The 72,089-nt window shown below is 36.1% G+C and overlaps 3 protein-coding genes across 3 annotated transcripts in view; 2 read left to right on the plus strand and 1 right to left on the minus strand.

Annotated features, from left to right (window-relative positions):
- Nucleotides 1-967: 967 nt before the first annotated feature.
- On the minus strand, nucleotides 968-5,307 carry LOC136207153 (exosome complex component RRP41 homolog). The gene is made up of 11 exons (XM_065998438.1): nucleotides 5,011-5,307; nucleotides 4,749-4,795; nucleotides 4,615-4,675; nucleotides 4,483-4,521; nucleotides 4,314-4,381; nucleotides 2,682-2,760; nucleotides 2,552-2,588; nucleotides 2,125-2,241; nucleotides 1,935-2,020; nucleotides 1,290-1,379; nucleotides 968-1,196 (listed from the first exon to the last, which is right to left on the minus strand). The coding sequence occupies exons 1-11, from the start codon at nucleotides 5,062-5,064 to the stop codon at nucleotides 1,149-1,151; spliced, it is 726 nt and encodes a 241-aa protein (XP_065854510.1). The 5' UTR covers nucleotides 5,065-5,307; the 3' UTR covers nucleotides 968-1,148.
- A 34,813-nt stretch (nucleotides 5,308-40,120) lies between these two features.
- Nucleotides 40,121-47,232, plus strand: LOC136206408 (chlorophyll synthase, chloroplastic). Its single transcript, XM_065997441.1, has 15 exons — nucleotides 40,121-40,334; nucleotides 40,436-40,480; nucleotides 40,578-40,666; nucleotides 42,937-43,024; nucleotides 43,443-43,528; nucleotides 43,619-43,705; nucleotides 43,792-43,857; nucleotides 43,942-44,025; nucleotides 44,122-44,183; nucleotides 45,022-45,097; nucleotides 45,178-45,240; nucleotides 45,371-45,452; nucleotides 45,550-45,626; nucleotides 46,795-46,842; nucleotides 46,928-47,232. Exons 1-15 carry the CDS (start codon nucleotides 40,229-40,231, stop codon nucleotides 46,988-46,990), a joined length of 1,122 nt encoding a protein of 373 aa, XP_065853513.1. The 5' UTR covers nucleotides 40,121-40,228; the 3' UTR covers nucleotides 46,991-47,232.
- A 19,767-nt stretch (nucleotides 47,233-66,999) lies between these two features.
- LOC136206383 (mitochondrial succinate-fumarate transporter 1) overlaps nucleotides 67,000-72,089 on the plus strand; it is a 5,473-nt gene continuing 383 nt past the window's right edge. The window contains exons 1-2 of the mRNA XM_065997410.1: nucleotides 67,000-67,636; nucleotides 71,735-72,089. The exon at nucleotides 71,735-72,089 is cut by the window's right edge and continues 383 nt beyond it. Coding sequence (XP_065853482.1) covers nucleotides 67,223-67,636; nucleotides 71,735-72,089 — 769 coding nt within the window. The 5' untranslated portion in view covers nucleotides 67,000-67,222. The remainder of the gene's footprint in view (nucleotides 67,637-71,734) is intronic.

Consider the following 72,089-nt stretch of genomic DNA (forward strand, 5'->3'; position numbering starts at 1 on the left):
AAAAACTCACCAAATCATTTTTGTATAATACTAAATCAAATTGATACCTAATTTTCATAGCAGGAACCAAAACAATAGAAAAACTCACAATTGCATTTTTCACAAGTCTAGGCACCCACTAATGTAGATGTACTGAACCGAATGAGTATTTATCAAAAGTAAAATTTAAAAAGAGCAATCTACTTGCAGAGTAAGCAACGCAATTTTGCATAGAATAAGGGAAAAGTTGAAAAATATACATATAACATATTCCATGATTTTGCCTAGGAATGTTAGTAAAAAAATTAAAAGGATCAATGCTGAAAGAGTTTTTTTTTTTGCCCCCATCAATCTTCTTTTGATTTAGAGAAAATGTATGAAATGAGAAATTTCAAAATAATAGCCAAGATAAAATTCATTGTTTGCTTTTGAAAATTGAAGTGGTATGCATTCATTATATGTGAAATAATAGAATGGAACACCTAGGCAGATAAAAAGTGACTAGACCACTGTTGCTAAAAAAAACCTTTTTATGCAACATAAAAAAACCAATCACATTTACCATTTTATCACAAAAAAAATCCCAATATATTAAAAATGTTTAAAAAGCAAAATCAATTTTCCCAAATAAGAATGCAAACGGGTGGGCTGGGACCTTATGATAAGGAAACGTGGACCACCCTGCTTCAGCTTGATTGCTAATAAAATACTGTATTATTCCATACTAACCAACAACTGGATTCCCAATCTGTTTATCTCTAACATCAAGATAACCTAAATAAATAATAACGCATAATTGCATAGAAGGTTCAACCCAACATCACATTTCTCAAATTGGATTACTTTCAGAGAACAGTAACCTTTGTGTTCGCTCAAACCAACCCAAAAAATACCACTACTTGTGAAAACTAACAAAAACCATTGAGTTTAATCCACAGCAAAATGAGTACAACTAATCTTAGTTGAGGATGCAAGGCATGAGAGAAGGTGGTAACTAACTTGGCAATCCATTAATGATTTTTGTCTATGGAAATTCATGGTCAATGCCAACCTAAATTAAATTTTCTTTGTTTATGAGCACTACACTTCAAAATTGGAAATCTATAAACCAAACCTATTCTCATGTTAAGAGCATGTGATTTTTGAGTTCTCACTAGTTACAATACAAACTATAAGCCTCTTCTGTATTCCAGCTGTTTGGTATTCTCCAGCAACACCTGCCAAGAAAAACCAATTTAAAAAATTCACCATCCATGCTCTTCTTTTAAAAATAAATATACAAAGTAAAACACATGCAAAAGTATTCGTACTTCTCTGATGTAGTTTGCTATTGCTTTGCAGCCTTCAACAGCAAGTTGCATAACATTTTCAAAGATATCGATTGGTAACTTAGCATCCATCTGTATTGATAAAAAAAAATGTTTAAAGTTAAATCTTTGATCTTGGAGAGACTGCACAATCCAGCTTCAAACTGAATTTCCTGTAAGAGGGCTCAGAAAAATAAGAGATAATGATCAAGGACAATTAAGTATGACAAATTGTGTGAGAAACAAGACATTTCAAAATGTTGCAGAAATTGTAAGAAAAATTTGATAGCAGGAACGAATTCAGACTTTGTTAGCCAACCCTTGTCCCCAAAAAGCAAGATAAGCCATGCTAATATAACTACAACAATTTGGTATCTCTTTTTTCTTGTGTAGTAATTATTTTACTAGAAGAAGATTTAGCTCCTAAAGATGGCAACATGAGAACAGAACACTAAAGGTAGAAGGACAAGGAGGAGACACATAAGTTGTAGCTCAATCATATGAACGTAATTCAATTTACAATATAAAAATTTCACCAAAACAATGCAAGATTAGAAAACAATCGTGCAAACTTTAGCAGCAAGCAAAAAACAAAGTTCAACAGACTTGTAAAATGGAAAGGAAGTTCACTTCTTAAATGATAAAAACCTGAAGAAGAGTCACTTTGTCCAACTTAGGTAAAATGCCAACAGTAACATCTGGGCCTCCTGCACTGTCTTCAACATAGTTTAGATCTGCAGTCATCGGAGAGATCTCCATTTCAATATGATATCATTTTATTATTATCATTATTAGAAAGAAAAATTTTACACATCTAAATTACACAAATTAAAGGTACCAAGCAAAGGAGTGCTATTAAGGTATCCAGAACTACAGGAAGTAACAAGATCACGCATGGGTATTCCAGCATCTGCTAGAGCCAAAGTTGCAGCGTTGATACATGCAGATCTAGTTCCTGCAGACAAAAAAAAAAAATAGCAGGAGATCGAACCTCTTTCGTTTTTGAAGTGTATATTTTACCAATACATAGTTGAACATCTGATCTAAATAGCTTCCAGTGCTGCAGTAGGGTAATTGGATTTAGGGTGTGTCCAGCCTCTTCGCTTATTATTACAGAAAGCATCAAGTGAGAGAACATGAGTCTATACCTCCATGTACAACCACAAGATCAGTTGATTTTCATAGAATAGTTTTCATTCAAATTATGTAGCGATCACTATCATCAAGAAGTTAGCAAAAGAATTTGTATATGAATTGGATGTTACCTCCATCTGCTTGGAGAACTTGCACATAGATATCTATCTGCAAATACATTCAACAATGGTTTAGACATTTAAAAAAAAGGATAAGCTAAAAAAAATCTGGTAAGAAAGACCCAAAAGAGCTAGAATAAACCTGAGAACGAGGCATCAAGTTTGTCAATATGCAAGCTTCCATTGTCTGACGGATAACCAAAGATATTTCTGTTGATCGTCTGCATATGTTAAAGAACTAATGTAAAAGAAAACAAGCGTTTACACACTACCACAAAATAGAGAACTTAACAATTGGGATAACAATGCTACACAGCATGCAGAATGAGTTAGTATTTGGAATGCATGAGTTAGTATTTGGAAAACTAGCCAAAAAACTATGTTGAACGGAACTCTGCTTCGGTAGAGTTTCCGTTTCCTAGCTATATTTTTCTAGAAATAACGTTTCCCAATGTTCGTTTGAGTTTCTGTTTCCGTGCAACATAGACCAAAATTTATGATAGGAAACAAAAACAGACCAATTCAAGGGAAAATATCCCTTCTAGTCCCAGCTTCCCTTAATTTTGTGCTTTTACATTTTTAGCCCTCCGTTTTAGTGTTTTGCCTTTTACCTAATTTGGGGCTTTACGAAATTTTATTAGGGACTTGAAGAGGGTATAAAAACCCACTCTTCTTCTTCCTTCTTTAGAATTTTCATGCATTTTAACAAAAATTAAGGTTTATTACCTTTGAAAGTGGGGATTTTTTTCCATCGAAAGCTTGAGAGCTTTGTTTATCTTTCTTTGTTGATTTAGGGTTAAAATCAACACTTTCTGTCTCTCAGTCCAATCAGTATCACTAAGTTTCTAAAAACAGCATGAATGCTCTTTTATGTTCTAGATACTAGTGACTGATCAGGGAATGATCTTATTGAAATTAAACAATCAAATCTCCACCAATCAATTTGGTTTTTTACCATTATGATTGAGCATTCATATTTTGATTAATAAAAGGCACACAGATCAAGGAGGTGGATATTAACCACTCTTTGGAACACCTTTTGTCCTGATTAGAAACTCTATGATTGCATGTACGGGATCAGAAACCTTATATACAAGCTTCAGCTCATTTAAAAAGACCAATTATACCAGTCAATATGGCAGAGGTTAAGCCCTTAAGGGTCTTCTCAAACCCAGGCATATGCCATAAGACAACATTCTTTGAGCAACAACTAACTTTACATATGACACAAGGCAACATTCTTTGAGCAACAACTAACTTGACGTCAATGGACTTTGCCTTTGTTTCCCAGACTTGCTAAACGCCCAGCTTATCATTGTTGTTGACATCACTAGAAGTGGATGCATCTATTATCTAAGAATACATTTCAGTGTCATTTCATATTTTACCAAATTAGAATCACAAACAATTTTGCAATCCTGTTTCAATAGCATTAGGGATGTGATTAGCACTGGCTTAGTTATGATTAGCTTTTTGTCATTATCTTTGAGCTCATACAATCATAAATGAATTACTAAGATGTTCAACTAAATAAAAAACATTATAAATGTTGGAGCAAATAAGTGTTCAGAAAGTATATCACATTAGCCTAAATAGTTATCTCAAACTGATTTACTAATTCTATGCCAATTTTAACAGAACAAAGTCACCAAGCAAAAATAAATATTAACCGGGGAAAAACAATTCTTTAGCCAAAGCACTACAATTACAATAATAATATAATTTATAATGTTGAAAAGACATATTCATTTTAAAACACACGATGAAATATTACCTGTCACCCTTTGGTTTTCTCATGCGATCTCCAGTACTAAAATTAGCCATGCTGTACTCACAACGCACCTGAGATATGCATAGATAAAAACAGGTTGTTAAGAGAGCTACAGTTGAAATCAAAAGAGAAAAATTATAGGAAGTAGGTACATAATTAAATATAAATGTACCAATGCCTGGTCGTTGAGCTGTTGGCTCCTATTTTGGACCTGGACAATAACGGAGAAAACATATTCAACTCAAAGATAGCCTCAATAGAGGAATGTGAGAAAGAAACAAAAAAGATATATATGTATATATACCTCTCTTGGCCCATAGACTGCAGCAATTACTTTAGTGTTACCCATTTCAAAAGCTGCAGATCTGCAAACTCTAACTTTAATGAAAATGTTTAAAATCAAAGGAAATCGAATCAAACTATGGCTGACAAACGTACCCATCTGCTTTGCCAACAACACCAATCTGTGCTCGAAGTTGCCTCATCTGCAATTGGCAAGCTTACAAGTGAATTTACTATAGCTAAAATTGAAACCATTGGATAAGATTGTAAATAGCACCCAGAAGTTTATATATTTTGTATCATTAGGGCTTTGAAATGCAGGAGCACAGAATGAAAGTTTAATAAGACTATTTGAGAAGTAGGCAACAGGTATTAATGTAACGGACCAGGAAAAAGATAAGAAATCAGAGAGCCATACTTCCATTGGGCGTCGACCATCTAGACGGAGTCCTTCGGGGCTCACAAATTCCATATATGCGGATGATGAAGGGAGCGATGCAGAGAGAATCAAAGAGACAACAGCAACTGCTTTTGGAACGGAATAAGGTCGGTTAAATGCACTCCTCGTCAACTTGTAAGTCCAAAAAGCTAACAAACTACAGAATCTCTACAATCAAGCATGAAATGAGAACGAATTAAAAACCCTAAACCCCTGGTAGTTATCTCTAACAGCAGTTGCTGAAGTTGCGGTTGCTTTTTCCCTCCTGTAAGGTGGCAACCGGGTGGGGATTATCCGAAAACCGTGGGTAACCAAACCGATGGAGAACGGGTCTGAAATCTAAATGGAGATGAGAACGGGCATTGCTATATCCGTCCTGTAGGAATCCCTACCCCGTTATCGTGGAAATTCTAGAATAAAATTATTAATTTTAATTTCTAACTATTATTTATATACCAGTATATCAAAATAAATTTGTTATGGTCAAATTTTCTTCTAACTCATATCAGACACTTAACTAATGACAACTATCGGTAACTAAATGATGGATTTATGATTTGTGATTGTTTATGAGTGTTTGGATTACCCGTAATTCTAGTTTTGCTGTTCAAATGAATAATTGAGTTTTTTGAGTGATACTAAAAAAAAATATGAAATTTGTGAAATTTTTTAGTTTTTGAAATTTTTTAGTTTTACTGTTCAATGAGTTCTTTTGTGATAATAAGTCAATTAATATGAATAATTGAATAATTTTAATTTTGTTGTTTTATGAATAATTAAGTTGTTTAGTTTATTCACATTAGTTTTGTTGTTTGTTGAATAATTCTGGTTACAGAAATATAGTTATTTTTTTAAATGTTATAATTAATTTTTTTTATAATATAATTATTATTTTATTGGGTATGAGGAATCTCCTATGTGTGATAACAAGAGTGCAATTGATTTGTCCAAAAATTCTATCCAGCACGGCCGGATGAAGCATGTCAGCATACGACATCACTTCATCGGAGATCACGTTCTCAAAGAAGACATTAAGCTGATCTATGTATCCTCCGAAGAACAACTTGTTGATATCTTCACGAAGCCTCTGGCTCGCGAACAATTCTGCGCCTTGAGAGAGGCAATAGGTATGTTCAATCCTCTTCAATAAGCTCTGTATGAATTCTAAAATGAAATTTGTTTGATTCCGAATGATGAATGCATGTATACTATGTGTCACCTCCGAATTAATACTGCGTCCCTTATGTGTATAAATGCATTTGCCCTAAAAAAACTAGGATGACATCATCGTCATTATGAGTTAAAAGAACGCATGCGCCATCACTTTATTAAATGTCAGAATCTCTGCTCTGAATGGCCAGAATTCTGACCCCTTAAGTTATGACCCTTCACTTAACACGTCTTCATCTATAAAAAGAGAAAGAGATCACCATCTCCATTCTTACGCTTAAAAGCTTCTCTCTCTCTCTAAAACTCTGGTAAACCGCCAATTCTCTCTCTAAAAAACCCTCAAAGTTCCAAATTGACTTTCGATAGTGAAAGAACTGCCTCTAACTCCTCTGAAAGTGTGAGGCATTACTCATCAGAGTTCAATCCATCGTCACCTGAGTCGCAACACTTAGTTCATGATGAATCACCAACTCATGAAACCCAGAACATCGAAGAACAGCAACAATGCCAAAAAGAAAACCCTAAAGAAAAAGGAGGAAAACCTGTTAAGAAAGGAGTTCAGAGGACGAAAGGAAAGCAAAAGGAAAAAAAGAGCAAGGAACCTGCTAAATACACTTTCCATCCAGTTTACGACAATCTGTTGGCGATCGAAAGTCTAGTGGTAAATGAATCCCGACAATTTTCACAAGATCTCATAACCACCGTAGAACCCTTCTACACCTGGATCTCTCAATAACAACTGGGAAAGCTGTTTGCTCTTCCGGCCACTATCTATCCTACATTGGTGCAAGAATTTTACTACAACTTGCAGACTGCAGTAGAAGACCCTGATCATCTGATCAACACGGTTAGAAGGAAGGAGATAATTGTATCTCTAACATTTCTAGCAGAGCTGTTGAACCTGAAGAATGAAGGCACTGAGCTTCGGAAGCTTGGTGATGAAAAAGATGTACATCCGGAAGATTACTGCCGACCTAACGACTATGTTGGTGAGCTAATTGCCACATACATGACACAACCCCTCCGACAGGCTCACTACATCATTACCAAATTCATCTTCCCAAAGTCTAGATCTGTCAATTCTAGATCCAACTTTGAGCATGCATCATTTGGCATATGGTTGAAGGCAAGCCAATGAACATGTCGGTGTTTCTCATCGGAGCACTCAAGCGCTGCAGAGTTCAGCTCGGCCTTGGCCACTTGTCACTCAAATCCTCGAGCACTATGGCGTTGATTTTAAGGGAGAAGAAGCCCAAGAAGGCAATGACATCACTCTTGACACTCTGACTCAGCTGCAACACAGCAAGGTGCAAGACGATGAAACTAAGGTCAAAATCCTGGCCAAAATTGCTGCAAAGGCTGCCAAAAGTAAAAAATCTCGAGCAGGAGCATCCAAAGAAACTGTTATGAAGGACAACACAAGGTGAAAGAGGAAGTCCTCTGAACATATGGCAACTGTCAAGCCTCCAAGGGAAGTCACAAAAAAAGCCAGAATAAGTACTTCTAAAACTGATTCTGAGAAAAAAATGACTGCTGCTGGTCAGACCACCACTAAGAACCTGCCAAAGGCTCCAGAAACTAGCAAATCATCTAAGAGAGCTGGATCGGAGATTCCGAAAGAATTACAACCTCCATCTAAAAAGACTCTCAGAATCAATGGCCTTCCAATTCCACCACTGAAAGTTGCGATTCCGGCAGAATCTCACTTTGCCCAAATTCAAAAGCAAGTTGAATCTTCCAGCTAAGCAACTCCTCTTCCGGCCAATCCAGTAAGTACTCAATCTCTCTTATCTATTGCTAAAATTGTCATTGACACTCTGAGCAAGAATGCCGAAACCACCTCTGAACCAACCCATCTCTCCCTACCATCACCTACCATTCCTTCCACAAATCCACCTCATTCTCCTAAACCCAAATCACCATCTGCTGAGCCTAAAAAGAGATACAAGAAGAAAAGCAACAAACTTTAAATCAGCTTTGCTGACCCAAATACCTTTTCTTCTGACGCTGACTTTGATCTGAATGATCTAGATCTATCCTTTTCAGACTTCACTCATACGGACTTCTTGACTCCCGAGGCAACCAAAGAAAATCAACCCTCTGTTCCTAAGTCTGGGGAACAAGCCAATCCAAATGCCAATAAGGACCAAGCATCCGAACCAACAACCTCTGCTCCGAATTCCACTCTTCCTACTGAGCATGCTTCGGAACTTACCTCTGAGCAGCCTGAAGCTCAAGCTCCTAGTGTGGATCAATCATCACTTGCTCCTCCAACTTCCTCCATAAATTCACCAGAAAACACCTTGGAACCTGGCTCTGAACCTATCACTGCTCCTATCCAATCACATCCATTAACAGATGAGAGTCGGCAGCCTGCGTCAAACTCCGCGCTTTTAAATGCTTCTGCTGAAGGTCAAAAGATTCTCAAATCTGCTTTTGACTTGATCACTGATATGACTAAGTCTCAAGCCTCTACTTCACCTCAACTCCACCCTCTGAGGCCAACAATCTCACTGAGACCATTCAACTACTGAATGAGCTCTCTTCCATCAAATCCTTACTCAACAATGTTACAGCACTAGTCTCTCAGCAAGACAATCACGTCTTTACCAAACGAATGGCGGCACTTTAACTCACCATGATTCAGCATATGAATCTTCTTGAAGCCAAGATTCAAGCTATGCCTCAGAATGTGCCATCTACTGAACAACTATCTAACTGCCTTACCGTTGGATTTAGTCAGATGACCTCTGAGCTCAACAAAATCTAGCAGACCATAGAGTCTACCTCATCCCATACTGTTGATAAGCTTGCTGAATCCATCCGCCTTATGAACATTAATCGCGCGGTAATGGAAACTCTTGACTAGAAAGCCAGCTCTATCTTCCAATAGAATAATGACACTCTTCGTCAAGTTCATACTCTGGCTAGCCAGAATCATATAATGGATCAAGCACTCCTTAACATCCATCAGAAGTATACATCGGCACTTACTGATTGTGTGGTCTGGAACTCAAAAGCATTCTTTCTCCTCTTCACTTGTATGAATGAGATCGGACAAATTCCCGCCACACAATAAGACAATGCTTGTGCTCTATTTATTGTGATAAAAAGCTCAAACAAAAAGCTGACGGAGTATGTTGAAACACCTTTCCACATGATTTTGATCTGACAAAATTATTTAAGTTAATCCCATGATTAAAATATTCCAAAACAATTAAATTTAAGTGCTTTAATTTAATTGTACTAATGAGTTTGTTCAATGTTGAGTAAGTTAATTAATAAGAACAGGAATTAAAAATCCATAAGAGAAAGTCAAAGTCAGCAGATGTAGAAGAACACAGCCGGAGCTGAGTAGAATGCAACTCAGCTTGAATGTCTTCTTCAGAAAAACTTGAAGGCGAAGCAGCTACATCAAGCTGAGTGGTCGTCGGGTCAGCTTCAATATTAATCAGCGTTGAAAACAAAACCTGTCGTATTCTGAGTAAAATTCAGAAGACATAGAAATCTGTCGGAAGGACCTTTTCAAAAATCATGGACTTTCTGACGCACACAACAAGACAAACCTGGTGTCTGACAAAGACAAAAGATATGATTGGCCTGCTGCACTGAGTGCTGACCAAGTGGTGACGAAAGAAGAACGTTTCCCCACAACGGCTATGTCGGGATTCAAATCATTGGAGCTTCGGACATCAGTATAAAAAGGCCATTCCAACACTTCAATCTACACAGATCTTCATCAAGTCTATTCATTGATAAAGTACAAAATAGAAGCTCTGTCTTGAGAAGAAAAAGCAAGCACTTACACCAAACTCCTATCTTCGTGTAAAAGTCTAGAGTGATTTTATTCATCTAAAGTGTTCTTCACTCAGTGAGAACAAATTCTGTATCATTTGTAATAGGTTAGAAAAGAGAGGCTGAGTACTCCGTTATAGTACTTAGTGGTAGAGATAGGATTGAGTAGACGAATAGAGGATGGTACTCTTGCATACTCAGTTGCTATTGTAAACGATTTATGCTCTACCTTTAAAGAGCTCAGTAGAGGAATCAAAAAGCTTGGAAGGATTCCGGGGACTGGACGTAGGTAGAGAGGCCGAACCAGGATAAGTCTGTTGAGTAACTTCTAACCTTTTATCTTTTGATATATATATATATATTGCTTGCTAAATATTACTCAGTAAAACAACAACTTGTAGACTCTGAGCTGAGTAATCTGAGTGCTGAGTTGGAAACTGACTTAAGTGTTGCTTCCCAACTCACAATTGAAACAGCTCTGGTTAGTAATTGACTAAAGTTGTCTCAAAACCTACTCAGTGGTGCTGACTTAGAGACTGAGTAAAAATATTAAACTTAAAATAAGTCAGCCTTAATAGATTTTTTTTATAATAGTTCCTACCCCCCCCCCCCATTGGAACTAATACAGTCACGTTACATGAGACCAACAGAGTACACCCAGCAGCTCAACATCCGCCCCATTGGGACTCCTTTTGTTCCATCGGGCTCTGGACAACCTGCTGATGCTGGCAAAAGGGGGGAGAACAATAAGGACAAGGCAAAGTCCTCTAAAACTCAAATCTCTAAACTAGCAACCTCTGGAACTGATGTCGTCGCTTCGTCACAGCAACAACAACAACAAACTAATAAGCCTTAGAATCTTATAGTTGTTCAGAACGTAGAACATTATGCTATGTTATGTTGTTTTGCTAATATATTGACTTATTAATACATGCCTATCTTTGTCTAACTTGTTAATATGTTGTTTTTGCCATAGTCTCTGTGCTTAATTCTTTAACTTTGAACTTCTATTAAAAATACTTCTGCATCCGAACAATAGTGCAAACCTTACGGGGGAGTGTTCAAAAGATAAATAAGTTCAACAATTATAGGGGAGAAATTACAATATCCTATATTGAATATTTTTGCCAACATCGTGGGGGAGTTTGTTGAAACATCATTTCCACATAGATTTTGATTATGACAAAAATATTAATATAGTACCTCCATAATTAATAACACATGAAAAGATTAGAATGATTTATTTATACTAATGTGTTTGTTGAAGTGTTTGGACAATTTTAAGCAATAGTTCAAAGATGTTTGTTTTAGGCCGTAAGGCTTAAATAAAGCCCATCACCAAGAAGGCTTACGAATCAAATAAGCTAAGCCGTAATCACAGAAGGATCCAGAATATCTCTTAAGCAACTTTAAATCAAAAGTGTTCCGGAAGATAAGAATCAAGCCACGCTTGACAAGATCAACATACGATCAACAGAGACAAAGTTGACCTGCACACATCTGCCAATTGCCCATACCTGATAAGGAAAGATTCAGAACCACAGACGGTCTGTCCCCTGGTCAACCTAAAAACTTTACTTGGTTTGGTTAGACAATGAAGATAGATTCCGACCAACTCTGATCAACAACGCAACAGACAAACCAACAGACACAAGAAATAAGGTTCTGGCCTTTGGAAAGTGAAAACAGCAGCTGCACACTTTCCCTCTCAATGGTTATTTTGAAATTTGAAATAACCTCTCCTCAAGTGTCAACTATAAATAGCCTCTCACTTGCAACCTTGAAGACACACACACATACGAGAGAAAGAACAATCTTCAAGTAAAAACTATAAGCGACTATCTCTTGAAATTCAAAGAGCAAAGCAAGAACTGCTTTACATGAACACTTCCATATTTCTTGTGTAATCTTCACTTTTAGATCATTCAATGTGTTCTTAGAACTAGAACAAAATCATAAATTCTCTAGAATAGTTTGGAAGCTCTGCTTATTCGGTATTTAGCAAACAGAGGTGGATAGTTAGTCGGAGTGTAGAATTATAGAGGAATGTACTTTGTAATTGTCTCAACAACTATTTTAAGGGTTTGTGCTCTACCAGAAAGAGCTCAGTAGTGGATTAAAGCTCGAAAGACGAATTCTAGGGACTGGATGTAGGCAGGAGGTCGAACCAGGATAAACCTGCTGAGTATCGTTTTCTAACTCTTACTCTGTATATTTGCTTGCTCATTATTTTGAAACTGTTAATCCAACCAGAGTGTTATTTCTAACGAGTAAGATTCGGAAGCTCTCTAAGTGTTGCTCTCTAAATCAAGGACAGAAGCAATCTTAGTTACACGTTAACTAAGACTATCTCTGGACTGTAAAGATCTGCACTCTGATCTGTGATGTGTGTTGTGGGAAACGTTTAAGAAGTACACAAATTTTAAATCTTTAATTAGTTCCATTAACCCACCCCCCCTGGAACCAATTCTCACGTAACAAAAAGGGACCAACATCCATCAGGTTGGATAAACCTTCTAAATTTCAGTCTCGAAGGTGCAAACTAACTTAAAATATACAGAACTAACCTGTATAAAAGAATTTATCTATGTAAACTCAACAAAATACTTACATGAAGAGCTTGGATCTTGGATTGATGTATGAAACTAAAGTTGGATTGTGAAGGATGAAAAATGAAGTGAAGTGAAGTATAATTGTGCACATTAAGTGATAATATATATATACTAAGGATATTTCGGAAAAGTTAACTTTGAAAGTGTCTAATTTGATAAGAGGTGTTGTAACGAGTCTAGATATATAAAAAATTCTCTCAATTGGACCAGTTTTCTGATTTATCCTTTTGAAAATTGTAAAAATATAAAGATTGTGGGAGAAATAAAATATAAAGTTTCACCGTTAGACGATTAAATGATTAACTAATTACTTTTTTTATTTAGTAAATTTAACTAGTTGTTTGATAAAATTTAGTTGATTGTTAGTAATTGATTATGTAAAATGATAAATAACATTTTCTATAATAATTATTTTCTTTTTTAATTTGTATGCTTATAGTTTGTAAGTGAAAAGATCGAATAGTAAAATTGAACATAATTGCTAAAAAAAATTCAAATGAACCTCTTTAATGCATCTATAGTCTTTTATTTTCTGAGTATTTTTGTCTTTTCTACTTTTATTTCACCTAGTCATGCCCTTGATTTTTCTATGCTCGTATGCCCTTCATTATCATTTCACATACTCAGTTACCCAATTGCCTTTGTAAGCGTAATTCCATAAACGCCTCACTCACGCTTACGACGGATACCCAAACGACAACGCTTTGTCAAACACAATATCGAATTGCAAATCCATTTATGGATCTCTACTTTGTCTCTTCCTCAACTTACGTTCAACTCCTTTATAGAAAAAAAAAGGATTCTAATTACGAAGTTGTTCTCCAACATTCCAACTCAAATATGCTACTTCCACTTACGCAACACCGTAAACGCAATCCTAGCCTTCCCACCACACCACAAACCCTAACATGCCTAAACTCATCATTGTGGGTCATTTTGTTTTTGTCAGGCCATCCGATAAGCTTGTCGAAAATATCCTCTTGTACTAAGACCTTATAGGAAAAATGTCATTAAAATATGCATGGATTTGATTTTCAGCTTCGAGTACTTGCCCATTTTGACACATTATTGCAGTTTAGTCCGGTGTGTTTGTCGCAAATCAGATCATAAACTCCAGCTATTAGTCGGTGAGTACCTTTATTCATTGTATCATTTTTCACACATTCATCGTCAATGACCTTCTTATGAAAGCGACATCCATCTTTCCATCAAAGGGTTTAGGTTCTAATAGGTCGGTTTTATACTATCTCTTCGGAATCAATTTAATGCATACCCTACATCTAGTATTTTATTTCCATATGTAGGAAAATAGACAAGCCTAGGCGCATCGGAATAATAAAATTTTATCTATTTTATCTATTTCCCTTTTCCAAGATCTGTTAATTGTTATTTCATATAAAGAGGGGTAGAAAGTAATACTTTCAGTGGAGAACTATCTACCGTTGCAAACGAAGTGCCCACAACTTCTTATTATCAATCCGTGAGCAACGAACGTTTTTGTTCAACACAGAAAAACAAAACTAATCAGTAATCAACCTTTAAAGTATAGCAATCGCAATGATTGCCTCTAACAGAAATCGATACGAGATCAAAGAGGGAGTAAGAAATAAAGTAAATTAGCTGAGACGACGACGGAACGAGTCCTTCTCTCTTCTGTCTGTGTTGGTTGAAATTCTGGGGTTAGGGAGTCTATTTATAGACTTCTCTAAACCCTAATCTCATTTGTGTTAGGTAATTAAATAATTGGAATCTTATTCGGAATAGGATTCCTAATTAGATAATTAAATAAACACTTTACTATTATTTAAATAATAACTAATTATATCTAAATAATTATTATTAATCAAATTAATAATTAATTAATATTAAGGATAATTAATTAGAGTTCCAATCACATAAAAACTTCTAATTAATATTATCAGATAATCTTTTAATTTAATTCATAACCATAATCAAATTATAATTATTAATCAAATTAATTTATCCCCTAATTAATATATAAATTTCGGCCCCTATATTGTGTCTCACTAATTACATTTTCGTCCTCCGATTCCAAGTCCCATATGCGACCCATTAGGTTCTTTATTGCCACTAGCCGTTTGATTCTGAGGATTAGTTATACCTACTAATACCAATAAGATGAACAGTTGACACATTAGATAAATCAATCCATTATGTTATCTCAAGTCGGGTCCCAATCCTAATGAACTCCTTCACCGGATCCATGTAACTGTCTAGATATCTGAATATCTAAAGCTTGTGAGATCAGCTTTCTGTCTCGACAGAAAACACCGTTACATGCAAGTCTCAACAGTAATATGCCAACCCCTATAACATATTACTTGACTTGGGTTAACTTTAAGTCTATTGGTCTATTATAAAGTATAGTCTCACTTCATGCTTGTATGAACACTTTATAACTACTTAAATAAACTTAGGGTTACTTTCTTTATGAAAGATTTGTGCCTTTATATATAGTTACATTTTAATGCTATATATCTGATTAAACAATGATCAAATAAACAATTTATTCATTAATATTAATATCTTAAAACAATTGTCTTTAGGACACTAAACTCCAACACCATATACATTACATCTTCAACTAGATTTGTTGCTTTAGGCATTGATACAAAAGTATATGTTATGCTTTCATGGTAGCTCGTACAACCACTTCCACTAAAAGTTTATAGAAAAAAATAAAGAACATTGTTTAGTTATTCAATTTTGCTTTACCGTTCCAAAAGCTCCTTCTATCTATTTAATAGGGGCGAGTGAAGAGAACATCTTACATTGGCTCATACGTAAGTTCATTTTCCTTATTATAACTTGTACTTGTCGTTCAACATGAGGCTTGTATTTTCGTGTTTGGTTTTTATCTACAAAGACACCATTGCCATGGTAGATGCATTCTATTATGGACAATCACTTTTCCATATCGATGTTTGGGTCTAGGCTCATAATCTCCCATGTGGCTTTATGTCGGAGAGAGTAGCAGTTGTTATTGGTAATCATATGAGAATCTTTATCTCATTTGATCCAAACAATTTCCAAGATGTTTGACGAGAGTATATGCGTATACATATTTCCATTGATTTAAGGAAACTGTTAATGAGAAGAATGGAGTTGAAAAAGCCCTTTGGGAATTGGTTCTAGGTTGAGTTCAAATAACAATAAATTAAGAGGTTCTGCTTCATTTGTGTGCTTCTTGAACATTTTGAGTTTTCTTATGGTGTACGAATTTGGTGTAGAGGAAATTTTAATGGCCTAGGAATGCTAGCACAGACTGGTAGGAAGCTTTATATTAGAGGAGCAAGGTGGTTACTGATAGAAGTAGATATTCGTAATGGTGGTGGTAGTTGTCCGATGTCAGTTGAGTCAACTAGAGAATAGAGTAATGGAAATACGGAGGGTGGTGAAAAGTTAGGAGGTAACTGCCAATCCATGGGAGCAGTTATGGGAAAGTTTAAATCTGTTACAAAAATTATTAGTGGGGCCAGTAAAAAATTATGGTAAAAAATTTAATTTAATTACAAAAATTACTAACAAGTTAGTAATATTTCTGATCAAACAGATACTATTCCATAAAAGGTTTATGCTATTATTACAGACGTTAAAAGGCGTAGAAAAGAGGAGGTTGTTAGTAGAGGGGTAAGTTTGAAATTTTCAAGCAATGACAATACTAGATCAAAAAATGGGGATATGGTGGATTTTGCAGGTCAGACATGTCCGACATTATGATTATTTTAGCCTGGAATTGCCACTTTGGTAAGTCTGCTTTACTGCTTTTCCCCCCAGGCACTAAACTCGGTAGTCTCACTGGTAGATCTTTGGGTTAGCCGTGGTTTGGGCAACCCATGGACAGTTCGGATTTTATTGGATCTTGTCCATAATTATAAACGAAGTTTGATTTTTATTTATGAACCTCATATTGGTGAAGCAAGTCTTGATGCAGTTTGTAGAAGGTTGGACTATAAGGATTGTAATGTGTTAGTAATTTAAGTCGAAGAGGTGGATTGAGCTTAATTTGATTAGATGATGATATGGTTCAAATTATTAATTCTTACTAATTTTTTTTATTGATGCTTCCATTCATCTTTGTGTTTTCTATAAGGCTTTTATAAAAATAATCCCAAGTAATTTCTCTCATAGAGATAATGAGGTTTTGAGGATTCAAAAAGCGCTCAGCTGGTTGAAGGATCTTGATTTAGATGTATATGTTGTGGATCATCTCCAAAAATTTGTAAAGGTCTTTTTAGCTCTTTTAATGACGTTGTTATATCTTATATTAGTCGCATCAATTGGCTGATGTAGCATATTCTATGTCAAGTTTATAGTTTAGCCGTAAAACCATTTCTAGTGGGGGTTACTTTGTTATTACTTGACAAATTTGGTTATAACCAACCATTAGAGGGTTATTAGTTTGTTACTACATTTTGTAATAAGTCTGTCCCTCTCCTACTTTTCTGCAAACAACTATTTTTAGTCCCTCAAAAATATGTTTTAGTGACTCAAAAGCGTGTTTTAATGTCTCAAAAGGTTGTTTTAGTCCCCAATCTATTTTTTTTTCATTTCAATATTTTTTCCATACTATTTTTCTAGATAAATTTTTTTTTTATGATTAATAATAAATATTGTTTTAATTATTTTTTGAGTAAAAATTATTAATTGTATATTAATTGAATGAATGTATAATGTTTTATGATATTTGGAATCTACTAAAATTGAAAGTAACAAATATTTCTAGTGGTGTGTTATTTAAGGTGTTATTACTATCAGGGCCGGCCTTGGGCATAGGCCCGGGGTGCACCGGCCTAAGGCCCATGGCTGGAAGGGGGTTCAAATATTTTTTTTTATCAGTTATATATATATTTATGCTGTAAAAAGTTATTACTAAAACTAATGAGTATACTAGTGGTTAAGACACATTCTCCATTTAAAGGGGCCTAGGTTTGACCCCCTTTGAGTGCAAATATTTTACTGTTGTTTTTTGGCGTCTGCTGTTGATTTAGTTTCCATGGTAAAAAAAAAAATTGGCTTTCTGAAAAAAAAAATATATATATATATATATATATATATTAATATTAATATTAACAAATTTATATAGAAATTCACTTTTTAAAACTTATTTACAATTATATCAAATAATACTTTTAAATTAGGTCAAGCTAATAAAATCGTTATTTTTAATATATTTTAAAGATCATGACTTATAAATTAAGAGTCTAAAATATATTTACTAAAATTTAGAATTTATGAATTGAAGTCTAATTTTTTTTACTTAAGGTAAAAAAATCATACTCTTTTTCTTATATATGAAAAATAATGACATATTGAAAAGTAATTTTGATGATATGATTTAATTGTAATTTTGTAACCAATTGTGATATTTATGTAAAAAGCTCTAAAATTATTTAGGTTTTAAAGGGTCTAAATAATTAATATTAAATCTATATAGAAAAATGCAATAAAAAAATTATTGGCAAAAAATTTAACAAATAGGTTAGTATTTTTTTTATCCAAAATGAGTTAAATGTCCCTTATGAAAATACTTCAAGGGACAAATGTTATCAAATAATACCTTATTAGCCAAACGATAAAATTTTAAATGTACATTGGTCAAATAGGAGTTTAATCCATAATTTAAAGAAATTGTGAAACATTTTTTTTTATTTTGGATAAACAATTGTATTTAGTGAGCGTAATAAAACATATCGTATAATTACTAATAAAATACTTTTTTATTTACCATGTATTGAAAGAGAACTCGTAAAAGGTGATTTTCATAAGATATTTTTATTGATGACGATAGCAATAGTAGAATAGTGATACGAATGGAAAAAAATGTTATTTAAAAAAGACTTTTGGAAAATTTTGTTACGCACAAATTTTTTTTATAGGGTAGGGGGCCTTTATTCCTAAATTTTCCTAGGGCCCATAAATTGTCAGGACCGACCCTGATTACTATTGTTTACTCGAAAGTTTATCACTGTAGATGCTCTAAGGGGCATTTGATATTTGATGGGCATGGTGATAAAGATAAATGTTGAGATAAAGATAAGAATAAAAGATGAAGATAAGATAAAAATAAGATAATTGATAATTCTTATTCCATGTTTGGTTTGTAGGATAGAAACACAGATAGAGATAGAGATAAAATAATATATTTTATTATATTACCCATATTTAAACTATATAACATTGATTTGAAGTCTTTTAAAAAAAACATTGATTTGAAGCATAGTATAGACTTTTCCATCTCGTCAAAATTTAGGAGCTTATCACACCCCTTATGACCTCCTCCTAGGTATGAGATTTGAAGGATATGCTTTATCCTTAAAACAAATGTGTGATAATTGATCATTGGATTTTTTTTATCCCTATTCACACCAAACGCCCACTAAGTGTGTAGAGATTTTCTTAGCAATGTTTTTTTTTGGACTCAATTCGAATATATTATTAACGGATAGGATTGACATCCTCAAAAAGATCGCTCGTCAGCCAATGTGGCATTACAAATGAAACAAAGTCGCTAGCATTGGAACAGACTTGCCTTGCTACCAAATGGACAGCATCGTTAGTTAGGCGAGGAATAAATGCAATTTTAAAATGAGAATAAGATGACAATACGCAGTATTGAATAATTGAACCAAATTCAGAAAGGACCACACGAGAGGACTGAATAGCATCCACAACTATTTTAGCGTCTGTCTCAAAATCTACATTTCTGTAATTTTGATTAGCAAGCCAAAACATGCAAGTACGTACCGCTAATGCCTCTAGGACTTTAGGTTCTTTGATTCCGTTGATCACGCTGCTTCTGTAACCAATTAGTGCCCATGCAACATCTCTCACCACCGCCCCTAGTCCTTAGCACACGGCCTCCGCGAAAACCGCGACTCTGAGTTGCATTTGACAGTATTTGTTAAAGAAAAATGATATTGGGAATAATCCAAGTGAGCCAATCAAAATCTGACACATTACAGACATACTTGACTTTGAATAAAATAAAGGGTTCATTTCAAATATAACCCACGTGGTTTCAAGTTTTGGCAAATAAATACATCTGGTTTGATTTCGAGCAAATAAATACCTGTGGTATGTTCCATTTTTCAAAAACGCGGAAACGGTGAAGACCGCCTATATGCTGGCGTGACCAAGGGTAATTTAGTCAATAAGAGTTAATTTCAAATACATTGTTGTGGTTTGCGTGTTTTTGCAAATAGATACCTGTAGTTTGAATATTTTTGCAAATAGATACCCATGGTTTGGATGTTTTTGCAATAGGTATCCGTGATATAACAAACCGTAAACCCATGGTTTGGATTATTTTTGTTGAAACACCTTTCTACATAATTTTGATTTGACAAAATTGTTTAAGTATAATTAAAAACATATTCTAAACACACTAAGTTTAAATGCTTTGATTTATTCTACTAATGTGTTTGTTCAATGTTGAGTTAAATTGTTTATAAGACATAAGGATTAAAAGGCCCAAGCCCAATACAAGAGTCAAAGCCCAAGTCAAACGGTTCAATACAACTCGGCCCGCGTTTGTCAAAACGTTGTCGTTATGGACAAAACGCAACTCAGCGGAAGAAGGATCTAGAAGACCTTTAAGGAACAACTTCGGATCGAAGCTGCTGAGTTGATTCGACAAAGAGTACAAGACATCAGCTGGCTAAGGAAAACTTCCAGACAAAGTGTTTCCACTTTGGGTAAAGTTCAGACGACACAGTATGCTGTCCAGTTGACTTTACCATAAAAGGAGAGACGTTCTGCCGAGCTGACCAAAAGCTGACCAAAGACAGAAGATACTCAAATCTGATTGGCCGAGAGCTCTGAGCAAGTCAGGATGACAACGACAGGAAGTCGTTTCCCTCCAACGGTTATTTCGAAATTCGAAATGACCGATGCCTCAAGACGTCTCTATAAATAGTGCCATCAGAAGCTTCATTCCACATAGAACTTGATCAAGCCATTACGCTGACCAAATTTCTACGCAAGCTCTGCAAGCAAAAACCAAAGCAAATCTTACACTTATCATCTAAGGTGTCTTAGCAATCATTGTTTAGGACAAACACTTATCATTTCTAGAGATTAGAAAGGAGAGGTTGAGTACTCGGTTATAGTACTCAGCGAGAGATTAGGATTGAGTAGAGGTATAGAGGAAGGTACTCTTGTTATACTCAGTTGCTAAGATTGTAAAAGGTTTGAGGCTCTACCTTTAAAGAGCTCAGTAGAGGATTCGAAATCTCGGAACGTGTTCCGGGGACAGGACGTAGGCTTAGAAGAAGCCGAACCTGGATAAATCTGTTGAGTAACGTATTTCTTACCTTAAACTCCTTATATATATTGCTTGCTTAAATAACCAAAAACTGACCAAGTAAAGAGGTCAAGCTGAGTTGTGCGCATCGAACATCTGAGCTCAGGAATAGACTTTAAGTGCTATCTCCCGACTCAAGTCAAGAAACTGACCTAGTCACCAGTTGACTAAGCCAGTATCTTACTGATTACTCAGCGTCGCTGTTAAAACCTTTTCTCTTAAGAAAAGAAGTATGCCCTAAGAATTAAAAAAGTTTAAATAGTTCCTAACCCCCCCTTGGAACTATACTTGTAACGTTATAAGGGACCAACAAGTGGTATCAGAGCTTAAAAGCTCACTGTAAAAGGTTTAACAACCTTGAGCTGATCCCCACTATGGGCGAAAACAGTACTCGGTTTCTCCCAGGAAACCAAACAACTCAGATATTGCCTGAGGGGCTGTCCATCACTCGGCCTCCCCTATTCTTCAGGTCTAACTATACCTTCTGGAAGAATAGGATGAAAAATTTCATTAAGGCTAAAAATATGAATGCCTGGCTATCTATAGTGCAAGGCCCATTTGTACCTGTCGAAGTTGTGGCTGGACTAACAGTTGTAAAAGCTGAGGCCAAATGGACAGAGGATGATCTCAAGAAGCTTCAAAATCACGCTTCGGCTATTAATATGCTTCACTGTGCGCTCGATGCTGCAGAATATAATAAAATCTCAGGTTGTGAGTCAGCGCAAGAGATCTGGAAGAAGCTGGAGGTCACCTACGAAGGAACCAATAAAGTAAAGGAGTCCAAGGTGAACCAGCAGATGAGACTATACGAGCTGTTCGAGATGAACAATGATGAGGGCATATCTGACATGAATGCAAGGTTTACCAACACCATTAATGAGCTCAAGAGACTTGGGAAGATCTTCACTGAGGAAGAACAAGTCAAAAAGATACTCAGGAGTCTTCCTAAAGACTGGCAAGCAAAGAAGACCGCTGTTGAGGAAGCTCAGGATTTAACCACCTACAAATATGACGAACTCATCGGCTCGTTGCTGACCCATGAGATATCTATGAAAAACTTCGAGGTGAAGGAAAAATCTGAAGACAAGAAACAGAAGTCTCTTGTCATGAAAGCCGACTCCACTGATGGGAGCTCAACAGATGATGGGGAGATGGCTATGTTCACAAGGAAGATGAAAAGGCTCTTCATGAAGAATGACAAATATTCTAAGAAGCCTTACAGAAAGTTTGATAAGTATAAAGCTGACTCCAGCGACAGCAAATACAAGAAAGACAACTCAAAGCCCATTACATGCTTTGAATGTCATCAAACTGGCCATATAAAGTCAAGCTACCCCACGCTGAGGAAAGACAAGAAGAACGGCAAAAAGGCAATGGTGGCTACATGGAGCGACAGTGATGAGTTTTCATCAACAGAAGCTGAGGCCACCGAGTCAGAGAAGATATGCTTCATGGCTGACGAACTTGCTGAGCCATGTGTCTCTGAGCATGCTGACCCCTCCGTTGAATCTGATGATGAGGAGCAATCAAATGAGGTAATATCACTTTCCCAGCTCAGAAACGAAATGGGTAATGCCCTGAGTGATCTCTATACACTTGTCAAAAACTGTAATAAGAAAATTAGAGCACTCAGCAGGCGCTGTGATGAGGTTGAAGAGGTCAAGCTGAGTGACCTCAGATACCTTCTTCAGGACAACTCAACTTTGCATGATAACATGAAGATCATACATGAGTCTGTCTCTGAAGTCCAATCAGTTTCGAAGAAACTGAGAAAGGACGTCACAACTATCCAGAACCAATTAAAGGTTCCAAATAAAAGAAACATTCCTCTGAGAACTCAGTACCAAGGTACTCAGTAGAGATGGAATCCCCAGCGGAACGTCCAGTGTGACTTCTGTGGGAAGAAATGTCACACCACAAAGGTGTGCTGGCATGCTCAGCACTGGGGTGCTGACCAGTCAGTGAGACAACCTAAACAGAAGGTCAGCTGTGACTTCTGTGGAAAGAATGGCCATACTGTCCAAGTATGTCGCCATAAAATAAAATATGATGCTTTACCTGTTGCACCTAACAAGCAAGGACCCAAAAAGAATTGGGTACCTAAAAGTAACTAGTTACAATGCAGGTAAGCCTGAGATGTGCTGAGAAGTCAAAGATGTGGTATATTGATAGCGCATGCTCAAGGCATATGACTGGTGATGAAACTCAGTTCATCACGTTTGAGCGTAAACGAGGAGGAAGCGTAAGTTTTGGAGACAACAAGAAGGGTAAGATAGTAGGGTCAGGAACCATTGGAGGTAATCCTACTATTGAATCTGTCTCCCTAGTCAGCGGACTCAAATATAACTTACTCAGCGTAGCTCAGCTATGTGACAATGGGAGAAAAGTTATATTTGATGCTACTGGATGTAAAATATACGAGGGTGAATCAAATGAGTTAATTTTAACTGCCCCTCGCATAGATAATGTCTTTATGCTAGACTTAGAGAAAAAGTTTTCAAAAACTGTATGCTTAGTATCAAAGGAAGAAAATTCCTGGCTATGGCATAGGAGACTTGGTCATGTAAGCATGGACCTCCTGGCCAAATTAGCAAGAAAGCAATTGGTTGAGGGACTGCCTGAACTTAAATTTGAAAGAGATCAATTATGCCACGCTTGCCAAGCTGGAAAACAAACCAAACAATCTTTTCACAGCAAAAATATTGTCTCAACTAAGCGTCCGTTAGAGTTACTACACTTGAATCTCTTCGGTCCAGTCCACCCGCTGAGTCTGGGTGGAAGAAGATTTTCCTTGGTCATTGTAGATGACTTCTCTCGGTACACTTGGGTCACCTTGCTGAGTAGCAAGGATGAGACCTTTGAGACATTTTCAAATTTGGTTAGAAAAATTGAAAATGATAAAGACCTAAAATTGGCTCACATCCGAAGTGATAATGGTGGAGAATTTAAAAACCAAAAGTTTGTTGAATTCTGTGAAGCCAGCGGCATTGACCATAATTTCTATGCTCCTAGAACACCTCAACAAAATGGGGTTGTTGAAAGGAAGAACAGAACTCTGGTTGAAATAGTCAGGACAATGCTGGATGAGCATAGGCTTCCAAAGTATTTTTGGGGAGAGGTTGTTAACACAGCGTGCTATATTCTTAATAGGGCTCTAGTTAGACCTATATTAAAGAAAACCCCCTATGAACTTTGGAAAGGACGAAAGCCCAACATTGGATACTTTCGTGCCTTTGGCTGTAAATGTTTTATTTTGAATACCAAAGATAGCTTAGCAAAGTTTGACTCAAAAGCTGATGAGGTTATCTTTTTAGGCTACTCAACAAATATCAAAGCATACAGAGTTTTTAATAAACGAACTCAAGTTTTAGAAGAGTCAGTACATGTTGAGTTCGACGAGACTAACCCTGCAGGTAGATACCAGCCACTGACCGAGGATGATCCACACTCAGTAACCGCTGACCAAGAACCAGCTGCTGAGTCATTCACTAAAAGGCTGACCAAGAGTAAGAGTGAACCTAAGATTACTTTCACTGACCAATCTACTTCTGCAGAGATTGTTGAAACACAGACAGTATAAGACATAAATCTACCTAAAGAGATAAGGATTCCAAGAGGGCACTCAGAAAGTGCAATCCTTGATTCTGCTGGGAATACCCTAATGACGAGAAATCAACTCAGGAGGTACCTCAGCAATGTAGCCTTCGTCTCAGTTCAGGAACCTAAGAACTTCACTGATGCTGAGGAAGATGAATTCTAGATGAGCGTAATGCAAGAGGAACTCGACCAATTCAGAAGAAACGATGTATGGGAGCTAGTGCCACATCCAAGGAGTCAAAAGACCATTGGAACAAGATGGGTCTTCCACAACAAAATGGATGAGCAAGGAAATATAGTCAGGAACAAAGCAAGGCTAGTAGCTCAGGGCTACAGTCAGCAAGAAGGTATTGACTACGGTGAGACCTTTGCCCCAATGGCAAGGCTAGAAGCTATTAGGATCTTATGTGCATATGCATCTTACATGAACTTTAAATTATTCCAAATGGATGTTAAAAGTGCATTTCTTAATGGAGTTATAAACGAGGAAGTTTATGTTAATCAACCTCCAGGGTTTGAGGATCCAAAATTTCCAAACCACATTTATAAACTCAAAAAGGCTCTGTACGGCCTCAAGCAAGCACCATGTGCTTGGTATGAGAGGCTGACCAGTTTCCTGCTGACTAGAAATTATGTCAGGGGCAAAGCTGATACAACCTTATTCATTAAGAGAAAGGGTAAAGATACCCTGCTGGCTCAAATTTATGTTGATGATATAATATTTGGTGCAACTAGTGAATCAATGTGCAAGGAATTTAGCAAACAAATGCAGACTGAGTTTGAAATGTCGATGATGGGAGAACTCAACTTCTTCCTCGGACTTCAAATAAAACAAGGAAAGAATGTCATCTTCATCAGTCAAGCTAAACATGCCAAGGAGATATTAAAGAAATATGACTTGGAAAATTGCAAGCCAATATCCACTCCTATGGGCACTGACACTGTCCTCTGCGCTGACGAGAATGGTAAGTTAGTAGACAGCAAATTGTATCGAGGTATGATAGGCTCTCTACTTTACTTAACAGCCAGTAGACCGGACATTCAGTTCTCAGTATGCTACTGTGCTAGATATCAATCTAACCCTAAGAAATCTCATTACATAGCTGTAAAAAGAATCCTTAGATACTTGCAAAGCTCAGTGAACGCAGGTTTATGGTATCCCAACACACATGGCTTTACACTCATTGGATACACTGACGCTGACTATGGTCGAGACAAGCTAGAACGAAAAAGCACCTCTGGAGGATGTCATTTCTTAGGAAGCTGTCTTGTATTTTGGTTCAGCAAGAAGCAGGCGTCAGTAGCCTTATCTACCACTGAAGCTGAGTACATTGCTGTTGGTCATTGTGTTGCTCAAGTCCTATGGATTAAGCAACAGCTTGAAGACTATGGTGTTCAAACAAAGACAATTGAGGTCAAATGCGACAACAAAAGTGCAATTGATCTATCAAAGAACCCAATTCAACATAGCAGAATGAAGCATGTCAGTATAAGACATCACTTCATTAGAGACCATGTACTCAAAGGTGAGATAAAGCTGACCTACGTCCCAACGGATGAGCAGCTTGTGGATATCTTCACAAAGCCACTGGCTCGTGAACAGTTCAGCATACTGAGAGAAGCCATTGGTATGTTTAATCCTCTTCAATAATTTCCTGTTCTAAAATGAAAATTTATGACTGAGTGAATTACTATGCTGCATGATTTACACAAATGCATGCTGAGTGATTGTTATGCTGAGTACTTAACACAAAATACACATCAATACTAAGTCAATATGCACATCGAGTAGTAAATCTTAAACTGAGAAATCATCCTTTCATATACTACTGACCACTCAGAATCCAAAACGCTTAGTATTCTAAACGCTGAGTGTTAGATCCGTTGCACTTAATGCTTAAGCACGCGAATAGCCACCTAGGATGACGTACACGCCGAATGTGTCATAAATGCCAGGATCCTTGTCGGTTGACAATCCCAAGGCAAAACTGACACATGGATTCGATAAGATCCACACTTCACCACTATAAATAATGGGTAAATCCCCATTCTTTATCTTCTTTACACCTACTGAATTCTAAGGCAAAAGCTTTCTCTCTAAAAACTCTCAAAGCTTCCCAAACTTGTTCTTAAATTATGACTCAAGTTTCCGTCAACATCTCCGGTGCCGGTCACCCTAAAACTACCAAGGTCACTACACCGAGTAAAGGAAAAACTAGGCAAGCTACTTCTTCCAAAGAAAAACCGACCAAAGCCAGAACCTATACTAAGGTTTTCGACAACATTACCGAATGGAAAGTAGATTTCTCGCGATGGGTATCTGAGGCCTTCGTAACCTCCGAGCAACCCTTATGCGAATGGATATCGCAAAATGGATGGATCGAGCTGTTCTCTATTAGGGATCACACTTATCCTGACCTCGTAAGGGAGTTCTACCATAACCTCCGTGTTGCTGATGACAACCAGGACTGTCTGGCAACTGTGGTAAGAGAAAAGACTATCTTCATAAATCCTGACTATTTGGCAAACTTGCTGAAGTTGAAAAATGAAGGAGCAAAGCTGAGAAGATCTGGAGATCAGGACAATACTGGGTACGAAGTCACCTTCTGTAAACCTGAAGGCCACTCAGGAAAAGTCTCCAGTTCCTCCATGGGTCAGCACCAAAAGATGGCTCACTATCTGCTGAGTTACTTCATCTACCCCAAGATCAACTACACCACCTCAGCAACGAACTTCGAGCAATGCTTTATATGGCATATGCTGACATATAAGCCGATCAACATGCCAGTATTCCTCATTGCTGGCTTCCTAAGGAGTACCGGAACTCTAAGGCTGGGATCGCTCATCACCAGGATCCTTATTGATCATCAAATAGACCTAACTGATGAAGTTAAAGCTAGAGGATCTGAAATCACAGCAGCTTCGCTGAGGGCTTTGAAGTTCAATCAGCCTCTGAAGAAAGGAAAAACTGCTGCTGCTGGTGAACAACAAACTAAGGAAACAGCTGTCCCGAAGAAAGGGAGAAGAACTAAGGCTCCAGTTGCCCGCAAGAGGAAAGCTGTTGAGACCACTTCAAAGAAGGCTGAGCCTAAGGCAAAGAAGCCTAAGTCAGTTGCTGAACCAAGTCAGGAGAGACCTAAGTCAGCTGATAAAAGAAGCAGGCAAGATGAGCTTGAAACTGAGGACAGAACTAATGCTGATGTGCAGCCTCAGAAGAAGCACAAGTCTTCTACACTGACTCCCATTGATGCTATCCCTACTGACGTTGTTATGCCTGGTGACTCTCACTACACACAGTGTCTAGGAACTGTAGCTGAGGAACAAGAAGAAGAGGTGCATCTGGACGACCAGTTTATTGCACAAGTTGAGGAAGAACTAGATGGTGATAGTTCAAAAGATGACGAAGAAGAAGAAGCCAGCGGTCAGGATGACGCTGAGGATAATGAGGAGACAACCAGTGAGGTTGAAGCTGAGCAAGCCAATACTGAGTTGGCTGCTGGAGAAGAACAAGACCATGACCAACACAATGCTGATCAAGTACATGAGCAAGCTGACCAGCTTGATGCTGAACAAGAAGAAACTTCTCCATCTCACTCAGGAGAATCTATTCAAGCTGACACTCCTCCTCGAAAAAGAAGATTGGTTAAGGCCAGTCAGAAGACAGTCAACGACATTCCTGTTCCACAACCAACTCTTCCTGACTTCGTTATTCAGAAGCCAACCCAGGACCCTTCTGCAGTTAAGATGAAATTTTTCAAATGACAACCACCTTCTATTACATCGGCATCTATCGAAAAGCAAGCCTCTGTTTCTTCCCAAAAGGAACATGCCGATTTGAATGCTTCCGCCAACTCAACAAGTCAAGTTGAGCCGATTACTGTCCATCCAAGTATTGTGTTGACTCCTAACATCTCTGCCCCCATCAGCACTGACAGTATTCGAATTTCTACTTCCCCACTCAACACATCTGCCGATCAATCAGTTCTACCAAAAGCTTAAGTGCAGATTGGAACCACACTTCCAGTCACTGACCCTGTCATTCCTCTCACTCCTCTTCCATTAGGTCATACTGATGAACCAAGGCAACTTAATGAAGGTTCTCTAAGCTACATGAATGTCACTGAGTCTGGAAAACGCATCATCGACTCAGTACAGACTTTAATCAAAGACCTTCAACAAACTTCTACTCCTGCTGCTGGGTCTTCTAATGTTGAGACTACTCCGCTCTCCCAAGTTACTCAGCTTCTAAATGAAGTTAAGGGATTTAAGGACTTGATAAATATCATCATTACCTATCAAGCACAGCAAGCTAAGCAGTATTCCATCGCAAAGCTGGCTGAGATCCAGCTGACAATAGTTCAACACTTAAACGCTCTACAACAACAAGTTCAGACTTTGTCAGCTGCGAACACACGCTATGCAACTTCTGATGAAGTAAAGATGCTTTTTGCTCAGCTTCACATCGAGCAAATCAAAACCAATGAGCAAATGGCTTCCTATTCTCAGTGCTCAGTGGAGCAAATTGGTGAGGCTGTTCGACTGCTGAATCTGAACAAGCAAGAGATGGACACTGACGCTATGAAACAAAATGAAATGCTGTCTATCACCAGACAAACCTTCAACCACATACGTCACAGCAATGTTCAGCGTCAATACTATGACACCTACTTACTCAAAACATTCCATCAAGTCATTGCTGGCCTGACCGATGCACTTACATGGATAGGCAAATCTCAAGCCTTCACAGTCAGCATGATCAGCGCTGCTGAGCTTAATATACCCGCTGAGGTCTCAGATAATAGAGTGGCTATCTTTGATGGTGTCAATGAAAGTGCTAACAGACTTAAACCGCTGTCCACAGAACTGACCAGGGCCATCTTAACCGAAAGCTTTAGGATTCCTCCTCCCGATGCTGACAAAACGGGGGAGAAAGAACAAGCGAGAACACAGCATGGGTCTAGTCAGTCACAACAGAAGAAAAAGAAATAGATATAGGCTAGCTCAGTATAGGCTAAGTATGTAGTCTCTATGCCTATCTTGAACTTTTGTTTGTAAACACTGACTACCTATATTAAATATCAATACTTGCACCTTCTGTTCAAACTTTGAGTTATGAATTATTTTTATACAATGTTGTGTATTATGTCATTATGTATCTTCAATTAAATCTGCTGTGTTTAAAGGCTTATCAAATTTATTGATTGAACCAAATGATGATAACATGTTTGACACTGACCTATATGTTTATAAAACATTGCCTTATAAAACTCATTAAACAACAAATTACTCAGCGCCCTCTAAATGATAAAACCTTCCACTTAAACACTGAGTAAAATAGAATATGTTCCATGAGCTGACCTATATCTGAAAACTGACCTTAGACTTACTCGATTAAACCTTTAAATGTTTAGAGTAAAACTAAGTCAGTAGCTCAACCCTTACGGGGGAGTTTTGCTAAGTTATAATAGGTCAACTATCATGGGGGAGCTCAATACTGAGTTCCTCGATGAATAGTTTTGCTAACATCAAAATGGGGGAGTTTGTTGAAACACCTTTCTACATAATTTTGATTTGACAAAATTGTTTAAGTATAATTAAAAACATATTCTAAACACACTAAGTTTAAATGCTTTGATTTATTCTACTAATGTGTTTGTTCAATGTTGAGTTAAATTGTTTATAAGACATAAGGATTAAAAGACCCAAGCCCAATACAAGAGTCAAAGCCCAAGTCAAACAGTTCAATACAACTCGGCCCGCATTTGTCAAAACGTTGTCATTATAGACAAAACACAACTCAGCGGAAGAAGGATCTAGAAGACCTTCAAGGAACAACTTCGGAACGAAGCTGCTGAGTTTATTCGACAACACGTACAAGACAACATCTGGCTAAGGAAAACTTACAGACAAAGTGTTTCCACTTTGGGTAAAGTTCAGACGACACAGTATGCTGTCCAGTTGACTTTACCATAAAAGGAGAGACATTCTGCCGAGCTGACCAAAAGTTGACCAAGGACAGAAGATACTCAAATCTGATTGGCCGAGAGCTCTGAGCAAGTCAGGATGACAACGACAGGAAGCCGTTTCCCTCCAACGGTTATTTCGAAATTCGAAATGACCGATGCCTCAAGACGTCTCTATAAATAGTGCCATCAGAAGCTTCATTCCACACAGAACTTGATCAAGCCATTACGCTGACCAAATTTCTACGCAAGTTCTGCAAGAAAAAAGCAAAGCAAGTCTTACACTACATTTCATACCCTTGTGTAAAAGTCTAGAGTGATTATTCAATCATCTAAGGTGTCTTAGCAATCATTGTTTAGGACAAACACTTATCATTTCTAGAGATTAGAAAGGAGAGACTGAGTACTCGGTTATAGTACTCAGCGAGAGATTAGGATTGAGTAGAGGTATAGAGGAAGGTACTCTTGTTATACTCAGTTGCTAAGATTGTAAAAGGTTTGAGGATCTACCTTTAAAGAGCTCAGCAGAGGATTCGAAATCTCGGAACGTGTTCCGGGGATAGGACGTAGGCTTAGAAGAAGCCGAACCTGGATAAATCTGCTGAGTAACGTATTTCTTACCTTAAACTCCTTATATATATTGCTTACTTAAATAACCAAAAACTGACCAAGTAAAGAGGTCAAGCTGAGTTGTGCGCATCGAACATCTGAGCTCAGGAATAGACTTTAAGTGCTATCTCCTGACTCAAGTCAAGAAACTGACCTAGTCACCAGTTGACTAAGCCAGTATCTTACTGATTACTCAGCGCCGCTGTTAAAACCTTTTCTCTTAAGAAAAGAAGTATGCCCTAAGAATTAAAAAAGTTTAAATAGTTCCTAACCCCCCCCTTGGAACTATACTTGTAACGTTATAAGGGACCAACAAGTGGTATCAGAGCTTAAAAGCTCACTGTAAAAGGTTTAACAACCTTGAGCTGATCCCCACTATGGGCGAAAACAGTACTCGGTTTCTCCCAGGAAACCAAACAACTCAGATATTGCCTGAGGGGCTGTCCATCACTCGGCCTCCCCTATTCTTCAGGTCTAACTATACCTTCTGGAAGAATAGGATGAAAAATTTCATTAAGGCTAAAAATATGAATGCCTGGCTATCTATAGTGCAAGGCCCATTTGTACCTGTCGAAGTTGTGGCTGGACTAACAGTTGTAAAAGCTGAGGCCAAATGGACAGAGGATGATCTCAAGAAGCTTCAAAATCACGCTTCGGCTATTAATATGCTTCACTGTGCGCTCGATGCTGCAGAATATAATAAAATCTCAGGTTGTGAGTCAGCGCAAGAGATCTGGAAGAAGCTGGAGGTCACCTACGAAGGAACCAATAAAGTAAAGGAGTCCAAGGTGAACCAGCAGATGAGACTGTACGAGCTGTTCGAGATGAACAATGATGAGGGCATATCTGACATGAATGCAAGGTTTACCAACACCATTAATGAGCTCAAGAGACTTGGGAAGATCTTCACTGAGGAAGAACAAGTCAAAAAGATACTCAGGAGTCTTCCTAAAGACTGGCAAGCAAAGAAGACCGCTGTTGAGGAAGCTCAGGATTTAACCACCTACAAATATGACGAACTCATCGGCTCGTTGCTGACCCATGAGATATCTATGAAAAACTTCGAGGTGAAGGAAAAATCTGAAGACAAGAAACAGAAGTCTCTTGTCATGAAAGCCGACTCCACTGATGGGAGCTCAACAGATGATGGGGAGATGGCTATGTTCACAAGGAAGATGAAAAGGCTCTTCATGAAGAATGACAAATATTCTAAGAAGCCTTACAGAAAGTTTGATAAGTATAAAGCTGACTCCAGCGACAGAAAATACAAGAAAGACAACTCAAAGCCCATTACGTGCTTTGAATGTCATCAAACTGGCCATATAAAGTCAAACTGCCCCACGCTGAGGAAAGACAAGAAGAACGGCAAAAAGGCAATGGTGGCTACATGGAGCGACAGTGATGAGTCTTCATCAACAGAAGCCGAGGCCACCGAGTCAGCGAAGATATGCTTCATGGCTGACGAACTTGCTGAGCCATGTGTCTCTGAGCATGCTGACCCCTCCGTTGAATCTGATGATGAGGAGCAATCAAATGAGGTAATATCACTTTCCCAGCTCAGAAATGAAATGGGTAATGCCCCGAGTGATCTCTATACACTTGTCAAAAAGTGTAATAAGAAAATTAGAGCACTCAGCAGGCGCTGTGATGAGGTTGAAGAGGTCAAGCTGAGTGACCTCAGATACCTTCTTCAGGACAACTCAACTTTGCATGATAACATGAAGATCATACATGATTCTGTCTCTGAAGTCCAATCAGTTTCGAAGAAACTGAGAAAGGACGTCACAACTATCCAGAACCAATTAAAGGTTCCAAATAAAAGAAACATTCCTCTGAGAACTCAGTACCAAGGTACTCAGCAGAGATGGAATCCCCAGCGGAACGTCCAGTGTGACTTCTGTGGGAAGAAAGGTCACACCACAAAGGTGTGCTGGCATGCTCAGCACTGGGGTGCTGACCAGTCAGTGAGACAACCTAAACAGAAGGTCAGCTGTGACTTCTGTGGAAAGAATGGCCATACTGTCCAAGTATGTCGCCATAAAATAAAATATGATGCTTTACCTGTTGCACCTAACAAGCAAGGACCCAAAAAGAATTGGGTACCTAAAAGTAACTAGTTACAATGCAGGTAAGCCTGAGATGTGCTGAGAAGTCAAAGATGTGGTATATTGACAGGGCATGCTCAAGGCATATGACTGGTGATGAAACTCAGTTCATCACGTTTGAGCGTAAACGAGGAGGAAGCGTAAGTTTTGGAGACAACAAGAAGGGTAAGATAGTAGGGTCAGGAACCTTTGTTTTGTCAAACAGTTATTTCATTCCCTTTTTTACAAGGATGTGTCTATTCATATAAAAACTGTTTATTTGACATTGTTAGAATTTCTGTTACCAACACAAGAGACTTGAAAATATTGAGTCTATTTGTAATTATCCTGTAATTTTCCCTAACTATTAAAGCCATTATGGGCTGATGAATTACCAAATTGGATAAACAAAACTTTCATGTCCTGAGCTAACTATAAAATAGTGCAAGTGTCGGTTTCGAATCAGAACATTAATTTATGCAAAATTCTTAGGATATACATGAGAATTCCTTAAAGATTGGAGGATTGTATGTGAAGGTAGGTGAGAGTGGATTTTGAGTAATTTTCCTTATACTCCAAATTGGAGGAGAATCATGGTACATGTATTTTTCTTCCAAAATTACCCTTTCTCTTTTATTTTTATTTCATACAAATGAAATGATATAAGAGTAATTTTATATATAACTATATTATTAAATCATCACTTACCTTTCTTTAATTACACCCCATTCAAATGAGGCTTTAATGATCTCTGAATGCCATTAATGTATGGATGCACAATATTAATTGCAAGTAAATAGCAACTATGTAAGATATCTTACCAAATATAGAATGTCATAACTTTTATGACGTTTCAAATAAATATGCTATCTTGGATATTAATGCGCATTGAAATACAAAAGGACATTATTCTTAAACCATTCTCATTATGGTTATTTATTAAGAATTCATTATGATATTCATGTGCAGTAGCAATCTTTATGGTTATGACCGTTATACGTGATATTATTATTAAAACAAGCACGATTAAAATTCTATTATGAATTTGTTTGACATATAATATTTACTCGGTTTTGTCCTTTGACTAAGTTCATTCTAGAGTCAGGGACCAACGTGAAGGAATTATTAAGTTGATTCCAAGATGAACTAAAAATTCCATAAAGAGACATTGCATTATACATGATATTTGCCAACAAGGCCAATGCAAACAGTCTTTTGCTATGAAGTATGTTCCGTGGATCAAGCCACTGATCCCCAAGGTAAGTGAATATAGCTTTTATGCCTTACCACAATCTTTTAATAATGGACAGGGTATGCCCCACTTCTGGAGTTCTTTCAGTGCTAACCCACAGGTACAAGGGAATTGCTAATAATGCAACCAGTGCCAAACACTAGCATGAAAAATAAAGCTCAATCCAGAGAAGTGTATATTCAGAGTCACTTCAGAAAAATTCCTTGACTATGTCATTAGCAAAAAAGGAGTTAGAGCAAATCCAGATAAAGTAAAAAGCCCTGCGAGGAAAAAGGTGAAAAGAGCGCCTAAATAAAAGCCATGCGAGGAAAAAGGTGAAAAGAGCGCCTAAATAAAAGCCCCACTATGGGTGAGAAAGATCCAGAGGTTGAACGAGCGGATCATCGTACTAGAAAGATTGTCAACAAGCATATCAAGGTATATAACAATTCCTAGCAGAACCACCATTGATGAGCAGCCCAATCTGAAGGGGAGACCTGCATTTGTATCAATCTGTCATGGATAAAGCTATGTGCACCGTGGTTATTCAAGAAGAAGAAGGTCATCAGTTCTCCATCTATTATGTTAGCAAAATGTTGAAGGATGCGGAGACAAGATATTCGAAGCTAGATAAAATGGCTCCCACGGTTGTGACAACATCCATCCGCGTTAAACCATAGCTCCAAGCATAACCTCAACATGATCGAGATCAAGATCAAGAGCCGGCTTCACCATTATGATTCAACATTGAACACACGAATGATGAGATTGAAAGGCGAGTGCATGCCACTCTGGATAGACAAGAGAACAATGCACAAAGATACGCCATCCAGTTAATAGGAATTCGCCATTCACAGCGAGAATCATGGGGTACGAGGCGGAAAAAATGATTAAAGCTTCCAACTTGCCACAATATAAAAGAAAAGAATCAATATAAGCGGGACATTACATATCCCGAACCCAAAGGAGGGGAGCATGTAACCGTTGGAAGAAACGCCAAAGCGTACTACAGGTTGGCCACCACACTGAAGCTTGCTTGGAGCTGGCAAACTAGATAGCTTTGTCCAGAATAACAAATAACAAGACGACAAGCAGAAGACAGATCCCAAAAAGAAATTCAAAAGTGTCATTAATGTCACAGCAGATGGACCAGTGTATCAACCACCCGTGGAAAAAGCAAAAATATCCGTTCTGGATAAAACATCCCTCAATTGCCCCTTTTGTAGAAACAGGTCCAGTAATCTCTCCACATACAGATGCGTTGACAATTGAAGGATGGGAGATGAAATGAAGCGAGTAATGGTAGACACGGGCAGTTCTTGCAATGTCATCACCATAGGTGCATTCGCCAAACTAAAGGTTGATCCGATCCAAATAGAAACAACCATTGTTGACATCATGGGAGTGACAGGTCACACTATCCGGGCCAAGGACCAGGTAACTTTGGAATGCAAGCTGGCGGATGATGATCAAGCGTGGATTGGTGATCTGGAGTTCTCTATTATGAATGGACAATAATATTATAACATCATTCTTGGGCGGCCCTTCATCTCAGAGGTTGCAGCCCTAATTTCCATCCGTCGTATGGCAATGTACATTCCCACCAGCAAAGGAGGAATAATGATTAGCGGGAACCAAAAGGCGGTTCAAGAGACCTACTTGACGTCGCTATCGATCCTCCCACAATTTAAAGATGACGAAGGTGAGGAAGATGAACTTGTCACTACAGCTTTGGGCGACACAGAAACACTCCTTATTGCTGATGGAAAGCGGGTGCGGATCGCCAAAGGATTAAAACCTGAGATCAAGGAGGATGTTACGAAAGTTCTCATTGAGTCTGAAAGCCTATTTGCATAGGAGAATGAGATCCCCACAGGAGTAAGCCCAGATGTGATTACTCATAAGTTAAACATCATTGAGGATGCGGTTCTAGTTGCTCAGAAAAGACGAAACCATAGGACAAAAAATCAGTATTTTTACGTATTCTTATATGTGCATTAAACTGTTATAGTATCCTATATTTTATAATTTATTCTTCTCGCCATACTTCTTATATTCATTTGCCTAGCTTTTATTCCTGATATACGCCCAGTGGCTGGCGAATGAAAAGTTCCACAGACGGATCAATTACCTCAAAGATAGGACAATTGATCCCCATCACGGGCGGATCCCCTTTCCACAAAGATAAGAAGCACAGACCCTCATAAGCTTTCAAATGAGCTCAACTCTCTCCTCAAATATAGGAAAAATATTGGTCACCATCAAAAGTGGGTTAAAATTATCTCAAACATGAGAAAATTACACCCTAAACTTTCTCCTCAAAGATAGGAGAACAATAATCTCAGCGGCGGATCGATCTACCTCAAAGATAGGAAACGATTGATCGTCGTCGGAGACAGAGTTAAAACATTTCTCAGATGTGAGAACTTTACACTCTCAAATACTCTTCCCAAAGAAGAGTCTCAAGACCTGGCGACGGATCGATTCACCTCAAAGATAGGAAGCAAATCGATCGCCTAAGGCAGCTTAACTTCCTCACCAGGAATAAAAGCTTCTAACCTTCACAAAGGTTCACACATTGGGGTACGGCTGGCCACCTACCCTAAACAATCGGAGAAATCCTAAACCAGATTCTAAAAAGTTACTTGCTAAAAGATATAATGCATTAGTAAAAATAGTTCTGGAAAGAAAAAGGTTCATCCAAATAATGAAGCCTCGTCTTCATCTCCAAATAATGAAGCCTCATCTTTATTCAATTAATGAGGCCTCATCTTCATTCAATTCATGAAGCCTCGTCTTCATCAAATTCATGAAGCCTCGTCTTCATCCAAATAATGAAGCCTCGTCTTCATCTCCAAATAATGAAGCCTCGTCTTCATTCAATTAATGAGGCCTCGTCTTCATTCAATTCATGAAGCCTCATCTTCATCCAATTAATGAAGCCTCATCTTCATCTCCAAATAATGAAGCCTCGTCTTCATCCAAGTAATGAAGCCTCATCTTCATCTCCAAATAATGAAGCCTCGTCTTCATTCAATTAATGAGGCCTCGTCTTCATTCAATTCATGAAGCCTCGTCTTCATCCAAATAATGAAGCCTCGTCTTCATCTCCAATTAATGAAGCATCATCTTCATCCAATCAATGAAGCCTCGTCTTCATCCAATCAATGAAGCCTCATCTTCATCCAATTAATGAAGCCTCATTTTCATCAAAGTAATGAATCCTCATCTTCATCATAAAAATAACAAAGTCTCGCCTCCACAAAATGCACAAAAGTCCCTAAATGGCTGATCATTCTTACTGATCCCTAAGGGCGGGTCATTCTCCTCAATATGGCAGAACTGAAGAAAAGAAGTCCCTAAGGCGAATCATAATCCTATGCGGTAGGAACAAATGGTCCCATAAAGGGCGGGTTATTCCCTTTCTAAAGGAAATATAACTCTCAAGAAGCCCCTAGAGGATAACAATGGATACGGTTGGCCACCTATCCACAAGGAATCAAAAGCCCCTAAAAGTGCATCATATCCATATATGATCCCACATAGGGCGGATCTTGTTCATAAGATCTCGCATAAGGAAGCCCCAAAAGGCGCATCATTTCCATATATGATCCCCCATCTAGGGCGGGTCCACTTTCCTCCAAGATAGAAAAATAAAACACCATTTAGACAGCCCTAAAGAGCTTTTAATACCTTTAGGGGGGGCTTCTGATAACAACCCAAATTATTCTTGAATAAGGTATAAAGGAAAATTAATAGAAATAATGGCAAACCATTATTCCTTCTAAAAGAGATATTTATGCATGATTAATGTGGAATTAATGATAATTAATGCATGGTTAATGCAGGGGTGAATATGCAAATAATGAGGAAAAGGAAGGAGTCTTTAGCATTATGCCACGCCACGTGGACCATGACGAGACCCGCCATTGTTCTCAATGAGAGCGTACATACACCTTGACGGATCTAAGAATACCAAAAGGTGCCTTTATTACCATCCATGAATGGGAATAAATATAATTAAATGGCAATTAATAGCCATTAAAGGGGAATAAAGACTTGACTGTTCGAATACTCCAACTCTGAGGGTTTCAAGGATAAATGCTGGGATTAATGGAGAATTGATAGCAATTAAAGATGAGTAATGACATGACTGTTCATCTACATCTCCATAACATCCAAATATCATACATGGGGAAAAAGGATAATTAGATAAAGAATGAAGAATCCGCCACCAATACTCTTATGGATAAGGATTCACTGGCGAATCTCCAGATGGCGTATAAAGCAAGACTCATAGGTGGCGGATCTATAGATTCTCCAACACGCCACAAAGAGTCAAACGCCTTGGGAGACCCGCCATCATACCTCGATACACCAACTCAATGGCAAAGCCGATTCCCAATAAAGGCAACTAATAACTCATTAATGTGCTAACGGTCATACTTGAATAAGATTAGTAACCGCCATTAATGGAGCATTAATGGAGACTTTCTAGTTACCGAGGGTTACAACTACATGACTATAAATAGCTTGCATCCCAAGCTATTGGGGTACACTTACTGATTCTCTACTTTTATGCTTACAGTTTATTCTCAAAAATATTACTGACTTTGGCATCCGAGTGTCCCCGGCCGATCCCAACGGCGCCTCACAGGGAAGTGCTCCGATCAAGGATTTTTCCATAAGTTATCATGTGTGATCACTTGTTGATTAGATGTTTTTGTATCTGTATTATGACATGGAAATGACAAATCCTCTTTTAGCTATTTTGTGTATGGAATTGCCAATATTATTAAGCTTCAGTTTTTGGACAATATTTGCCTAAATTAAGCGTTTGTTTATGGTTTGTTATACCACAGATACTTATTTGCAAAAACATCCAAACCACGAGTATCTATTGGCAAAAATATCCAAATTACAGGTATCTATTTACAAAAATACGCAAACCACAACAATTTATTTGAAATTAATTCTTATTAACTAAATTATCTTCCGCCACGTCAGCATATAGACGACATCATCATCCGTTTTCGTGTTTTTGAAAAACGGAGCATACACAGTTATTTATTTACCAAAAATTGAAACCACAAAGTTATATTTGAAATCTATATATAATATAAAACAGTAACGATGAAGCTGAGGTGTCACTTCCTCCTTTTTTACTGATAAAAAATATAATATAAAATATAACATATTAACTTTAGTTATATTATTATATTTATTTATAAAATGATTATTTTATCCGTACTATATCTAAGAGTTCTACATAATTTAAATTAATCCCTAAAATCCCTCTAATTCTCTGCATATCTATATCTAAAAGTTTTACATAATTTAAATTAATCTCTAAAATCTCTCTAATTCTCTGCATATCTATCTATATATAATATAAAACAGTAACGATGGAGCTGAGGTATCACTTCCTCATTTTTTACTGATAAAAAATATAATATATTAACTTTAGTTATATTATTATATTTATCTATAAATAGATTATTTAAATTAAATGTGAAACTAAAATAATAATATTTAATTTATATATAACCTTTATATCATTAATCGTAATTATTAAGTTATATTTTTTTTTGTTAATATTTATATATTAAGCGTTAACTCTAAAATCAAGCACACACTAGCACTCCTCCCTACTCCATTCAAATATATTTTTTTTTATTACTTGTACTGGTGGAGTTTTAACTTTTATATCGTCATCATCATCAACAACATCTATATTCTCTACTCTCCAGGTCTTAACTCTTAACTCTCTCCGCCACTCTACAAAGTCCATTTCTTAGCTTCTATTTTTGATGGCATCTTCACTTCGCTCAGTTTTGTCCATAAATTCATCCACTATTCACACTAACCGAGTTCGAACTCACTCACTTCTCCCTCCCCTCTCTATTTCTGTTACAAGTGAGTCAACTCGCACATCCTTTGCTATATTGAATGTCCATTTTAACTTATTCTTTCTCAATCATTTGAATACCCTTTTATACTTTTTCTTTTCTTTTCAGGGCGTAGATTTACAATTAGAGCAACAGAGACTGATGCTAATGAAGGTTTTTGTGTTTTTATTGCTAGTAGTGACTAATTATTGAGTTTTGCTTGTTGTTTCTTACTATTTGAATCGGTGCTTTGTTTTCCTACCTGTGACAGTTAAACCTCAGGCACCAGATAAGGCGCCTGCCAGTAGCGGTTCAAGTTTCAACCAGCTTCTTGGCATCAAAGGAGCGGCGCAAGAAACGGTGACTGCTCATTAATCCCTTCCTTTTCCAATTGTATATCGAGCTTCAATTCCTTCCGGGGTTTCTCTTTCTAATTCGTTTAAGTTTTTTTTTTTCTTTTTATTCTGGTGTCAGAATCTAATTTTGTATAATTGTATCTAAATTAAGACGTGCAGTCAATAAAGGAACCACTGCAATGAAACGAATAGGGAATTGAAACTGATTTTTCTATAACAGCATAGGTCGAATACGCACTTAACAACTACAGAAAAGGTTGTCTGTTGGTTCATTATTCTTTCTTCCATGAATAACTGCTTTGAGAGATAACTAGGTTGAAATTTCCGAGGAATCGGAGAAACATTACAGCCTTTTCTTGAATGTTTCTTCGTTATCAGTGATGCCATATGTAAGAAATTCATAATGCCATGATAAAATGTTCTCTGAAATGTAGTCTGCTTTAGTTTTAGATGCTTCCATATCAGGTCTCTAGTAATTACAGGAAAAAATGACCAATGGATTCAATCCATAAACTTTGCAAGTACTAGGGCCAAACATGAGCTTTTTCCTTTTTTTTTAACAATTATTTCTCCTATTTTTTTGGCTCCATTGAGAAAATGTCTTGATCCCAGGGTCAAGTGCAGTTTTGAACTGTGTATTCGGAGGAGCCTTTTCTGCTTTTGGTGTAGCAACTGACTGCATACTTTGCATTACTATGAAGTAATTGAGATTCTCATTTTTTTTTACTAGGATCTAGATACATGCCATTACTTGACTGATAATTCAGTGAGGTCCTCCTGGCATGTCTGTGCAATAGAATAGAGGTGAAACTCTGTTAATCCGTGATGCTCAAGTAAGTAGGGAAGAGTCGAGAAGAGCACTATAAGGATAGTCTGAATATATAAGATTCATTTTCTCGTCTTCTTTTATAGGTATTTATAGGTTTTAGTGGCTTCAATTTACCATTGTGGATAGACTTCCCACTAGTGGCTGAGAGATTCCTGTCAGCCTCACTTGGAATTTACAATTTTTCACGGGACTGTCTCAGTCCTTGGTGAGAATAGATTTCTTTAGTCACCTGGGTTCTCCTCCTGTTTTCATAAAAATTTTACTCGGATGTCTTGAAGAAGGTAGGAGACTGAAACATGTGGCTAACCCTTCCTGATGCCCTGATCAGCGAGTCTAAATACCTGGTGCTGCCAAGATTTATTTTGTCTGTAATTTTGTGCTTATATGATATCGAGAATAAAATAACAATAAGTTTGATGAAAAAACACGTAAGGAAGTTTCTTTTTTTAAAAAAAAAAAAAAAATTGTGCGCAATGCACTTATATTAAACAAAGGAAAATTACATTAAAGACAAATAGGTAAGCTCTCAACCAAAGAGCTTCACCACACGTAAGGAAGTTTCTTAACAAACATTCCGTTAGTGCTAAAATTAGGGCCCAAAGCAGCAATATGCAGCATATTATCATGATCTTACAAATAGAAAGAATAATAGATGGCAATTTCATTAGAAGGCTATAGACCTCGAAGTAAGGAGCAACAGTCATGAAAAGAAATGAAAGAAAAAACAAGAAAAAGAGGGAGAGCAAAGCCTTGTAGTTTCATTATCCTCATAATGTTGAAATCCAGTTTGAAAAAAGGAGAATATTTGCATCACACTTATATGGTCAAGTCAGATCTTTGTCCCTACTAGTCAGTAGAAGTAAAAAGGCAAGTGGATTTACTGTAAGAGATACTACATTACAAGGTTAAGATTTGTAAGGGAATTAGTGAACCCCCAAGGTCAAACAAGAAGAAAATAATTTTCTGTTCTTCCTAAAAAAATGCTGAATATCTTCACCCTTGCATCTGCAGCTCTGGTCAAAAGCTGACTACTTAGAGCTACTGGTAGATTACAGCTATAACGTGAGCTTATCACTTATGCTTGCCTACCACCTATAACTGAATAAACTTTGTAGTGCATAATGTATAACCATTTGTATTTTTTGAAAATTTTCAAGAAAAGTATATTAAGTGCAGGTTGACATTCAAGGCCTAAGAAATTTTACCCATCTGTTGCATTCAGAATGGCCCTCATGCGGGATTCTGATATTCCTCGTTGCATAATGAAGCATCTAAATGAATAGATACTAATGCTACTACAAGTAAATTTATTTTGCTTTCCAAATTTGATTTTTGCTAGGACAATTGATTTTTATAAGCAGTTCAAATGCCTGTTAGTTTGAGATAAATGAGTTCGAAAGAATATAAGCCTTGTGTTTACGCTGATTGCATGATCCATCCTGCAGAACAAATGGAAGATCCGTCTTCAACTCACAAAACCTGTTACTTGGCCTCCATTGGTCTGGGGAGTAGTTTGTGGAGCTGCTGCTTCTGGTAATCTTGTTTTGAAATTCAGAGTCACCTTTAATTTCTCATCCTACTTATCACATATCATTTTCAAGATGCTAGCATTTTAGAATTTAAAAATTATGGGTTGTTTTCTCATGCAATCAATATTTTTGGCTTAAGAAATGTATGAATGCTTCACCACCAAAACTCTTCCCCTTTCTTCCTTCTTTAGATTCCTCCTTTAGTCCTTTTCCACCCTATAAAATTAACCATAATTTTCTCCAAGTCACAAAGGTTTATTTTAGCATGTCTTCTGCTTTGTTGCATGTAGATAGCTAGATCATTTTAATCCGCTCACTAGCACTAATAAATTTCATTTGCATGTAGGTAACAGCTTTATTTTCAAGGTGTGAAAGAATTCACGCAATCACGCACTTCTGATGCTATCATGCTTGCTTTGCAGGAAACTTTCATTGGAATTTTGAAGATGTTGCTAAGTCAATTGTCTGCATGCTGATGTCTGGCCCATTTCTCACCGGATACACACAGGTTCCTTTCTGCAGATGTAACCTGGTTCATATTTTTGGATGAATTGAAACCAATGAGCTCAAATTTGTAACCTTTACTTTACTTTCACAGACGGTAAATGATTACTATGACCGAGAAATTGATGCTATTAACGAACCTTATCGACCAATTCCATCAGGGGCGATCTCCGAGAATGAGGTCTGCACACAACTCATCATCTTAACAAATTATAGGCTTGGACAGTATCATATCTTCTTATCTTTATTTTGTGAAACTTACTGTAGGTTATAACTCAAGTCTGGGTATTACTCCTAGGAGGCCTTGGCCTGGGCGGTTTATTGGATGTATGGGTAGGTATTTTAATGGTTGATGCAAATTCTTGCTTATTTAGAAATCAATGCGTAATTTTCATTCTCTTATTTTTATGTTTCTAGGCAGGGCATAACTTTCCTATAATCTTCTATCTTGCTCTGGGTGGATCCTTACTGTCATACATATACTCTGCCCCACCGTTGAAGGTTCGATTACTTTCTTTCAAGGAAACTCTTAGTTTAATGTTTACGCCAAAAGAAAGACATATGCTTATAATGACCGGGTTTCAAACATTATTGCAGCTGAAACAAAATGGATGGATTGGAAATTTTGCCCTTGGAGCAAGCTATATCAGTTTACCATGGTATAATATTTATTAGCATCTATTTCATATACAAGCCCCTCAGTTGCTATTTCTCTTGAACTTTGAAGAGAGTTAGCTATTAGGTACTTTATGGTTAGTATGGTGCACAGTGCACACATGATATAATGAGATTCTCTTATACAAGATATGCTTCATACTAGATTAGCCCTTTCTATCTGAACAAATCGCAATTTCGTTGATCAACTAACGTGGATCTTCGTAGTTCAGAAATCCATTTCTTTATTTCCTTTCCTTTGGGAGAATTAGGGTTTAACTGTTGAGCTTAGCCCAATTAGTGAAAACCTAGTTGTTTTTATATATCATGGAACGGTGATATTTCAGTTATGATTTTGAATAATAATCCTTGAAGGTAATAGCATTTGACTGAGAAGTATCAACTTGTGACTTGTGAGTTTTCTTGCTCCAAGATGTCACACAAAAAATTTGCACAAGCAAGCAATTCCTGCCACCCAAATTACTCTCTCCATTTCATTATATTAGTCATTCTAGGGTTTTTCACACAAATTAAGAAATACAATTGATATAGAGTCAAATCAATGAATTTACATTGCTTAACTAAAAAAAAATTCTCTCCCATGAGTGGAGAATAAGCCTTAGAATGTTAAAAAACACATGGACCAATGTAATGTTTGGACCGAAAAACTAAACTAAAAGTTCTTGGAAAACTAAAATGACTTATATTTATATTTGGGAAAAAAACTCACTTGCTAGAATGACTAATAAAGTGGAATGGAGGGAGTATATGATATGCTACTTCTAGAAAACAAGGGTCTATATTCTGTACCTTACGTGTTCAAGTTTAACATCCAATTGATAGGTGGGCTGGTCAAGCATTGTTCGGGACTCTTACACCTGACATAATCGTTCTGACTATATTGTACAGCATTGCTGGGGTACACATATTTGAAATACATCAACGTTCAAATTGTTTCCATCTGGTCACTCTCTTCATAATCGATTTTTCACATTTCAGCTTGGAATTGCAATTGTAAATGACTTCAAAAGTATTGAAGGAGATAGAGCAATGGGTCTTCAGGTAAATACTAGTTCCTATTCATGCACAGTGCTTCATACTCTGTGCATGGCTTCAAATAAAATGTTTTTCATCCTCATATTATTTTGTTTTGTTTTTTATATCCTTTAGTGTGCTAATGCTATATGAGCAGTCACTTCCAGTAGCTTTTGGGGCTGAAACTGCCAAGTGGATATGTGTTGGTGCTATCGACATTACTCAAATCTCTGTGGCAGGTATGCCTTTCAAGTTGATACAGCAAAATCATGATCTGTAATCTGCAATGGATCTATTATCCATTGGTTTAATTGTTTGGATCTATCATCGATGCAGGTTATCTGCTAGGAGCTGGTAAACCTTATTATGCCTTGGCCCTACTTGCTTTGATAATTCCACAGGTCGTTTTTCAGGTAAAAAATGCTCTTTGAAGTTAGATGCCATCATAGGCATGCATGGGGTGCGCCTCAGGCTCAAAAGGCTCGAGGACCCAGGCATGTCGTCTGAGAAGCAAAAAGGTGGGCTCTGTTCAAGAGGCACACACCTGAGTGCACCTTTCTGAGCCTAGGGCCTTGCCGGGAGGCGCTCCTAAGCGCAAGTTTAGAAGCTACACTTTTTTTGGGGGTTCCAAGTTAAAAATAGGATATTTTAATCTTAGCCCTTTCCTTTCTATATGATCTACGACTGAAACTAAATTAGAGTAAAAAGAAATAAAAAAAGGAAAGAAGATTTGGTCGGCAGGAATAGCAAAGAACAACAAAAAAATGGCGATCCATTATGAAGAGTTTAGAAATATCGTAAATGGAGACTTTTGATGAGAAGTAGTTATTGGACCATTAGTTAATGAACATAGGATTTAATTGAACTTTAGTCTTCAAATTTAGAAATTTTATTATAAATTATAATTATGGAAGAGTTAGTAGCTAATTGGAAATTTATTTCATGCATTTTATGGTTAAGATCACGGATAATTGGATATAATTTAGTGTTTGAATTTTTGTTATTTAGATTTTATATATTATTTTTTTAGAGCGACACAATTTGTTGGATTTTAGAAATGTTAATTGTTGTTATTTATGACTCTCTATATTTTTTCTAGTGCGCCTAGGCTCCAGGACCTTCTTGCGCCTTTAATAACTATGGGTGCCATTAATAAATGCAATCGGTTCTTTTCAAGACACTATTCCAACTTGATGGAAACTGATATAAGCATGGATTATTGGTTTGTGTCAAGTGTTTCAACTATTCCCAACTTACAGTTAGCATTTTCCTTCAATCGTCTGTCATCTGTTGCTGAATAAATGGTAACATCATATCCGTTCGTGGAAAACCGTAGAGGATTTGTTGCTATTAATTGTATTCTTCCCGCGTTTAGTGCCATAGGTCTGGACTTAAGGAGAGGAGGCCCAAACCAACCTACCTTGATCCTTAATTACTTATAGAAGTCATGCTGAATTTGTTCACATTTCTTTTTGTCTGGTTAGGTTTCCTTTTGAAGAAATTCAAGACAAAGCCTTGAGTCTATAAATGAAAATGATAATTGTGCTGATTGAGCTTAATTTTAAATTTTGTGTGGTGCAGTTCCAGTACTTCCTGAAGGACCCTGTGAAGTATGATGTTAAATACCAGGTTAGTGTTGATGCCAATGCTTAAAATGAGTTAATTAAGACGAATGCAGCTAAATTTGGTTTGGTTTGGTTTGGTGTTTTTTCAGGCAAGTGCCCAGCCTTTTCTCGTTCTGGGTCTGTTGGTGACTGCTTTAGCAACAAGTCACTAATCGAAGCAGTTATTTAGGAAACCACAAGCTGGACAACTAAATGCTACCCATCATATACCAGCTTTACTCTCTCCCTCGAAGATTGTCTACTGTTATTTTTGTCCTATTTTTCCACCTTTATTTTTCTATATCTTTTCGTCTTCCTAAAGAAGAAGGAAATTAACATGTGTACATCTTAAATTTTGTGGAGGTGAAGCTCTTTTACCTTCCGAGGAGTATATTATATTCAAAACTTTAGATCTCCTTTTTGGTAATGCCAATGCCATGAATTTCGGGTTCTTCTCTGAAGAGAGAGAGGGACATCCATTACAAAATGTGTGAAAAATGATTAAGACCCAAAAGAAAAATAATAAGCAAAATACCAGGTATTGAAGCACAAAAAAATATCAGAGGAAATTAGATAATAATCACAAAAGGAAGCTCAATAATTGCTTCATTCTCATTAATGGAAAAAAGGAGCCTTACCAAAGAATATAAATGAGACAATAAAAACAAGAAAGGATAACCACCTCACTATCAACAAAACACATGTCAGGACAGTGAGGATAACAACAATACAAAAGGAAAAATACAAACTAGTACAGAAAAACAAATAAAGGAAATGAAAGAGCTGAATTGGTCCTTAATACTCCCCCTCAAACTGTGGAGGAAGGAATTGCTCCTAGCTTGGAAACATGATGATTGTGTTGAGCAACTGTAAGAACTTTGGTGAAAACATCTGCAACCTATTTAGCAGAAGACACATAAGTGGGGGTGATAGTCTCTGCCTTAACTTGATCACGAACATAGTGACAGTCGATCTCAATATGCTTGGTGCGTTCATGAAGAACAGGGTTGGCAGCAATTGAGAGAGCTGCTTGATTGTCACACTTGGGCACCGTTGGAGGAAATTTGGAAAAACCAAGGTCCTTAAGAAGAGCTGAAAACCAAGTGATTTCACAGGTTGTAAGTGCCATAGCACGGTATTCAGCCTCAGCAGAGGAGCGAGCTACAACAGGCTGTTTCTTGGCTTTCCAGGAAACAGGGGAGTCACCAAAGAAGATGCAAAAACCAGTGGTGGATCTTCTAGTGATTGGACAACTAGCCCAGTCACTATCACAGTAAGCGGTTAAAGAAGCAGCAGAAGAGGATGCAAGCAAAATGCCCTGGGACAATGTCCCTGCAAGGTAACACAAAATACGCTTTGCAGCTTGCATATGAATAGATGTAGGACAGTGAAGAAACTGACTAAGCAGTTGAACAGGGAAGGCTATGTCTGGCCGAGTGATGGTTAAATAGATAAGTTTGCCTAGGAGTCTCTGATGTATAGAAGAGTCTGGCAATGGAGTTCCTTTTTCAGGGGTCAGTTTTAGATTACTTTCCATAGGAAGCTTAAGAGGTTTGCAATGAGTCATATCAAACTCATAAAGAATATCTTGGACATATTTCTTTTGTGAGACAAAGAAGCCAGAGGAGGATCTGTCTATTTCAAGGCCAAGGAAGTATCTTAAAGGACCCAAGTCTTTCATGTGAAAGGTTTGAGAAAGCATGAGCTTAAGATGATCAATTGAAGGCTGTTTCAACAAGTCATCGACATCCACCAAAACAATAGTAATAGACTGTGAATCATGATTGATGAACAAACTATAATCAGATTTGGATTGAATGAAGCCCAAAGTGATAAGAGTGGTGGATAGCTTTGCAAACCATTGTCTTGGTGCTTGTTTAAGCCCATAGAGGGATTTTTTCAGGTTGCATACAAGATTAGACTTGTGTTGAACAGAGGGGATAGAAGATGTTACCTGACTTATTCTGCATCCAAGATGAGTGTATCCAGGAGGAAGAAGCATATAGAAATTTTCGAGCAGATCACCATGCAGAAATGCGTTGGTGACATCCATCTGGAAAGCATACCAATCTTCTACAGCTGCAACGGCCAACAAGGTCCTTACTGTAGTCATTTTTGCCACAGGAGCAAAAGTCTCTGCATAGTCTTCCCCATATTTCTGTCTGCAACCTAAAATAACAAGTCTAGACTTGTATCTTTCATCAGATCCATCAGGATTATATTTTGTTTTGAACAACCATTTACACCCAATAGCAATTTTCCTAGTAGGTAAGGTTGCGACATCCTATGTATCATTGGCTTCAAGAGCTTCAAGCTCAGTATTCATAGCTGCAACCCAATGAGAGTGTTGAACAGCTTCTTTGAAGTAAATAGGGTTAGAATTATTGGTAAGATGAGCAAGAAAACAGTGAAAGGAAGGAGCAGTGATAGTATAGGTAACATTTGAAATATGAGGAGCATTGTAGTCCTTTAGCCAGATAGGAGGAACACGAGTTCTAGTAGATCTCCTGACTGGTAAAGAAGCAGGCAAGGGAGAGGGTATATCAGATAATGAAGCAGAAGAAGGTGAGATTGGAGAAGTAGGTGCAGGAGATAATGTAGTGGGGGCTAAAATAGGAGATGATATAGTGGGAGTTGATGGTTGAGGAGGTGAAGAAACAGGTTCACTAGGAAGATGAGATACAAAGTATAAGTCATCATAAAGCTGAGGTTGGGATGAGTTAAAGCAGGAATAGGATGCATGTAGGAAGTTGTTGATTTAGAGTGAAAGGGAAATATGGATTCATGAAAGATTACATCTCTAGAGACAAATGTTTGAGATGTGAGTAAATTTAGTAATCTGTAGCCTTTTTGAGTGGAAGGATATCCTAAAAACACACAAGGGACACCCCTGGGAGACATTTTATCTGATGGAAAAGATGGGTTATAGGCAAAGGCAAGACACCCAAAGACCCTTAAGTGATCATAGTTGGCAGGAGAATTGTGAAGGGCTTCATAGGGAGTGGAGTTATCAAGTACAGGAGTAGGCAGTCTATTGATCAAATGGACAGCAGTTAGGACACAATCACCCCAATGAGACAAGGGCAACCCAACCTAGAAACGAAGAGCCCTCACTATTTCCAATATATGCCTGTGCTTCCTCTATACTCTGGCATTCTGTTGGGGTCTCCTAACACAGGATGTTTGATGCACAATACCATTTTTGGAAAAGAAGGCTGAACATTGTGTGTCATCAAATTCTAAGGCATTGTCAAACCTAAGATATTTGATTTTCTTGTGAAAGTGTGTTTGAGCATAGTTAAGAAAAGCTTCCAAAACAGACAGACTATCAGATTTGAGTTTCAGAAGATATACCCAAGTTGTTCTAGTGCAATCATCAACAATGGTCAAAAAATACTTGTAGTTCCCCCTAGTAGGAACCTTATAGGCCCCCCAAGTGTCAATATGAATCAATTCAAAGGGTTCACTAGCATGTGAAGAGCTTAAATCAAAGGGTTGTCTAGTAAACTTGGACATAGGACATGTCAAGCAAACCTTGGTATGATCCTTAATATGTTGTTGAATACATGAGATATGTTTAAGTTTAGCAAGAGGAGCATGCCCCAATCTGTTATGCCATATTTCAATGCTAGACTTTTCTGTAGTTTTAGTGTCAACAGTGAGACAAGCAGGAGATTGAATTTGACACAGCCACGCATGAGGGATGGTAGGATCAGTAGTGTCTAACAGGTAATACAGACCATTTTGAGCTTTTCCTATACCCAATATTTGTTTGGTTTCAGCAGCAATGATCACACAATGAGTGGAATAGAATTGTACCTCACAATTGTTATCTTGGATGAGCTTTTGCATAGAAAGAAGGTTGTGTTTGAAGAGTGGAACACAAAGCACATTCTTAAGTTGCAGTCCTGTAGGGAGAGCAATGTCACCAATATGAGAGATTACAACTTGTTGTCCATTTGGGAAGTGAATGGGGAAAGCCTTCTGAACAACAATTGGTTGGATGAAATGTTGCAGATGTGGAGTCATATGGTCAGATGCACCTGAACCAATTATCCATTTCATGAAGTTGGAAGCTGCAAATTGACATGTCAACATGCCTGAGAAGTGATGATCAATTTCCTCACCAGTTTCTGATTCCTTGTGTTGTAGTTGTAATTTAGGCATCAACTGCATCAGCTGTTCTAGTTGTTGAGGTGTGAAGAGAAGCCCCGATGATTCTCCTGAACTGTGACTTTGTACAGCAGCTGCAACTTTAGGTGCATAAGGGTTATGAGGTAGGGAAGGAGTTTGGGGTAAAGTTTTGGATTTGTTCTTGTGTTTGGAGTGCCACTTAGGGTATCCAACTATAGTCCAACACATATCTCTACTGTGTCCTTTTCCACCACAGGCAGAGCAAGTCTGCAGTTTATCATTTTGATTTCTGCTGTACATAGCAGATACATCAGACTCAAATTTCACACTGGTCAGAACTTCTCTTTGAGCCTCTTCTTGCTGCAAGACAGCTGAGGCAGTTTCAACAGATGGTAGAGGTGTAAGCATCAACAATTGACTCCTCTGGTTGTTATATGTATCATTCAAACCATTTAGGAATTGAAACAGCTTGGCCTCCTCTCTTTGTAAATCAATGGTAGCAAGTAAAGCTTTAACTTCAACATCAGCATTATTCACAACAGGCAGCAAATTTAAAGAATCTAACTCTTCCCACATGGATTTCATAGCAGTATAGTAGTCATTGATACTCATCTGATGTTGTTTTTCTTCAAACAGATCTTTATTTAACTTATATTTTCTAGACCCATTAGTAAAAGAGAACCTCTTTTCTAGATTATCCCATATATCCTTAGCAGATGTCATATACATCACAGATTTCTTAATATTAGGAGATAAATTATGAGTTAACCAAGCGATTACCATATTGTTGCAGGTATCCCACATCTCTGCTTTGGTTTCACCATCAGTTGCTTTTGGTTTTTCTACAGTTCTACTCACGAATCCCAGCTTTCGTTTGGAAGAGAGATTAATCTCCATAGATCTGCGCCATGATCGATAATCAGAGGATCCTTGAAGCTTATCAACCAGGAGTGTGTTTGCTCCTTCAGAGGGATGGAGAAAGAACGGATTCATCATTTCCTGATATGTGATTTTTGTATTCGCCATTGTAGACGAGAGAGGCAAAGATCAGAGGGAGAGAAATCAAAGATTGGGGAAGAAGAAAAAAGAAACCCTAGAAGAAATAGATAAGTGATTTTAAGAAACACTATCTCTTATTTCTCTTTGTGCTTACCACAGCTCTGATACCATAATGAGCAAAATACCAGGTATTGAAGCACAGAAAAATATGAGAGGAAATTAGAGAATAATCACAAAAGGAAGCTCAATAATTTCTTCATTCTCATTAATGGAAAAAGGAGTCTTACCAAGGAATATAAAGGAGACAATAAATATAAGAAATGATAACCACCTCACTATCAGACAAAACACATGTCTGGACAGTGAGGATAACAACAGTACAAAAGGAAAAATACAAACTAGTACAGAAAAACAAATAAAGGAAATGAAAGAGTTGAATTGGTCCTTAATAAAAAAATAGAAAAAATGTGAAAAACGTAAAAACACGAAAAACGGAAAAATGGTAAAATAGAAAAACGTGAAAAAAATTTGTTGTTGAATTATGGGTCCAGTGATTAGAAGATTCAAGGAGACTTACTTAATGCTATAGGAAAAAAATGTGAAAAATTCCATTTTTACTTTACTGTTTTTTTACGGGGTTTTCGCATTTTTCATATTTTCACCACTTTTATCGTTTTTTTGCATTTGTATCGATTTCATGTTTTTAATGTTTTACTATATTTTACGCTGAAATTTGAAACAAATGATAGTAATTTTGAAATTAATGAAGGGATACCTATCCTACTAATAGCAGGATACAAATTCCTTTAAAAAAAAATTAAACTAAACGATGGAATATAAATTTTCTAGCTAAACGGTGGAATAGAATTTTTTTTAGAAATAAGGTTGCTAATCTATTTCATGGCACACTTAAATGTAAAAGGATTGAACTGACAAACATAAAACTTAACATTCCAAACCAAGTACAAGATAGAAGATTTGCAATTCGAGTGGCTTTTAAATAGGTTTATGAGGTGTTTGGTTGTTCATTGTCATGTTTCTGTTTGTTTTTTTATTTTAAAATGGAGAGTTTTAGATATTTGGTTAGTGACTTTCCGTTTGTTTTTTACACCTGAAAAGTAGTTTTTTACAAAAGCACAGAATCCATGTTTTTTTTTGAAAAACAAAATTTTCCAACAGCAAACAACAAACTGTAACAGCAAACAATAGGTAAAACAAACGGAGCCTTAATCTAAAAATAATAATGTGGTTTCACTGTGTTTTTATTTTTCAATTACAAATCAAGTATTTTTAGGTTGATATTATTAATTTGACCGTTGATGAATTTAAAAATGGAAAATTTGAAGAATTGATGATATTTTAAACAACTTTAATTTTTCAATTTTTTTATTATTATTTTGAGTTCATTTAGATGTTGTTTGGTTAAGAAAAAAAAAATTAGTTTTTAGTGAGAAAAAACTCTAAAAATTATGATTTTGAAAAATAAAGGGTTAAAATGCAAAAATACCCCTAACGTTGTGGGTCAGGAGCAATTTTACCCCTAACGTCTAAAATGGTGCAATTTTGCCCCTAACGTTTGTAGCCAAGAGCAATTTTACCCCTAACGTTGGTAATTTGGGTCAATTTCAGACAATATTATAAAACACATATATTTTTGTTCATTATTTTGCACCAATTGCATATCAATTCATTCTTAAAAAAAAAGGATTTCATGTTTTTTATAATTTAATAATAGAATTGGAGATTAATATTTATAAATTCGGTGAATTTTTTGAATTTTTTTTGTCTAATTCGTAGAAAAGACAGTATATTTTTTTTATTTTTTTTATTTTTTTCACATCCCAACATATGTTTATGATTTGTTGTTGATAAAATGATGCACATGTGAAGTGTAGATGATAAATTCATGACCGAGAAGACAGTTTGATGAATTATTTCTGAAATTGACCCAATTTATCAACGTTAGGGGTAAAATTGCTCTTGGCTACAAACGTTGGGGGTAAAATTGCACCATTTTAGACGTTAGGGGTAAAATTGCTCCTGACCCAAAACGTTAGGGGTATTTTTGCACCTTAACCCAAAAATAAAAAAATGGTTACATAGTAAATATCTACTAAAGAAATTTAATTATTGGAATTTCCTATTTTAAAATTATCAGTCAAATTGTGAATGTTAACTTAAAAGTTATTGATTTGTAAATGAAAAAATAAATCACAAACCATTTGATTAAAAAAAAAAAAAGCCTACAGACACTCATATGCAAATTAGAGAAACCATATTTTTCTTTTTTTAAATTAACCCTTTCTAAATATATAGACCATGAAAACAATGAAATCAATGAGATGTCATATAAATTAAGAGCATGCATGAATATATTTACTTAATAACTATATATATATATATATATATATATATATAGGAGAGAGCTCTTGTGAGAACTATTTTTTAGGTGAGGACACTTTGTTATGTGAGAACACTCAAAACTACGCCGTTTTGAGTATAAAAGTTAAATAACACCATGGAATGCTGCTGATGGGATTCAAACCCAACCCCTCCCACCCACACTCCATACTGCTTACCACTAAGCCAATTACTTTTTTTTACATTATGTCGCGCGCTGCTTAATATACTACTGTCCTTGTATCTTCTATTGTTTAATATTTGACGCATACACTTATTAATATCGATTAAATGTGCATAATAATGAATTATTAATAAAATAAATAAATGTGCATAATAATGAATTATTAATAAAAATAAATAAATGTGCATAATAATGAATTATTAATAGAAAAAAAAAGAAATGTGCATAATAATGAATTATTAATAGTAAAAAAAAGAAATATGCATAATAATGAATTATTAATAGAAAAATAAATCCAAGAACATGCTCTTGTGGTTGAGAGCTTACATATGTCTTGGGAGGTCATGGGTTCGAATCACATCTGGGTCTGGTGGGGATTTTTTTTTCTTCTTTAATGTAAGCGCATTGCGCAACTTTAAAAAAAAAAGGACGATGTTCTAAATATTGTTACATACGTTTTAAACTTTATAATTTGTGTTCTAAAAATTAAGTATAATGTTTTAAAAAATCAGTAGATATCTGGATTATTTTTACATTTGTTCTATAATATAATTTATAACTCATGTTCGAAAAAACATAACGCATGTTCTAAAAAACATAACGTATGTTCTAAAAAATATGTCGTATGTTCTAAACTTCATAGTTCGTGTTTTAAAAGTTAAAGTATATGTTCTAACGTATGTTTTAAAAAATATATTTTCTTATATAAATAAAATATTAATATGAAATTTTATTAAAATATATAATATATTTTTATTTAAAAAATATAGTATTGGATGTTTTTTAGCATCAGATGCACCAGTCCTGCTCAATTGGACCCTAATGATCAAATTGTATTTAGACCCTAACCATTAGATTAATCAAAATATAATCCTAAGGTGTAGAAACTTGTTTTATTTAATTTATTCTTTTCCTTTTTAATCCATTAAAGTCTTCCTACAAATAAGCAACTGTTTAAAGAACCCTTGAGAACCAAACCAACAAATTGCAAGGGAATTGTTCAACCTGTTGAACAAAAACACCAGTTAAAATTCAGAAAAAAGGTATTGAAATTTTGGAAAATAATGGCAACAACTCCTTCTTCAGTCTCGTTGATCGTTCTTCATGGAATTTTCCGGATAAAGAACAGATGAATGTTATTCTTCGATTTCACCGGATAATTAAATAGAGTAATTAAGGTCTGAAATTTTATACCCCTCAAATTCTTTCTCTTACCTTTCTATCTCTGCTGGAAAAAAACGGAATTGCAGTAGTGCTGAAATTAACATTGAGAAATTCCATTACTTTTCTAAAATAACTCAGAAAAATGCTTGTGCCATTTCTCAATATTCTAGCAATAGAAAATTTTACTACCATTTGCACATAAAGAGGACTAGAAAAATTTCAGGAAAATTCCTCCCCTATTCAGCCATTTGAACTGCACTTCGTATGCAGTAATTCGCATCTCTCTGAAATTAACATTGTGTCTCAACAGATGTTGCTTATTTTTTGAAATATTTTAATGGATTAAAAAGGAAAAAGAATAAGTTAAATAAAACAAATTTCTACACCGTACGATCGATTATACTTTGATTAATCTAATGGTTAGGGTTCAAATACAATTTGGACATTAGGGTCCAATTGAGCCGGATTGCAGATGCACTTAATAATATATAAATAAGAATTGTATAATGAATAAACTAAAGCAAGCATATTTTTATTTAAAAAAGATAGTATTAGATTTTTTTTAGCATCAGAGACATTTAATAATATATAAATAAAAGAATTGTATAATAAAAAACTAAAGCAAGTGTATTTTTATTTAAAAAATATAGTATTGGTTTTTTTTAACATCAAAGTCACTTAATAATATATAAATAAACGAATTATATAATAAACAAACTAAGTAAGTGGCCTAGTGATAGATGATGTGCGCGTTACACTCCTCCTCCTATACCCTTGTCTCGGGTTCAAATCCCTCCATTCTTATTTTTTTTATTTTAATCTTTAATTAAAGGTACCAGAACTACGTCGTTTCATCTTATTTTCCTATATATAGGGGAGAGATCAAGTGAGAACCCTCCCTTAGGTGAGGATACTTCCTTATGGTGAGAACACTCAAAACTACGTCGTTTTGAGTATAGAAATCAATAAAAAACAATAAATAATGCTAGTGGGGGTCGGAACCTGGGACTTCCCACCTACACTCCACTCTACTTACCACTGAGACAATTACTTCTCTTATGCATTATACACGCGCGTTGCTTAATATACCATTGTACTAGTAACTTCTATTGTTTAATATTTGACGCATGCACTTATTAATATCGATTAAATATGCATAATAATGAATTATTAATAGAAAAAAAAGCAATGCGCATAATAATGAATTATTAATAAAAAAATATGCATAATAATGAATTATTAATAGAAAAAAAATCCAAGAACATGCTCCAATTTCTTATTTATTTAATTCCTTTATATTTTTATAATTTATGCTATATAAAAATATATATTTTTTAAAACATACGTTAGAACATATATTTTAACTTTTAAAACACGAACTATGAAGTTTAGAACGTACGACATATTTTTTAGAACATACGTTAAGTTTTTTAAAACATGTGTTATGTTTTTTCGAACATGAGTTATAAATTATATTATAGAACAAATGAAAAAACGATCCAGATATCTACTGATTTTTTAGAACATTATACTTAATTTTTGGAACACAAACTATATATTTTTTAAAACATACGTTAGAACATATATTTTAACTTTTAAAATACGAACTATGAAGTTTAGAACGTACGACATATTTTTTAGAACATACGTTATGTTTTTTAGAACATGTGTTATGTTTTTTCGAACATGAGTTATAAATTATATTATAGAACAAATTAAAAAACGATCCAGATATCTACTGATTTTTTAGAACATAATACTTAATTTTTGGAACACAAACTATATATTTTTTAAAACATACATTAGAACATATATTTTAACTTTTAAAATACGAACTATGAAGTTTAGAACGTACGACATATTTTTTAGAACATACGTTATGTTTTTTAGAACATGTGTTTGTTAAAATTAATAAACTTAATTTAAAAAAAAAAAAGACAAAATTTCATCTTCACGTGATGGAGGGAAGGTGCCCCTCTATGGCATGGCAAATCAAATTTTTAATAATGAGAAAACAACAAAAATTGTCAATGAAAAAGATAAAAAGAGTATGAATGCATTTATATATATTGACAATATGTAATGGTAGTTGGCATTGAGGATCTATAAATAAGAATTTGTATGTAAGTTGTGGGTATCTCTTCCATAATAAAGTATAGGAAAATAGTGAGATTGATGATTTCATGTCATTGTGATTTGTTTCATTTGTGTATACTAAATTAGTCCTTAAAAAAACCATATCAAGTCCTTGAAAAATTACACTTTTATTCCCTCAATTCTTAACAAAGTGGTATCAGAGACACGTTACGAGAGTCAGTCTTCCGCCAAACAGACCCTATAAAAATGTCAGACGGTCTCAAACTTCCTTATCAATACCCTCAGCTCACCAAAACCAATTATTCAAGCTGGTGTATTCAAATGAAGGCGTTACTCGGATGTCAAGATGTCTGGGATATTGTCGAAAAAGGCTACGTAGTTCCAGCCAACGAGGCAGCGTTGACACAGGCAGAAAAAGATACTCTGCAGAAAAATCGCAAAAGCGATCAAAAGGCGCTTACTCTCATCCATCAAGGTTTGGATGAATTAATGTTCGAGAAAGTAGCCGAAGCTACGACCGCCAAACAAGCGTGGGAAATCCTACGAGTTTCTCTTCAAGGGGAGGAGAAAGTTAAAAAAGTTCGTTTGCAGATGCTGAGAGGAGAATTTGAGATGATGAGGATGAAAGAGACGGAAGCCATTAGTGATTACTCATCCCGAGTAAAATCTGTCGTAAATCAGATGCGGCAGTATGGAGAAAAAATTGAAGAGTCCAGAATTGTTGAAAAAATTTTGCGATCACTACTACCAAAATTTGATTACGTAGTGGTGGCTATGGAGGAGTCCAGGGACATCAGCGAAATGTCCGTTGATGAAGTTGTAGGGTCACTACAAGCACGAGAGGAGCGGTTTGAGAAACGAAGAGAAGATTCCGCAGAACAAGTCTTAGCAACAAAGGCTGTGTTTAAAAATGGCGAAAGTAGTCAGTCCGGCAGAGGACGCGGAAGAGGTCGAGGAGGAAATGGTAGAGGACGAGGACGTGGTAGAAATCAAGGCAGAAATGAAAACAGCAACAACAACAATGACAGAAGCACTCAATTCACCAGAGGCAGAGGAAGAGGTCGAGGACGCGGTCAAGGAAGAGGAAACTGGAGGCCGAATGAAGGACGCGACAAGTCCAACATTCAATGTTATAATTGCTCTAAGTACGATCACTACGCGGTGGAATGTTGGAGTCCGCCTAAGGAGGTAGAGGAGACTGCCAATAATATTCAAGATGAGGAAGTAACTGGCACAGTGTTACTTACCTACGAAGGTGAAGAAAATCGCGAAAATAATATATGGTATCTTGACAATGCGGCAAGTAACCATATGTGTGGTGACAAAAAGATGTTCGTGGAGCTCTATGAATCCGTTCGCGGTAATGTTGTATTTGGAGATTCCTCCAAGGTTCCTATTACAGGCAAAGGAACAATTCTTATTCGGCTCAAAAATGGCGCTCACCAGTTTATTGATAATGTGTATTATGTTCCTAGCATGAAAAGCAATATTTTGAGTTTGGGACAGTTACTGGAGAAAAATTATGAAGTTCATATGGTGGACCGAAAACTACTTCTGTTGAATGAGAAAAAGGAGTTGATTGCACGAGTACCAATGGCGAAAAACAGAATGTTCACAATTAACATTCAGACAGACGTGGCTAAATGTTTGAAAGCTTGTGTGCAAAGTCCCCCCTGGCTTTGGCATCTACGGTATGGACATCTCAATTTTGGAGGACTGAAGCAGTTGGGACAGAAGCAGATGGTAAACGGATTGCCTCATATTGACTAGCCTCATCAACTGTGTCAAGGATGTCTTGTTGGAAAACAATTCAGAACCAGTTTTCCAAAGGAGTCCATGTCAAGAGCAAAGGCGCCACTTGAGCTAGTTCACACAGATGTGTGTGGACCGATCACTCCACAGTCTCTTGGTAAAAATAAATATTTTCTACTTTTCATTGATGATTATAGTAGAAAAACTTGGGTGTATTTTTTGAAGGAAAAAACAGAAGTATTTGAGACATTTAAAAAATTCAAAGTCCAAGTGGAGAAAGAAAGTGGTCATTTTATTAAGGCACTCAGATCAGACAGAGGCGGTGAATACATGTCCATCTCTTTCAAGCAATTTTGTGAAGATCATGGAATCCGTCATTTCCTTTCAGTCCCCAGATCACCTCAGCAAAATGGCGTAGTAGAAAGAAAGAACAGAACGGTGCTCAACATGGTGAGGAGCATGTTAAAAAGCAAAAATTTACCGAAGGAGTTATGGGCCGAAGCAGTAGACTGTGCTGTCTACCTGTTGAATAGATCGCCAACTGTCAGTGTTTGGGATCAAACTCCACAAGAAGCATGGAGTGGAATAAAACCCAGTATTTCTCATTTGCGTGTTTTTGGCAGTGTTGCTCATGTTCATGTACCGGATGAAGAACGCAAGAAGCTAGATGATAAAAGCAAGAAATATTTGTTTGTGGGCTATTCAGAACATTCCAAAGGATACAAAATGTTCGATCCTCAGACTCAGAAAATCATCATCAGTAGAGATGTCACCATTGATGAAGAAGCAGTTTGGGACTGGACCGGTGAAAAAGAAAACAGCTACAGTTTTTATCCTTCCATGGATGAAGACAATGATCAGGAAGAACCAACCATAGTCACAACCACAACACCAGCAACCAGTTCGACATCAGCAAGCTCATCCAGTTCGAGTTCATCCTCGAGTGATGGAGACAGTTCAGATGAACATCCGCCCGGAAAGCCTAAAAAATTCATACCTATTAAAGATCTCTATGATGTAACAAGAAATCTCGATGATGAATTAACTCTTTATTGTCATTTTGTTAATGATGAACCAACAGATCTAGAAGAAGCAATGAAGGATGAAAAATGGAGACAAGCCATGGAAGAGGAGATTCATTCGATCGAGAAAAATAAAACATGGGAGCTGACATCACTTCCGGCCGGTCAAAAACCCATTGGAGTTAAATGGGTGTTCAAAGCAAAGAAAGATGCAAACGGTGAAATTGTCCGACATAAAGCAAGATTGGTGGCGAAAGGGTTCAGTCAACGACCCGGAATTGACTACAATGAAGTTTTTGCTCCTGTTGCCAGAATGGAGACTATCAGACTGGTAATTTCTGTAGCTGCTCAACACGGGTGGAGAATCCATCAAATGGACGTAAAATCCGCATTTCTCAACGGATATCTGGAAGAGGAAATTTATATCCAGCAACCACCTGGGTATGTTGTGAAAGGTCAAGAAAATAAAGTGCTAAAATTGAAAAAGGCACTTTATGGTCTTAAGCAAGCACCACGAGCCTGGAACAGTCGCATTGACAAATATTTTCAAGAAAATGGTTTTGTCAAATGCCCACATGAATATGCCCTGTATGCAAAGGTAAAAAATGGAGATATGTTACTTATTTGTTTGTATGTGGATGATCTCATTTTTACAGGGAACAATCCTAAGATGTTTGAAGAGTTCAAGAAGACAATGGCTCGTGAGTTCGAGATGACTGACATTGGTCTAATGTCATATTATCTTGGCATTGAAGTGAAGCAGAATGACGACGGAATTTTTATTTCTCAAAGTGGTTTTGCAAAGGAGATCTTAAAGAAGTTTAAGATGGAAAATTGTAATCCCGTCAGCACGCCAGTCGAATGTGGAATCAAGTTGACAAAAGATGAAGGTGGAGACAGAGTCAACCCGATATTATTCCGAAGCTTGGTTGGAAGTCTCAGATATTTGACGTGTACGAGACCGGATATTCTTTATGCAGTCGGCTTAGTAAGTCGATACATGGAAGCCCCAATGGTGTCACATTGGAATGCAGCAAAAAGAATTCTCCGTTACGTGAAAGGTACAACTAATTTGGGATTACTTTATTCAAAAACTGACGATTTCAAATTAGTTGGATACTGTGATAGTGATTGGGCCGGTGACAAGGATGACCGAAAAAGTACAACTGGTTTTGTATTTTTTCTGGGTGATACTGCATTTACATGGAGTTCGAAGAAGCAGGCAATTGTGACGCTATCAACTTGTGAAGCTGAATATGTTGCTGCAACCTCATGTGTCTGTCATGCAATTTGGCTCCGGAAATTGCTAAAAGAATTTCAGATGAGTCAAAATGATCCAACAGAGATTTTTATCGATAACAAGTCTGCACTGGCATTAGCAAAAAATCCTGTGTTTCATGATCGAAGTAAACACATTGATACGAGGTATCATTTTATTCGGGAGTGCATTGAGCAAAAGGAGGTGAAGCTGAAATACGTGAAAACTCAAGATCAAATTGCAGACATTTTTACAAAGCCGCTGAAGTACGATCTGTTCAGTCATTTGAGAGCTCAATTGGGAGTCACGAAAAATTAAGTTTAAGGGGGCATGTTAAAATTAATAAACTTAATTTAAAAAAAAAAAAAAGACAAAATTTCATCTTCACGTGATGGAGGGAAGGTGCCCCTCTATGGCATGGCAAATCAAATTTTTAATAATGAGAAAACAACAAAAATTGTCAATGAAAAAGATAAAAAGAGTGAATGCATTTATATATATTGACAATATGTAATGGTAGTTGGCATTGAGGATCTATAAATAAGAATTTGTATGTAAGCTGTGGGTATCTCTTCCATAATAAAGTATAGGAAAATAGTGAGATTGATGATTTCGTGTCATTGTGATTTGTTTCATTTGTGTATACTAAATTAGTCCTTAAAAAAACCATATCAAGTCCTTGAAAAATTACACTTTTATTCCCTCAATTCTTAACAGTGTTATGATTTTTCGAACATGAGTTATAAATTATATTATAGAACAAATGAAAAAACGATCTAGATATTTACTGATTTTTTAAAACATTATACTTAATTTTTGGAACACAAACTATATATTTTTTAAAACATACGTTTGAACATATATATTAACTTTTAAAATACGAACTATGAAGTTTAGAACGTACGACATATTTTTTAGAACATACGTTATGTTTTTTAGAACATGTGGTATGTTTTTTTCGAACATGAGTTATAAATTATATTATAGAACAAATGAAAAAACGATCCAAATATCTACTGATTTTTTTAGAAAATTATACTTAATTTTTGGAACACAAACTATAAACTTTAGAACATACGTTATGTTATTTAGAATATGAGTTTTTTTTTAACAAAAAAAAAAATGGTCCATATATTTACTATTTTTTTAAAAACATTATCTTAATTTTTAGAACACAAATTATAAAGTTTAGAACATATGTAATAATATTTAGAACATCGTCCTTAACATTTTAAAACATAAATTACAAAAATATAGAGGAATTAAATAAATAAGAAATTAGAGCATGTTCTTAGATTTTTTCTATTAATAATTAATTATTATTCACATTTCTTTTTCTTTCTATTAATAATTTATTATTATGCGAATTTAATTGATATTAAAAAAAATAAGTGAATGCGTCAAGTATTAAATAATAGAAGCTACAAGGGTCGTGGTATATTAAACAGCGCGCGACATAATATACAAGGAAAGCAATTGTCTCAGTGATAAGTAGTTTGGAGTGTAATTGAGGAGTTCAAGGTTTGAACCACACTAACAACAATGTTTTTTTTTAAAATTTTATACTCAAAACGAAGTAGTTTTGAGTGTTCTCATCATAAGGAAGTGTTTTCACCTAAAAAATGGTTCTCACAAGAGCCCTCTCCTATATATATATATATAGATTTAAACCGTACAATGTACGGATACAATAATTTTGTATGAATTTCAATGAAAATGAATAAACTATTATTACATGTTAATTTGTGTAATGAATGAAGGAACGTAATATAATTTTATACATACTCATTACATTTTATCAAAAACTTCTTTCAATGTTATATTTTAAGTCCATAATTTTCCTTATGTTTGATAATTTTATACATAGTCATTACATTTTATCAAAAACTTATTTCAATGTTATATCCGTGTAGGCCAAATTTTGAAATGTGCAAAATCATAAAATTTTTAGTGATGAAAAATACTAAATCGTTTAATTTTTTGTGACGAAAAATGTAAAATTCTCCAATTTTTTATGACGAAAAAATGCAAAATCGTCATGAAAAATATGTATTATTTTCATGAGTTCTTTGATAAAAAAATATAAATTTTAATGTTTCCGACTCGTAATCATCTATTTTCGGGGTTCGGATTGTTGCACATCAATTATTTTCATAATTTCAATTATTGTTGTTCGGGTTTATGATTTTGGAGAGAGAATTTTTAGTTTTTAATCAAAATTATGAGAGGGCAAAAAAGTCCAAATGAGGCGGTGATAAGTAATTTGGGGGTGGTATTTAGCAACTTACATTCTCATTACATCCAATCCAAGCATGTAATCCTAAGTTCTATTTTTAAAGTTCCATCTAATCTCTCATTTATCAAATATCACTTCTCATAATTCTAAAAAACGCAAAAATTAGAAAAATTGAAAACGAAAATAAAAGCAAAAAAAAAGTGAAAAATGGAAAACCAAAAAACGAGAAAAATGTGAAAAATACTATGAAAACACGGAAAACAATATACTAATTTCAAGTTTTTTTTTTGTTGATTTTAATTATGTAAATAAACTTTTGCGATTACATTTAACTAAGCAAATATAAATATCATAATGGTAATTACATTTCATCATTTTTTTTATTTGTCAATCAAACATAGTAATAGAATCATTATTCCATTTCATTCCATTCCATTACAACTTTGATTACATTACATTGTATTACGACACACTAAACGGATCCTTAGAAAATAAAGCTTGAATAATGAAATACACTTTTAATTTTAATTTTACTCTCGTATACAAAATAAATAAAATGCAAACCTCGTTATAGAAAATTTGAAACAGAAAGCATATCAAATAAGTGTTAACCTCTAGTCAATAACACTGAATTTTTGAGTGCAAAAATTGTTCTAACCACATAAAACAACAAAATGGTTTGTAAAAATTGACATAGACACTGACCTTTGTGCAGTGTCCAAAATATAACTACTTGGTCTAATATGGTTCTGCCTCTTTACAATTTCCAGCACCACCCGACCCACTCTATTGAAAAAGAAAATGAAAAAAGCGCCCATGGAAAGCCATGGATATACTGAAGGAGGTAAATCAGAGAGCCATTGGGATTTTTTATCTGCCTAAAATGGATTAGGTTTCACATTTTTGCTGGAAAGAAAGAGCTCGATCATCTGCTTTCTTTATAAATTGTGTATCTCCAAGCCACACGTTACCATAAACAGGAAAGATTATAAGAAACAAAATTAGCATCTCATAATCATAAAATCGCAAATAAATTGATAACCAACATCATGGAAAGCAAAGTTGTCTTTGCTGCTTTATTTATTTATTTTTTCTTTAAGAATTTGACTTTTTTTTTTTTTTTTTTGTTATATACCACTCACGTCTTTTACTTTGCAATTGCGAAATCTGCGAAATGAAAGTTATTCTCCGAATTAGTATTGCCTTCGCATGTTTCGCATATTGCGAAGGAAAAATTACAAAACTAAACAATTGGAGAAGCCCATTTACATATTTAAACCCATTTAGATATATGCTACTAAACTAAACATTTCCATATATTTTTCCAAAAATACCCTTACAAACTCTTCATCTTCCTCAACCAATCTTCTTCAACCTATCTTCTCAATGTTTAGAGTTAATTTCTACAATATAAGAAAACAGAAACTAAACACAATGAAGAACAAATATTATTTCAACCTAAGAACAACTAGAAAACAAAAACAAAAACAAAAGAACAAATACAAGTAAATTTTGAATGTTTAGAGTAAATTTCTACAATCTCATCTGCTTCTTCAACCTATCTGCTGCGTAATTTTAAAATAAATTTTATGGATCGCATTTCATAAAATGCGAACTCATGGGGTTAGTATTTTATGAATTTGGATCGCATTTCATAAAATGTGATCCCAAATTCATAAAATACTAACCCTGCGGGGATTTAGATTATCAAATAAAGCTTTTTATTAAGAATGAGAACTCATGGAAATTGTGATATTCACATTCAAAAATTTACTTCTACTTGTTCTTCATTGTTCTTAGTTTCTTTTTGTTTTCTTCATTGTTTTTAGATTGAAACATGATCGTGTTGTTTGTTCTTCTTTAGTTTAAATTGTCTATTAGATTAGGAAGAAAATGGATGAAGAAGAAGAAGATTAGGTTGAAGAAGATGGATTGAATAAGATGAGGTTGAAGAAGATGAAAAGTTTATAAAGGTATTTTTGGAAAAATATATTGGAAAAGTCTAGTTTGGTAGCATATGTCTAAATGAGTCTACAAATATAATTTCATAATTTATCCTATTGCGAAATATGCGAATTAAATTCATATTCTGAAGCAAAATATTATCTTCGCATATTGCGAAATAAAGTAGAAAGAAGAAAGACCAAGGAATTTCTAAGTGTTATATATATATATAAAGGATATTTTGAGAAAGTCACAAAAAAATAGTCTAGATAGGTAATAAGTTGCGTAAATTATATAAATATGTAAAGTGTTTTACTATTTACCGCCCCAAATTACTTATCACTGCCATCATTTAGATAATTTTTCCCTTTGCATATTTTTTTTTTTCAAAACTGAAAAAAATTTGAGAGAAACTGCCAAAATTTGGCCTAAGCGGGTGCCGCATTCGTTCGATCCATGGTGGGAACGGATGTCGCATCCGTTCGGCCCATGGTGAGAATGGATGCCGCATCCGTTCCCGCCATGGGCTGAACGGATGCGGCATCCGTTTCCACCATGGGTCGAACGAATGCGGCATCGTTTAGGCCAAATTTTGAAATGTGCAAAATTGTAAAAAATTTAGTGACGAAAAATACTACCTCGTTCAATTTTTTGTGACAAAAAATGTAAGAAAAATGCAAAATCGTCATGAAAAATATATATTATTTTCATGAGTTCTTTGATAAAAAAATATAAATTTTAATTTTTTCGACTCGTACGGATTGTCACAAATTAATTATTTTCATAATTTCATTTGTTGTTGTTCAAGTTTAGGATTTTGAAGAGAGGATTTTCAGTTTTTAAACCGTGATAGTAATTTAGAGGCGATATTTAACAGCTCACATTGACCGAATTTTATAATTTTCACTTTAATTTATTGAAAGTAAATTCCTTTTTGAGAGTTTAAATATCAAATTTGGGGAAATTTGGAATTTATTTCCCTTTACATCCTGTATCAGAAATTAGTCGAGCTGTAAAAGAAAGGGACAACAAATTCCCAGCATCTTCAACTGAATTCATGGGCCGCCAAAACCATTAGATTCAAGAATTGTCAATACTGATCACACAAACGGAAGGAGAAGAAGAGGAGCTCTTCAACTTCTCTTCTCCTTCTTCTCTTTCAATTAATCTCCTCTATCACCAACTTCACTCAGATAACCTCCTCAGCATTTCAACATGAAAGATTCAACGGAGGAAAACGCCAGCCCCATCGTCAAGAAGGGGGCAGCGGTTCCTCCGTACATGAAGGCGGTGTCGGGGTCCTTAGGAGGGATAGTTGAGGCTTGCTGTTTGCAACCGATTGATGTTATCAAGACTAGGTTGCAGCTCGATAGGGTTGGCACCTATAAGGGAATCATCCATTGCGGCAAGACTGTCTCGCAAACGGAAGGGGTGCGAGCTCTATGGAAGGGATTGACTCCGTTCGCGACGCACCTGACATTGAAATACTCTCTGCGAATGGGGTCGAATGCGGTGTTTCAGGGGCCTTTTAAGGACTCCGAGACTGGTCATATAAGCAATCGTGGGAGACTTATGGCAGGATTTGGTGCTGGGGTTCTCGAGGCTCTTGCTATTGTTACGCCTTTTGAGGTTTGCATATGGTATTTGTTTATGGTTGCAAATTTTGATATGTGATTAGTTCTTGCTTGTGCTTCAATTTTTATTTTGAGTTGGTCATTTCGATTGCACAAATAATCTGTATTCAGAAATGAAAGAATTTTTGCTACTGTAACTGCAGTCTTTTAGCCTTTTGTTTGTGTCTCCTGGAAATTAAATTGCACCAATGCCTAGACTTTCATATTAAATTTGTGGCATTTTGAACATGTACTGGTAATTTGATTAAGTTTATCATTTATATGATGTAATGTTTTTGGAAGAGATCCCTGTTCTGCTACATTTTACTTTGTGGAGTTGGAAAACTCACAATAAAAAAGTTGAGGAATGAGGAGTTCTTATATAGGTTTAAGGATGCAGTTCTTTATGTTTTATCAAATAGAATCCATTTTGTTGCCAGGAGAAGTTTCATTTGGTTTGCGTGCAAGCTTTAGCTCTTTAGTTTTTGTTTTTCTGCATTCTGGATGAAGTAAACATAAGCCATAGGAGCATTCTGAAGAATTTGGAATGGGCATTTTCAGACTTATAGTATGTAGGTGATAATATGAGGAAGTAGAGGAAATCGTCCATTTGAACCAATTGAATTGAAGATTGAACAGTGACATAGGGTCGACCTTTGAGTAGGCAAATCGGTATTCATTTTAAGTTATTTTGCACATGCATCTGATTATGGCCCTCTTATGAAGTCCTGAGAATGCAACAAATGATGGAATAGCATAATCATACAACATTCTTGATGGCCAACTTGTACTTGTGTTGTGATGTTAGTTCATGTCTCAGTTTTTTGTGATAATTGGTGGACTGTAGTGGTCTTGGCTCTTGATACATGTGAAATTAAACCATGATATGGATGAGGTTATGAAAGCCTAATTGTAGGTTTGGTTTTCAGGGATATGTGCATCTCTCAGCCACCTTCCTCTCTTTAATACCTTCCATTATAGTTTGCTTGGTGTAAATGGTCATGGTAAAATCTAAAATCTAATGAAGAATCCACTATCTTGTGAAATAACAGTTGCTGAGATACGGTTTAATAACCTGGAACCTCCTCAAACTTTAACAAATATAGAAAAGCCATAGAACTTTATTTTGTAACAAAATGTCACTGATATGGAAGTTACACTGACTATCCTTATGTCATCTGTAAGACAGCCTGGACCCAAAAAAAAAAAAAAAAGAAAAAAAATCAATAGTAAAAATAAAGGAAAATCACCAAACCAAGCTTCCCTCTCTCTTCAGTTTTCTATTGTTACTTCAGATCAGTCCCTAAGTACCATTTTTTCTGTTTCTCAAGTAAGAAAATTTCCGTGTTTCTTCGTCTCAATTTCTTTCATTAGGATTTGTGGTAAATTTGGAGAACTCAAGATTAGGATTGATTAGCTGTTGAAAAATGATGGGGATGATTTATTTGTTAAAAAAGTTTCTGCACTGAAAAAAGAAACCCGTGCTTCATTAAGTCGTCTGAATTCCTTGAACAATAGAAACTTATAAACGTTTGTTGTGGGAATTTAAGCAGAGTATAGTGCTTATGGAAGTGAGTCTGTAATGGCACGTTCTTTTATAGTCTTGGATTATCATCTGAGATCAAAATTAATGGACATGCTATAATATTAAGCCTTTTTTAGAGTCTTGAACTTGTGACAATCTTGATCTTGTTGCTGGTATTCCAATTTAATAAGATATAATGCAAGATATGAGTGGTTAAATCATAAATTAATTCAATCGACCACTCATATATTTTTTAGGAATAGTTCAGTAAGTCTAATTTTAGAGGATGTCATCTTAAAGTTCCTGTGCTCGCATCTTGTGGTACTTTATGTGATTTAATGTCTTATTCATGTACTGGAAATTCATTGCAATATATTCTGAACATATAAAATTTAACGAAGTTCGCTAGAATTTATTTGGGCCATTGTTTATTTCCTAGCTTCTTATTAATAAATTCTAAAAAGATGAAATCCAAAATTTTTGTTCATATTTTACTCTACCGGACGGCAATTAGACCAGCATTGTTATATGGTACGGAGTGTTGGGCAGTGAAACACTGCCACATCCATAAGATGTCGGTGGCGGAGATGCGTATGTTGAGATGGATGTGTGGTCATACGAGAAAGGATCGGGTGAGTAATGAAATAATTAGGACAAAAGTAGGGGTCACATCTATTGAGAATAAAATGAGAGAAAACCGACTAAGGTGGTTTGGCCATGTAAGACGTAGAGCGCTTGATGCGCCGGTTAGGAGAACCGAAGAGTGGCAAAGGGATGTAATGGTGAGGGGTAGGGGAAGACCTAAGCAAACTTGGAGGAGGGTGATCGAGAGTGATATGTGTTTACTGGGAATTTAGGAAAATATGGTAGTGGATAGGACGGAGTGGAGGGAGCGAATTTGTGTCGCTGACACGACTTGATTTCACGGTTTTATATGATGGTTCATGTTAGCCAACCCCGAATCATTTCGGGACTAAGGCTTTGTTGTTGTTGTTGTTTACTCTACTAGATATTGCTATAAGCTGTTTTGAGTTGGTAAAAAAAAGTTTAGGTAACTAGCTATTTGTGTCTTAATCAGATTCATGAAATTGAGTATGACCATTTACTGTGCAGATATAGTATTATGTGAAGTCTAGCCATAAAAACATCTGTATGTAAAGGCTTATGTCCATCAATCTTTCCCTCTTGTGTGCACATATGCATTCACTTCCATACCTTGAACATTCTCAATTTTTTCATCCTTCGCTAGATGAATTCAACTGGTCAATCAATTACATGTTAATATTACCAACTGATTCATGCAGTAGGTGTTGTTGAACAAGTTAATTTCGGGCTAATTCGGGATGGGTGCTTCAAATGCTTTATTTTGTATGTATATGCCTTCATGATATGGTATCTACTTGATTCATTTTTTGGCTAGGTGATATTTTTTGACATATATTTTCATTACATCTTGTTGGTAATGAAGCCTGATGGCAATGATATGCTCTCCACATTTAATCAAACAGGGAATCAAAATTCCACAATAACTTCCCAGTTTCTGGAGAAGAGCTTCAATCTTATCAATTGCAAGCACATATTACAATTCCCATTAGCCTAAGACCAACAACATAATGATTACATTCACCAACGAAATACCAGCAGCAACCATACAAGTGATTTTGAATCTTTTCCTTTAAAATGTTTCAACTTCAGTTCTTCCCGTTCGCATTCCAAAATCAAATGGATGTCCCATTCCCTCTGCTTCTCCCTCTCTGCTCTTTCTAACTTCCGCAACAATCCAGTGATTACTGTTCAAGACCTATATTAGAAACTTCGATCCAACCAAGAAGAGAAGAACAGAGTAGATAATCGCTTAGGGTTGAGGTTCTTTACCATAGAATATAAATGCTGAGTTATGAGAGAGAAATCAACAACATCGAAGAGATCAACCAAAAGAATTTATTGTAGAATTTAGAATTCTGTCGATCTCTCAAATAAACCCAACTACCAGATCGTTTGATTCGAATGTTCCATGCTACTATGAACCTAGAATTGATATTTGACCTGGTTATTTGTTAATGGTGCAAGCTTCATCTGTGCATTAGTGTTGTTAATTCAGTTATGCTTTCTATAATGAAAAAGAAAGAAAAAATTATACTATATTATCTGAGTTCTTCCCATGGTGATAGACTAATCTATTGTTTTGTTAAAAGTTTTGGTTTTACATTGAATAACATTGACATGCTTGTGTGGTGCAGTCTCTTTTGGGAGAATGATAGAGAATGACCTAGTTCATTGGTAGGAATATTCTGAAGGGTGAGTGGTATAGGACAAGGGTATTTATGGTACAACTCATTAGTGTATAAGGGAGTGTTGTAGAGGGGAAAGGGGGAATTGTTAGGGTTGTTTTTTTGGCTATCTTTAGCAGTGGGTCTACTTTAGTAGGGAGGGAGATAACTCCTGTGAGGATTAGAGGTTACCTCTATCCATTTTATCATAGGTTCATCTTAATCCTTCTATATACCAATACATGGGTATCCCTCTTTTGTATTGCCATCTTTGTGTTTGAGATTTCTCTGAAGTTGGACTAATTTCTGATTGGTGCAGGTGGTGAAAATTAGACTACAGCAGCAAAAAGGGTTGAGTCCCGAGCTATTCAAGTACAAGGGTCCAATACATTGTGCTCGTATTATTGTACGCGAAGAAGGCCTCTTTGGACTCTGGGCTGGGGCTGCCCCAACTGTTATGCGCAATGGGACAAACCAGGCTGCCATGTTTACTGCAAAAAATGCTTTTGATGTCGTATTGTGGAAGAAACATGAAGGTGATGGAAAAGCCCTGCAACCGTGGCAGTCCATGATATCGGGATTTTTGGCTGGAACAGCAGGTCCAATGTGCACAGGTCCATTTGATGTTGTCAAAACAAGACTGATGGCTCAGACTCGAGAGGGTGGTGGTGGTT

Source organism: Euphorbia lathyris, chromosome 9, assembly GCF_963576675.1.
Source record: "Euphorbia lathyris chromosome 9, ddEupLath1.1, whole genome shotgun sequence".
Lineage (NCBI taxonomy): Eukaryota > Viridiplantae > Streptophyta > Magnoliopsida > Malpighiales > Euphorbiaceae > Euphorbia > Euphorbia lathyris.

What these genes read in the sequence shown, in the direction of transcription:
- LOC136207153 (XM_065998438.1), bottom strand. Translation starts at nt 5,064, where the DNA reads ATGGAATTTGTGAGCCCCGAAGGACTCCGTCTAGATGGTCGACGCCCA. An exon ending in GTTGTTGGCAAAGCAGATGG is followed by an intron (nt 4,676 to 4,748) that starts GTACGTTTGTCA and finishes TAGAGTTTGCAG; the next exon opens with ATCTGCAGCTTTTGAAATGG. An exon ending in AGCTCAACGACCAGGCATTG is followed by an intron (nt 4,382 to 4,482) that starts GTACATTTATAT and finishes TGCATATCTCAG; the next exon opens with GTGCGTTGTGAGTACAGCAT.
- LOC136206408 (XM_065997441.1), top strand. Translation starts at nt 40,229, where the DNA reads ATGGCATCTTCACTTCGCTCAGTTTTGTCCATAAATTCATCCACTATT. An exon ending in TTGTGGAGCTGCTGCTTCTG is followed by an intron (nt 43,025 to 43,442) that starts GTAATCTTGTTT and finishes CTTGCTTTGCAG; the next exon opens with GAAACTTTCATTGGAATTTT. An exon ending in AGTATGATGTTAAATACCAG is followed by an intron (nt 46,843 to 46,927) that starts GTTAGTGTTGAT and finishes GTGTTTTTTCAG; the next exon opens with GCAAGTGCCCAGCCTTTTCT.